Source organism: Oryctolagus cuniculus, chromosome 11 (genome assembly GCF_964237555.1).
Source record: "Oryctolagus cuniculus chromosome 11, mOryCun1.1, whole genome shotgun sequence".
Lineage (NCBI taxonomy): Eukaryota > Metazoa > Chordata > Mammalia > Lagomorpha > Leporidae > Oryctolagus > Oryctolagus cuniculus.
The window spans coordinates 71,772,199-71,843,708 of NC_091442.1; the positions used below are offsets into that span (position 1 = coordinate 71,772,199).

Here is a 71,510-nt window from a genome sequence, read left to right on the forward strand (position 1 = left end):
CATAATTAAGCTAATTGTGAGAAGTTGGAAAAACAGGCCATGTAAATGGAAACCTAAATAAAGCAAGAGTGGCCGTTCTTAATATCAGATACAATAGAATTTAAGACTGCAACTGACATTATGTAATGATAAAAGGGCCAATTCACTAGAAACACGTTTAGCAATTATATATGCACTTAGCATTAGAGCTCTCAAACATATAAAGGAAATGAAATCAGAAATTAGCTGCAACACCATTGTAGGAGGCATCAGTGCTCCTCTGGGTGTGTACAGAACCAGACAGGATCATTAAGGAATAGAGGACTCCATATGGACCAGTTGGCCATAACAAGCATTTTCACACACACAACACTGCACCTAACAACAGCAGAATCCACATACTGCATATGGAGCATTCTCCAAGATAGACCACGTGTTAGGCCATAAGGAAAGACCTCACAAATTTAAGAAGATTGAAATCAGAATTTTAGCAGCCAGGACTCAAACTGGTGCCCATATGGCATGCCAACACTGAAGACTGCGGCTTTACTCATTATGCCACTGTGCCAGCCCCTAAACAGTGCACTTTTTTTTTTTTAATTTATTTGACAGGTAGAGTTATAGAGGGAGAGAGAGAGAGAGAAAGGTCTTCCTGCCGTTGGTTCACTCCCCAAATGGCCGCCACGGCCAGTGCTGCGCCAATCCGAAGAGGGGACCTGGTGCTTCCTCCTGGTCTCCTATGCAGGTACAGGGGCCCAAGCACTTGGGCCATCCTCCACTGCCCTCCTGGGCCACAGCAGAGCTGGACTGGAAGAGCAGCAACCGGGACTAGAACCCGGCGTTCATATGGGATGCTGGCGCCACAGGTGGAGGATTAACCAAGTGAGCCATGGTGTCGGCCCAGCAGTGCCCTTTTAAACAACCAATGAGTCAAAGGAAAAACCACAAAAGAGAATTGAGAAAATACCTGGAAACAAAAGAAAATAGAACCACAACATACCAAACTTGTGGAATGCATTGAAAGTACAATTCAGGGGGATGTTAATTTAAATAAAAGTTTTTTTTTTTTTTTTTTTTCAAATCAGCAACCTAGCTTCACACCTCAAAGAACTAGAAAAGAACAAACCACACTCAACTTCTGAACTAGCTCCTACTATGCCCTGGGAGGCAGCAGATGATGGTTCAAATAGTTGAGTCCCTGTCATATCCTTGGGAGACTTGGATTGAGTTCTTGTCTCCAGGCTTTGGCTTGACCTAGCCCTGGCTATTGCAGGTGTTTAGGGAGTGAAATGCAGATGACAGATTCTTTCTCTTCGTCTGTGTTTGACTTTCAAATAAAATTAGTAAGACTCCTCCTCAGACTTTTTCACAGAATTGCAGAGGAGGAAACACTACCAAGTGCATTTTACGAGGCCAGCATTACCCTGATCCAAAACCGAAAACATAAGAAAACTATAGACCAGTATCTCTGATGAATATGGATGCAACAAATTGGGTATTTGAGGGATTTACTCTAACATAATAAGGGTCAGAACAGTAGAATCATAATCGCGAATAATATACAGTTGTGTATACAAGTGGGTATACGGTTTCAGTTTTGCAAGATAAATGTTTTAGAGATCTATTTCACAACTATGTGAATATACTTAACACTACTGAGCAGTTAAAATTGATTCAGATGATAAAATGCGTTGTGTTCTTACCTGAATGATACGAGTATTATTGTAAAGAAAAACAAGATCAGACGGGGATGTCCCTGTTAAACAATGGATGTTTGGGACATTGCACAAGCCAGCTGTCATGATGTTGTAGTCAGAATGACTAAGCCACATTTCAAAGGCCATCTTCCCACCTTTACTGATACAAAGTTGAAGCCCTAGGTGGTCATTTGGCCTAGTGGTTACAATGCCTGTGTCCCATATCGTAGTACCCTGAGTTTGATTCCCAGCTCTGCCTCCAAATTCCAGACACTGCAGATGCAGACCCTGGGAAGCAGTGGTGACGGCCCAGGCGACTGGGTACCTGCCATCTAGGTGGGAGATCTGGAATTAGGTCTCATCTCCAAGGTCCAGCCTCCAAAGCTTTGCAGGCATTTGAGCAAATGAGCTTGCCAAATTACCTCTGTGTTTCAAATTTTAAAAAACTGAAGCCTCAAAAAGTACATATCATTAAAAGATGTTCATCCTCCAGTGAGCCCTTTAGGCAGGGAATTGTAAAAATATAGAGAGTTCTGGAATAGTGACTACATTGAGGTCTTCATGCTTAACAATGTAGAGCCCCATTTTTGTGATACAGTCAGTTTGTGTCCTCATATGGAAAGGGAAGGTGTAATGAACTTTTACTATAGCTTGGTATGTATCTGTTTACAGTGCCCATTTCTAAGATGCAAACAGACTCACAGTAACTCAAAGGCTGTATATATTGAAGAAACAGTGGTGATTTGGAGACATTCATTTGGCCGCTTGTGTGAAAATACTCTTTGAATATACTTATCTGTTCGGAATCCTTTGTGTGCAGATGGAATCCTTTGTGTGCAGATGAAATGGAAACCTGTTCCTTATGCGCAATCATGTAGGCGATTCCACTGATAGAATTCTGTTGTCAACATGGGAAATAGTGAACAGTGTGAACTTGGTGAGTGTTCAGATCCAAGGTCTCACCTCCCAGAAACCGCATGAAAGCAATAAGGACAGTAAAACACCTTGTAGATTAGTTTCCTAGTGCTGCCATAACAAAGTACCCCCCCCACACAACAAGAAGTCCTGGTTTCTCAGATCTGGGACCTAGAAGTTCAAAATCAATATATAAGCAGCAGGTGTTCCCTGTGAAAACTGTAATGAAGTCCTTCCTGTCCTCTTCCTATCTTCGAATGATTGGCTGGCAGTCTTCATATTCTTTGGCTTGAAGTCACCCAATTCCAGTTCTGCCTTTGTCATCAAATGCCCCTCTTGGTCTGTCTCTGACTTCCCATGACTACTACTTAGAAGGACACTATTCGTACAGCATGAGGGTCCCAGTCCAGTATGACCTCATCCTAAACCAGTTACATCCGCCATGAACCTGGTTCCAAATAAGAGATACTAGGTGGTTAGGATGTGAACATGTCTTCCATAGAACTCAAACAAGATTAGGTTTCAAATCAAAATCCTCAAGTGCCCAGATATGTGAGTAGTGTGGAAACCAGGTGTGGACAGAGAGCTGCTGGAGCTGTAGGGAAGGAGAGTTGGGTAGCCGTTCCTGGAAAGACTGTATGGTCTAAAATGCACTGTACCTATACAAAGGCACCAAAGGAAATATGTGTAAGAGCAGTAAAACTTGACATCAAAGTAACCAGAAAAACATTTCACAGGAAAGATGAGAAGTGTAAGCAAATATCAATGCCCCCTTTTGACCCAGACAAAATGGGGAACTGCTCTGGGTTCTATATTTCAGAGGGATCCAGCTGTGTATTACAAACATAGAAACTGATTAACGAGGACTTAGGTGATTCTGTCACTTCTGATCTGCTGTTCAGTGCCAGCACAGGGCAAGTCATAGCTGTAAACGTCTGTCGTAACACCATTCAGGCCCCAGGGAAATCCTCCTTAAATCCTTTGTGTGTCTTCAGAATGAAGGGTAATTATGTCCCAATACCACTCAGCTTTGTAGGTGGTACTTTCACTGACTCAATGTTATGTTTGAGTAGAGCTTGTCTCCCTGAAACTCATGTGGATGTTTAATGTCTTAACAGTTGATAGGTGAAGAGTGGAGACTTGATCTAGTTATGGCATCTAAGAGGTGGCTCTGATGAGAGGCCTTTTGGTCACTGAGGTCGTACCTGCAGAGGGTGGTTCTCACAACAAGGCTGATGACTTGGGTTCAAGTCTAGTTGCTCGCTGGGCTTCCTGGCTCACCATGTGATCACTACTCCACACTGCCATGGCTAGCTTCCACCAGAGATGCTCTATGGGACCACCGCATCCTGACCTTAATATCCAAACTTGGCTGAAGTAAACCTTTTCCTTCCCAGGAAGCCCCTCTTGGGTATTTTAGGTAAAGTAGTGAAAAAAATGGATGAATACACATGGCTACATAGAGCAAGGAGAATTTAATCTTTATGTTTTAAGAAATGGAAATGGCATTAATTTTTTATTAATTTGAAAGGCTGAATTACAGAGGGAGGGAGAGGAAGGGAGAGAGGTGTCTGCCATCTGCTGGCAGAATAATACCAATTGCAAAAAAACCTTTTAGAGACTAGAATAGGGTTCCCTACCTCGCCTAAAGAAAATGTAGAGGAAGTCCACGCGGGAAGCTAGCCCAGCACGTGGTGGAAGGGTCCACACCTGGTGATGAGGCTGCCTTCACAGGACAGTCATACCAAAGCTGTCAGAGCCCAAAGGGGATGAGGAGGGTCCATGAGGAAGGGTAGCCTGGGCTGGGAGTGAAGTCAGAGTCCAAGTGGGCAGGAGCCCCCGGTATGGACGGAGAACTAGTCTTGTGGTGTAGTGCAGCCCACGTGTCTGGGATTGGGTGCAGGTTGGCATGGATGTCAGAGCCTGGGGAAGGGGAAGAATGAGTGTGAGTTGCCATAGTCTGTTGGGCAAGGAGGGCATCATTGCAGGGGGCTGGCCTGGTGTGGGCTGTTAGAGCCCAAGCACGGAGAGAAGGAAGATGATGGTGTTGCAAATGGAGATGACCAAATATGAAAGAGGAAAGTGGAAGTCTGGTTCCTCATTGCCTAACAATGAGAAAAATACAGAAAGGGTGGAAATTAGAATGAGCCCCATAGTTTGAGTTGGGGTTGTAGATATATCAGGGGGCTTCAAAAAGATCTGGAAATGTGTACTACAAAAACTGCACATGGCTTTAACATAATTGGCACCAAGATAAACTACCTTTAATTCCATTTTCCCATGAACTTCTTGGAGTATAATTTTGAAGATAATTTTCCATTTCTTTTTTTTAAAACGATTGATGTATTTATTTGAGAGGCAGCGTTACAGAGGGAGAGACAGAGATTTTTGCATCTGCTGGTTCTCTCCCCAAATGGCCGCAACGGCCACTACTGGGCCAATCTGAAGCCTGGAGCTGGGGGCTTCTTTGGGTCTTGCATGTGGGTGCAGGGACCCAAGAACTTCAGCCATCTTCTTCTGCTTTCCCAGGCCATCTGAAGTGGAGCAGCTGAGACATGAACCAGAGCCCACATGGGATGCCAGCACCACAGGTGGAGGCTTGACCTACTATCCCACAGCACTGGCCCTGATAATTTTCCATTTCTTTCCACTTAGACTTAAGGGACCAGTGAAATTTCAAAATCATGCATTTACCTAGCAACAGATCTTGGCTTCTTAATGTCATATCCACTAAAAGGAATCAGGGATCTCTAGAAAAATGGCTGGTTTTGAGGCTCCTTGAGGGAAAGTGAGGGATGAGAATGTAGCATCTTGTGCCAGAAGGCACAGAGTGGGGGAGCAACATCCACAGGACCAGAACTAGCCACATGGGTACTCCCCTAACCAAATTAAGGGTATTTAGCTAATAAAGATGTGATCACACACACATACCGATGGATCAGAATACACAGCCCCCAGAAAACCCTAGCAGACATGGGCAGATGATCTTCCACACTGCCTACACCAGCCTCTTCAACAAGTGGTGTTGGGAGGGGCCAGTGATCTTTGCAATGCTGGCATTCCCCATTGGAGCCCTGGTTCAAATCTCTGCTGCTCTGCTTTCAATCCAGCTTCCTGCTAATCAGCCTGAGAAGGCAGCAGAAGGTGTCCCAAGTGTTTGGGTCCTTTCTAGCCATCTGGGAGACCAGGATGGGGTTCCTGACTCCTGGATTCAGGCTGTCTCAGACCTGGCTATAACAGCCATTTAGGGAATGAACCAATGGTTGGAAGATTTCTCTCCCACTGTCACTCTGCCTTTCAAATAAGTAAATACCAAATGGTATTGGAAAGACAATATCCACATGCGAAAAATGAAGTTTGTTTCTTAACACCACATAGAAAAATTAATTCAAAAGATTAAAGGCCTGACTGTAAGAGGTAGATCTATAAAGTACCTAAAGAAAAATAGGAAGGAAAAGTTTCAGGACACTCAGCGTGGTAAAGACTTTTTGAATGTGGCAAAAGACTCGAACAGACATTATTCCCCAAGAAGGTATCCAAATGGCCAATAAGCACATGGAAAGATGTGCGACATCACCAATCATAAAAGAAATGTGGGTCAAATCCACGGTGAGATATCACCGCACAGCCATCAGCCATCAGTTTTATAAAATGAAGTGTTCTGGAGATGGATGGTGGTATGGTTGTACAATATTCGATACCAGCGAGCTGTGCACTTAAAAATGGTTAATTGGGGCCGGTGCTGAACTAGACAACTACTTTCATTTTTTAATTTTTATTTATTTGAAAGGTACAGAGACGGAGAGAACAGGCAGATGGAGAGAGGGCTTTACCCACAACAGCCAGAATTGGACCAGAGCTGAAGCAAGGAGCCAGAAACAAAGCCCAGGTTTCTCATTGGGTATCAAGAAACCAGTCACTTGGGTCATTGCTGTTGCTTCCTAGGGTCTACATAGGCAAGCAGCTGGACTCAGAAGCTGGAGCTAGGAATCAAACCCAGGTGAAGGCATCTTAACTGCAAGGCTAAGTACCCACTCCCTAAGAGACCTGCTGTATCTATTTACCAAGCATATACCAGTTATTCCTCTGATCTGCATATTGTACAGGAATAGAGTCAGGATATGTGGTCTTTTGTGACTGGCTTCTTTATCACTTAGCATAAGGTTTTCAAGGTTTATCTATCTATTTTTTTAAGAAACTTTTTTGACAGGCAGATATATATTTTAAGATTTACTTATTTATTTACTTATTTGAAATGCAGGGTGACAGAGAGATAGACATCTCCCATTTGCTGAATCACTCTCCAAATGGCCGCAACAGCTAAGGCTGTTTGTTCTAAACAAAACCAGTAGCCAAGAACTCCATCCTGGTCTCCCACCTGGGTGGCAGGGGTCCTAGTAGATTAGCAAGAAGCTGGCCTGGAAGTGGAGCACAGGATCTCAAGCTGGCACTCCTGTATGGGATGCCAGCATTGCAAGTGGCAGCTTCACCCACTGCACCACAAGGCTGGCCCTCAAGGTTTATAGCATGTATCAGCACTTAGTGATTTGTGTCTTCCCTCTTGCTCCTGATTAACCTAGTAGAGGTTTGTCGATCATAGGATCTTTTTCAAGACTAGGTTCTGTTTTCAGTGATTTCTCTCCACTGCTTCGCATTTCCAGTTTCATACATTTAGGCTCTTAGTTTTATTATTTCTTTTCTTCTATTTGCTTTCAACTTAAATTATTCCTGTTACTCTAGTTTCCAAAGGGGAAAGCTTAGATTCCTGATTTTAAAGCTTCTTTTCTTTGAATTTATATATTTAATGCTATGTATTTCTAAATACTGCTTTTGCTAACTCCCACAAAATTTGATGTCGATTTTTAATTTTCATGTCATTCAAAGTATTTTTTCATTGCTCTTGAGATATTATCTTTGATGCAAGTGTTCTGTAGAAGTGTGTTTCATGATCATCTTGAGAGACATTTTTCCAGGTATTGAGTACTAGGTTGGCAGGTTTTGCCTTTAAACATTTTAAAGATGTTGCTCCAGTGTCTTTATGTTTGTACTGTTTCTGAAAAGAATGCCACTGTCCTCTTTTGTTCCTCTGTATGCATTTTTCTTGGCTGTTTGGAAAAATGTAATAGCTTTATTGAAATTTAATTACTCTGTCACGCAATAGACCCACTTAAACTGTACAGCTCAGTAGAAGTTAATATCTACACAGATGGTAGGTGCAGCCATCACAACTTTAGAACATTTCATCACACTTTAGCAGCCCCTTCCCATTTCTCTCCAACATCCCTAATCTTGGGCAATCGCTAATGTATTTCTGTCCCTATAGAATTTCCTGTTTGGCAGGTCATATCAACAGAATCATACAATATGTGATATTTTGTGATTGGCTTCTGTAACTCAGCATAATGTTTCTTTATTTATTTGAAGGGCAGAGTTATAGAGCATCAGAGAGAGAGGGAGCGAGGTCTATCTTCCATCTGCTGGTTCACTCCTCAGATGACTGCAATAGCCGGAGCTGTGCCAATCTGAAGCCAGGAGCCAGGAGCTTCCTTTAGGTCTCCCACGTGGGTGCAGGGGCCTAAACATTTGGCCCATCCTCTACTGCCCTCCCAGGTTACTGCAGAGAGCTGGATCGGAAGTGGAGCAGCCGGGACTTGAACCGGTGCCCATATGGGATGCCGGCACTGCAGGCAGCAGCTTTACCCACTATGCCACAGCTCCAGCCCCCAGCATAATGTTTTCAAGCTTTTTTCACACATTGTAGCATGTATCAGTTCTTTGGTTTTTTAATTTTTTTTTTTTTTGACAGGCAGAGTGGACAGTGAGAGAGAGACAGAAAGGTCTTCCTTTGCCGTTGGTTCACCCTCCAATGGCCACCGTGGCCGGCGCGCTGCAACCAGCGCACCACGCTGATCCGATGGCAGGAGCCAGGAGCCAGGTGCTTTTCATGGTCTCCCATGGGGTGCAGGGCCCAAGCACCTGGGCCATCCTCCACTGCACTCCCTGGCCACGGCAGAGAGCTGGCCTGGAAGAGGGGCAACCGGGACAGAATCCGGCGCCCCGACCGGGACTAGAACCCGGTGTGCCAGCGCCGCTAGGCGGAGGATTAGCCTAGTGAGCCGCGGCGCCGGGCTGGTTTTTTAATTTTTAAGAGGTAAATAATCTTCCATTGTATGTATTCCATTAAATGCATATACAACATTTTATTTATCCATTTTATTTCCCTCTTAAATCCATTTTTGTTTTCAGTTGATGGATGTTTGAGTTGTTATGGATATTGCTTCTGTGAACATTTGTATGCAAGTTTTTGCGTGACTGTGTTTTCATTTCTCTTTTGAAGTAAAATTTCTGGATCAGGCAATAACTCAGGACCTGACTATTTTCTGAAATAACTGTACCATTGTACATGTGGCCCAGCAGTGTACAAGATTCCAGTTTCTCTACACCCTTACCAGTGCTTGTTAATATCTTTTTAATTCTATGCATCCTAGCCAGTACCTTGATTACTGTTGCACTGTAGAAAGTTTTGAAATTGAGGAGTGTGAATCCTTCAACTTACTCTTTTCCAGGTCCTTTACAATTGCAGGTTCTTGACAATTCCTTCGGGTTTTAGAATTAGCTTGTCAGTTTCCACAAGGAAGCTAGCTGGGATTCTGATTGCAGTTTGGTTGAGTCTGTAGATCAGTTTGGAGAGTATTGCTATTTTTTAAAAAACATGTATTTATTTATTTGAGAGCAGAGTAACAGAGAGACCTTCCATCCACTGGTTCACTCCCCAAATGGCTGCAACAGCTGGAGCTGGGCCAGTCTGAAGCCAGGAGCCAGGAGCTTCTTCTGGGTCTCCCACATGGGTGCAGGGGCCTAAGCACATGGGCCATCTTCTGCTTTCCTAGAACATCAGCCGGGAGGTGGATCAGAAGTGGAGCAGTGGGACTTGAACTGGTGCCCATATGGGATGCTGGCACTGTAGGTGGAGGCTTAACCTGCTATGCCACAGCACCAGCCCTGAGAGAATATTGTTATCTTAATGATGGAAATGACCTATGAACATGTGACAATTTTTAACTATGTATTTTAATTCTACCTATTATGGGCCATTGATGTTTTGATATATATACACATTGTATAATGTTCAAATCAGGGTAAGTATATCTATCTAATCAAACTTTTATCAGTTCTTTGTGGTGAAAACATTGAGAATCCAGCCTCCAGCCTCCTACTTTTTTTTTGCTCAAGACTGTTGGCTACTCAGAGTTTTTTGTTTGGTTTTGTTTTCTTTGGGGGGTGGCTTAGTGCTTTTTTTTTTTTTTTTTTTTTTTTTTAACAGACAGACTGGACAGTGAGAGAGAGAGACAGAGAGAAAGCTCTTCCTTTTGCCGTTGGTTCACCCTCCAATGGCCGCCGTAGCTGGCGCTCTGCGGCTGGCGCACTGCAATGATCCGAAGCCAGGAGCCAGGTGCTTCTCCTGGTCTCCCATGCGGGTGCAGGGCCCAAGCACTTGGGCCATCCTCCACTGCACTCCCGGGCCACAGCAGAGAGCTGGACTGGAAGAGGGGCAACCAGGACAGAATCCGGCGCCCCGACCGGGACCAGAACCCGGTGTGCCGTCACTGCAAGGTGGAGGATTAGCCTATTGAGCCGCGGCGCTGGCTGCTTAGTGCTTTTTAAAAATGTATTTATTTACTTCTTTAAAAGACTGAGACAGATATTTCCCATTCACTGGTTTACTTCCCAAATGCCAACAAGAGTTAAGGCTGAGCCAAGCCAAATTCAGGAAGTCAAAACTCAAATCTGGGGGCTGGCACTGTGGCTTAGCAAGTAAGGCCACTGCCTGCAGTGCTGGCATCCCATGTGGGTGCCAGTTTAAGTCCCAGCTGCTCTACTTCCAAACCAGCTCTCTGCTATGGCCTGGGAAAGCAGTAGAAGATGGCTCAAGTGCATGGGCCCCTAGAGCCACATGGGAGACCTAGAGGAAGCGCCTGGCTCCTGGCTTCGGATTGGCACAGCTTCTACCATGTGGTCAATTGGGAAGTGAACCAGTGGATGGAGGACCCCTCTCTCCCTCTGCCTTTCCTTCTCTCTAAGTGTAACTCTGACTTCCAAATAAATGGGTAAATCTTAAAAAAAAAAAAAAAAAAAAAAAAAACACCTCAGTCTGGTCTCCCACACTGGGGTATGGATCCAGCTACTTAACCGTCACCTGCTGCCAGCCAGAACAGAGTAGGAAGCTGCAATGGAGAGTGGATCAGGGACTTGAACCCAAGACTGCGCTATGGGATGTGGACGTCTCAAGCGGTTGCTTCAACCCACTGCAGCTAATGCCTGCCTCAGGGTAGTAGCATTTTTTCTACTCCTGTGAAGAATGTCATTGGGATTTGGATAAGGATTGTACTGAATGTGTAGATGGCTTGGCTTAGTATGGACATTTTTTTTATTTATTTTTTTACAGGCAGAGTGGACAGTGAGAGAAAGAGAGAGACAGAGAGAAAGGTCTTCCTTTACCGTTGGTTCACCCTCCAATGGCTGCCGCGGCCGGAGCGCTGCAGCCGGCACACCCCGCTGATCCGAAGCCAGGAGCCAGGTGCTTATCCTGGTCTCCCATGGTGTGCAGGGTCCAAGCACTTGGGCCATCCTCCACTGCACTCCCTGGCCATAGCAGAGAGTGGCCTGGAAGAGGGGCAACCGGGACAGAATCCGGCGCCCCAACCGGGACTAGAACCCCGTGTGCCGGTGCCTGTATTGAGCCGCGGCGCCGGCCCAGTATGGACATTTTAATATTGATTCTTCCAATATGTGACACACGATGTCTCCATTTTTGTGCTTTAATTTTTTTCAGCAATGTTTTAGAGTTTTCAGTTATTTAGATATTTAACTTATTTCAACAATAGTTGTAGTTTTCAGAGGGTAAGTTTTGAGCTTTTTTAAAAAAAATTATTTTTTTTTATTTGAAAGAATTACAGAGAGGGAGAGAGGAAGATATATATAGAGAGGTTTCCCATCCACTGGCAATGGGCAGGGCTGAGCCAGGCTGAAGCCAGGAGCCAGGAGCTTCTTCCAGGTCTCCCACACAGGTGGCAGGGCCCGAGCACTTGGGCCATCCTCCACTGCTTTCCCAGGTACATTAGCAGGGAGGTGGATAAGAAGTGGAGTAGCCAGGACTTGAACTGTTCCAATATGGGATGCTGGCATTGCAGGCAGCAGCTTTACCCACTGCACCAACAATGCAAGCTCCTGAGCTTTTTTGGTTAACTTATTCCTAAGTGTTTTATTCTTTCTTGTGCTATTGTAAAATGAATTATTTTCTCATATTTGCTTTTGAATTGCTCATTGGAAATGTATAGAAATATAATTGAATTTTATATATTGATTCTGTGTGCTGCAACTTTGCTGAACTCATTTATAATTCCAAGAGTTTTAAGTGGAGTCTCCAGGATTTTCTTCTTTTGATTTTTTTGTTTGCTTTATAGATTTATTCATTTATTTTCAGAGTCAGAATTACAGAGACAGAAAGAGGTCTTCCATCTCTTGTTTACTCCCCCAGATGGCTGCAATGGCCATGGCTGGGCCAGACCAGAGCCAGGAGCTTCATACAGGTCTCCCACATGAGTGCAAGGGCCCAAGCACTTGGACCTCGATCTGCTGCTTTCCCAGGCACATTAGCAGGGAGCTGGATCAGAAGTGGAGCAGCTGGGTCTTGAACCAGCACCCATATGGGAAGCCAGCATTCCAAGGGGCAACTTAACCCAATACGCCACAACGCTGGCCCCTAGAATTTTCTACATACAAAATCATGCCATTCACGGTTAGAGGTGGTTTTGCTTCTTTCTCTCTAATCTGGGTGCCTTTTCTTTCTTTCTCTTGCCTAATTGGCCTGGCTAGCACCTTAGTACAATACTGGCTAGAAGGGGTGAGAAGGAACATCCTTGTTCTGTTCCTGGTCTTGGGGGGAAGCATCTAGTCTTTCCTCATGAAGTGTGACAGTATCTGTGGGTTTTTGTGGGTGTCCTTTATCAGACTGAAGATGTTTCTTTCAATTCCTAGGAAAACCCTTGGATGTTTTCATCATGAAAGTGGTTTGGATTTTTTTTTTTCAAATGCTTTTTCTGAATCTATGGCATTTACCATGTAATTTTAAAATCTGTACATTTTATTTATATTCTGATATTAACCCAAATTTACATTTCTAGGTTACATCTGACTGGGTCATAGTCTATATTTTTTTTAATTTTTGCATATTTGTTTGCATTGTATTTGAAAGATAGGCAGAGAAAGAAACAGACAGGTCTTTTATCTACTGGTTCACTACTCCATATGCTCACAACAGCTGTATCTGGGATGACAGGAAGACAAGTGCTTGAGCCGTCACCTACTGCCTCCCAGCGTGCCTTTTAGCAGCAAGCTGGAAGGACTAGCAGAGCCAGAACCTGACCTGGGCACTCCACTGTCGGATACGGGTGTCCCAAGCCGTGTCCTGACTGCTGCACCAAACACTGCCCTGTGATTATTCTCCTGTGTTGCTGCATTCAGTGTGCTGGTATTTTTTGAGGATTTTTATATCAATTTCTATAAGAAATATTGGTCCGTGGCTTTCTTTTTTAAAAAAACTTTTATTTACTAAATATAAATTTCCAAAGTAATATTTATGGATTACAATGGCTTTTCACCCCCATAACTTCCCTCCCACCCAAACCCTCCCCTCTCCCGCTCCCTCTCCCATTCCATTCATGTCAAGATTCATTTTTTCTTTTTTTTTAAGATTCATTTTCAATTATCTTTATATACAGAAGATCAATTCAGGATATATTAAGTAAAGATTTCATCAGTTTGCACCCACACAGAACAAAAAGTGTAAAATACTGTTTCAGTACTATTTATAGCATTAATTCACATTGAACAACACATTAAGGACAGAGATCCTAATGAGGAGTAAGTGCACAGTGACTCCTGTTGTTGACTTAACAAGTTGACACTCTTGTTTATGACGTCAGTAATCTCCCTAGGCTCTAGTCATGAGTTGCCAAGGCTAAGGAAGCCTTTTGAGTTCCCTGACTCCAATCTTTGTTAGACAAGGTCCTAGTCAAAGTGGAAGTTCTCTCCTCCCTTCAGAGAAAGGTACCTCCTTCTTTGATGCCCCGTTCTTTACACTGGGATCTCACTCGCAGTGAGATCTTGCATTTAAGTTTTTTTGTTTGTTTGTTTTTTGCCAGAGTGTCTTGGCTTTCCATGCCTAAAATACTCTCATGGGCTCCTCAGCCAGATCCGAATGCCTTAAGGGCTGATTCTGAGGCCAGAGTGCTGTTTAGGACATCTGCCATTCTGTGAGTCTGCTGTGTATCCCGCTTCCCATGTTGGATCGTTCTCTCCCTTTTTGATTCTATCAGTCAGTATTAGCAGACACTAGTCTTGTTTTGTGATCCCTTTGACTCTCAGACCTATCAGTATGATCAGTTGTGAACTGAAATTGATCACTTAGACTAGTGAGAAGGCATTGGTACATGCAACCTTGATGGGATTGTATTGGAATCCCCTGGCACATTTCTAACTCCACCATTTGGGGCAAGTCCGATTGAGCATGTCCCAAATTGTACATCTCTTCCCTCTCCTATTCCCACTGTTATATTTAACAGGGATCACTTTTCAGTTAAATTTAAACACCTAAGAATAATTGTGTGTTAATTACAGAGTTCAACCAATAGTATTAACTAGAACAAAAAAAAATGCTAAAAGGGATAAAGTATTAAATTGTACATCAACAATCAGAACAAGGGCTGATCAAATCACTGTTTCTCATAGTGTCCATTTCACTTCAACAGGTTTCCCTTTTGGTGCTTGGTTAGTTGTCGCTGATCAGGGAGAACATACGATATTTGTCCCTTTGGACTGGCTTAATTCACTCAGCATGATGTTTTCCAGATTCCTCCGTTTTGTTGCAAATGACTGGATTTCAGTGTTTTTTTACTTTCTATAGTATTCTATAGAGTGCATGTCCCATAATTTCTTTATCCAGTCTACTGTTGATGGGCATTCTTACATAGCTCTGTCCCACCCCCACTTTGATTTGAGGTATTGTTATAATACATGTTACATCTGTCATTCAACCCTAATGATGCATAACTAAAACTATTACTTTACTGTTGAACTTTACCTTTGTTCAGTGAAACTTTGCTCCCACACTTCCTTTGCTGTGTAATATGTTTGGCAATTTTTTTGAAATGAGGCATTGTAGACTGTCTATTATACAGGCAGACCTCAGAGACATTGCAGATCTGGTTCCAGACCACTGCAGTGGAGTTAACATCACAATAAAGCAACTGACACAAATTGATTTCTCAAAACATGTAAAGTTACATTTAAATTATACCAAGGTCTACAGCATATGTAAGACCATGTGTGTCTTAATTTGAAAATATTTTATTGATTAAGGACGCTGGCATTCCTCAGAGCCTTCGGTGAGTTGTAATCTTGCTGGTGGAGGGTCTTGCTTTGATGGTGATGGATGTTGATTGATCAGAGTAGTATTGTTGAAGCTTGAAGTGGCTGCGACAATGTCTTAAAATAAGAGAGTGGCAGTTTGTGGAATTGATTGACTCTTCCCTTCATGAAGGATTTCTCTGTAGCATGTGATGCTGTTTGATAGCATCGTATCCAGAGTCGAACTTCTTTCAAAATTTGAGTCAGGAGTGAGCACAGCAGTTGTGATGCTGCTTGGAATGCCTGCATCCCAAATTAGAGACTGCTCTTTTCTAAGATTTTATTTATTTATTTGAGAGGTAGAGTTACAGACAGTGAAAGGGAGAGGAGACAGAGAGAGGTCTTCTTTCTGCTGGTTCATGCCCCAAATGGCTGCAACAGCCAGAGCTGGACTGATCCAAACCAAGGAGTCAGGAGCTTCTTCCAGGTCTCCCACGTGGGTGCAGGGGCCCAAGCACTTGGGCCATCTTCTACTGCTTTCCCAGGCCATAGCAGAAAGCTGGATTGGAAGAGGAGCAACTGGGACTCAAACCAGTGCCCATATGGGATGCCAGTGCCACAGGCAGAGGATTAACCTGCACCACAATGCCGGCCTCGACACTGCTCTTTAAATGTATATAATGTTCTAAATACTTTGTTGTCATTTCAGCAATATTTGCAGCATCTACACCAGTAGATTCCATTTCAAGAAACGACTTTTTTGCTCATTCATAAGAAGCAACTCCTCATTAAGGTTTTAATCATCAGATTGAAAGTCAAACTTACTCTTTGACCCGTGGACTACAGAATGGGTGTTGTATTAACAACCATGAAAACAATATTGATCTTGTTATACATCTATAACAATTCTTAAGTAACCAGGTACATTATCAAGGACTAGTAATATTTTGGAAGGAATGTTTTTTTTTCTCAGCAATAAGTCCCAACAGTAGAGTTAAAATATTCAGGCATCCATGTTGTATACCAGGGGCGGGGGATGTGTAGCCCACAGAATGTATAAGGCCTGAGAAATCATTTGGACTGTGTCTCCCAAAGCAACCACAGGTGTAACTCAAAATTCAATAAATCTGAGCAGGCTAATTTTAAAGATTTATTTATTTACTTGAAAGTCAGAATTACACACAGAGAGAGAATGAGAGGGAGAGAAAGAGAGAGAGCGTCCTCCATCCTCTGGTTCACTCCCTAGTCGGCTACAATGGCTGGAGCTGTGCCAATCTGAAGCCAGGAGCCATGAGCCTCTTTCGGGTCTCTGACGTGGGTGCAGGGGCTCAAGGGCTTGGGCCACCCTCCACTGCTTTCCCAGGCCATAGCAGAGAGCTGAATGGGAAGTGGAGCAGCCGGGAATCCAACCGGTGCCTATGTGGGATGCCAGCCCTGCAGGCGGCAGCCTTAACCACTACGCCACAGTGCTGGACCCCAAGCACACTAATTTTCAAGTTGATAATTTTATATGGCCCACGACTAATGTTATAAATATGCAAATTGTCCCTGGCGGTCAAAAGGTTCCTCACCTCTGTAAGTAAATGTGCTGTCATACAGGCTGTGTTGTTCCATTTGTATAGCATGAGAATAGAGTTACTGTAATTCTTAAGGACTCTATGACATCTGTAATGGTAGGTGAACATTGACTTTAAGCTAAAGTCACCAACTGCTTTAGCCCCTAACAAGAGAGTCAGTCTGTCCTTGGGAGCCTCCAAGCCAGGTCTGACTTCTCTCCAGCCATGAAAGTCCTAGGTGGCATCTTCTTCCAGTAGAAGGCTGTTTCATCAACACTGAGATCTGTTTAAAGCAACCGCTGCCATCAGGGATCTTAGCAAGATCTTGTGCATAACCTGCTGCCTGTGGTACATCAGCACTTGCTGCTTCACTTTGCACTTTGAAGTTGTGAGATGGTATCTTTTCTTAAACCTCATGATTCAAGCTCTGCTAACTTCAGACTTTTCTTCTGCAGCTACCCCCACCTGTCTCAGTCCCCATGAAATTAAGGACAGTCCAAGCCTTGCTCTGGAATAAGCTTTGACTTTAAGGAATGTTGTGGTTGGACTGATTGTCTGTCTAGACCACTAAGACTTTCTTCATATCAGCAGTATGCTTTCATAAGTATGATGCTTTCTTATCATTCCTGTGTTCACTGGGATGGCATCTTTAATTTCTTGAAGAACTTTTCCTTTGCATTGAAAGCTTGCTGTTTGGAACAAGAGGCATAGATTTTAGTCTGTATCAGCTTTCAACATGACTTCTTCACTAAATTTAATCCTTTTTTTAAAAGATTCATTTTATTCAGAAGCAAAATTACCAAAAGAAAGAGAGATGTATTCCATCCTCTGGTTCACCCCCCAAAAAGCTAGACCCCTCCATGCTACTACTTCCTAATTCTGCCCCTGCCACAGCAGAATCTGGAAGGTCTCCCTCCTAATGGCGCTGAGCCTTTCCCAGGTAAGGTCCACTAGGATGTCGCTATGGTTGAGAGAAACCAAGGCCTGGATTACTCACTCAAAAAGATAAGAGAAAAATCTTCCAGGAGCTGCTGATGTGAGAATGGGATTGACAAATGCTGGATTATGATAGAAACCACCAATCTGGAAGACACAAGAGAGCTGAAGATGCGAAGAAACCTAGGAAGAAAGGAACCACAAACTCTGGACAGTAATGAGCCCTTTCTGGGAGAGAATTGCCTCACAGCTGTTCTCATCACTCACGAAATAGCAGGAGAAAGAAATAATAGATGGACAAAGAGAAATTGGCCAAGTTTTCATCGACAGTTCGTGGCCACACATGGGTTAGTGTGATGGAATGCATGCCAGGGACACCCAGCCACAGGGCAGAACTGGTGCCCATATGGGATGCCAGCACTTCAGGCCAGGGCGTTAACCCACCATTCCACAGCCCTGGCCTGGATGCACAGCACTGGATGCACAAGTCTGCATCCATTCGTTCACTGTCCCAGGGGTGAAGTGGTTTACTCAGGGAGAGTGAACAAAGAAATTGGGAAGAGAAGGAAAAAGCTGGGAGCGATGCCTCCTGAAGTGTGTGGCACCTCAGGTTTGTAGCACTCTCTGGAGGCAGGAGCAACAGACCAGAACATCCGAGGCCCTCCATGGTCCCACTGTCCTAGCTGGAAGTGGATCAGGAGCCAGGTGCTTCTCCTGGTCTCCCATGCGGGTGCAGGGCCCAAGCACTTGGGCCATCCTCCACTGCACTCCCGGGCCACAGCAGAGAGCTGGCCTGGAAAAGGGGCAACCGGGACAGATTCCGGCGACCCGACCAGAACTAGAACCCGGTGTGCCGGCGCCGCAAGGTGGAGGATTAGCCTAGTGAGCCACGGCACCGGAGGACTGAAGAGTAAAGTAGTGTAGCTGCCGAGGCCAGCGCTGTGTTGCAGCAGGTTAAGCTACTGTCTGCAATGCCAGCTTCCCATGTGAGTGATAGTTGGAATCCCAGCTGCTCTGCTTCTGACCCAGCTTCTGGCTAATGCACCTGGGAAAGCAGCAAAAGATGGTTCAAGTGCTTGGCTCTTGCCACCCATATGGGAGGCCAAATGGAGCTCCTGGCTTTGGCCTGGCCCATCCCTGGCCGTTGCCGCCATTTGGGGAGTGAGCCAGCACATGGAAGATCCTTTCCATCTCTCTTCTCTTGTAATTCTGCTTTTCAAATAAATGAGGTAAATCTTTTTTTTTTTTTTTTTAAGATTTATGTATTTATTTGAGAGGCAGAGTTACAGACAGGGAGAGACAGTCAACCATCTGCTGGTTGACTCCCCAAATGGCTGCAATGGCCAGAGCTGGATGGATCCCAAGCCAGGAGCTTCTTCCAGGTCTCCAAAGCACTTGTGCCATCTTGCATGCTTTCCTAGGCCATTAACAGAGAGCTCGATCAGAAGAGGAGCAGCCAGGACGCAAACCAGCACCCACATGGGATGCTGGCATTACAGGTGGAGGCTTAGCCTACTATGCCATAGTGCTGGTCCCCCCGCCATTTTTTTTTTTTTAAATAATGTAGCTGCATCCAGAATAACTTAGAGTGATGCCAAAAGAGGGAACAGCATCATTTTCAATTTAATGTACATATAAATTGTTAACAATACAGTAAGCATTTTATCTTATTGGCTTCTAAGAGTTACAATAAAATGCTTGTTTGTCAAGGGAGGGAAAAATACAACCCAGTTTATGAGCCCACTCCCCTTTCTTGGTGACAATTCTTCCCTCTTCCTCCAACATTTTACAGTGGTACCAGAGCTCATTTATGGGTTTAATTCTAGATGTCTGGCTTAGTGAGAGGGAATTTCATGAAAATCTGGTTGCACTGACATGAGTCAAAGTATGGAACCTAAACCCAAAGATCACACTTAATACAGAAATGAAATCAGAATGTTCTTCTGGGGAGAGGAACAAAATGGGAACATATGCATGTCTTTGCAAACCAGGCTGCATGTCATCACATATTTGAAAAAACAGTTAACAATTTCATTATAATTTCTCAATGCTGAATGTTCAGTTATTGTGCAAATGAAGAAAAGCATTTTGTAACTTGAGCAAAGTGGGAAGGAAAGTGTTTATTTATAAGGTGGAAAATGGGAAGTGAAATCCAGCCAAAGTTGTAGTTGCTTTGGCCCTGGATTCCTAAAGATTACAGAAACAAGAGTGTTGAAGAAATGGAAAGGCCTCCAGAATTATTTTGACATGTGTTCAACCTCTAGGAAATTAATTTTAAAGTAGCCTCTAGGTGTTCAACAGCACTGCCTGGTGTTAGACAAACCTCGGAGACAAAACTCACACTTTCGAAGTAAACTTGTAAAATGGGTTTGCACAACGACATCAGGAACTGCAGTCAGGCAAGGGGGAGGCAAAGAAGTTCGAGTGTGCTGGTGAGAATTTATTCCCTTCCTACTTCAGTCCTTCCCTGGTGGTGTAGTCGATTGAAAAGAGGCTAGAACTGACCTGAATCCAGGTCCCAGCGCTACGACTTATTTCCTGGGGCAAATGACTTTACACCTCTGGGATACATATTACTCATCTATAAAATGGAAATAATGCTTAAATGGAAGGCCACTATAAGAGTCAGAGGTAATGTTTATTCAGCAACTCTCATACTGTCAGCATTTGAGAAATAAAAACTAGTATCATTTCTTTTTCCTTTTTTCTTTACCTCCAAATAGTCTGGGTAGACACCACGTCTGAGCTTTTTTAGCCTCCTGAGTATTTCCTGATGCCTCTTGGTTCTTACCACTTCCCACCTTCCCCTGCCATCTGGATTCTCAGGTCTCCAGCAGCTCTTCCTGCATCCCATTTAGGGTTTTGTTTTTTTTTTTTTTTTTTTTTTTTAAGATTTGATCCTGTTACTTTTCAATTTAAATATTCAGGAATAGTCTCCCTTTGTCTCCATCCTAAAGCTCCCAAGCATCAGGGTCTGGCCCTACCCATCCCCTCGTTTTCTTTGCCTTTTTTTTTTTTTTTTTTTTTTTTTGACAGGCAGAGTGGACAGTGAGAGAGAGAGACAGAGAGAAAGGTCTTCTTTTGCCGTTGGTTCACCCTCCAATGGCCGCCGCGGCCGGCGCACCGCGCTGATCCGATGGCAGGAGCCAGGAGCCAGGTGCTTTTCCTGGTCTCCCATGGGGTGCAGGGCCCAAGCACCTGGGCCATCCTCCACTGCACTCCCGGGCCACAGCAGAGAGCTGGCCTGGAAGAGGGGCAGCCGGGACAGAATCCGGCGCCCCGACTGGGATTAGAACCCCGTGTGCCGGCGCCGCTAGGCGGAGGATTAGCCTAGTGAGCCGCGGCGCCGGCCACTATTTTTTTTTTTTTTCACCAGACATCCTAGCTGTTCTTTCAGTGTCTACATCGACTCTTCCTGCCTCGTGGCCTCTGAGTTTTCAAACCTGCTGTTTCAGCCTCTCTCTCCCCCAGTTTCCTTACTCTTATTTGGAGAACCATAGCTCATTCATTCAAGTCTCAGCTGGAAACTTCTACACAAGTTTCTCTCTGCTGAGTTCTCCCATACCACTGCATTCTCCAGTCTGTCATGCCTGTCACACTTAAAATTATGTGCTGTCAATCAGCATGGCTTACTATGCCATAAATTCTCTGTGGGCAAGGATGAGATCTTCATAGTTCCTCTAACGGCCTAAGTTCTGGTGTTTGCTTAGCAGACAGTAAAAACAGCTCTAAAGAATACTGTCAATCAGTGTTTCTCACTCAGCTTGACACCTGGCAAAGACAACCACAATAAAAGACATGCGGAAAGAAACACAGGAGCTGTGAAGTCACGGTAGCTTTTGCTAAACTGTGTCTACACTTCAAGCACACCTCCACGAGTCTTAACTTTACAGAAGTGTTCTCTTTCAAAACTACCTTCAGTGACTTCTCCAGGTGAGGCCCACTCCCCGTGCTCCCTGCCTTTGCTCATCCTGCCTCCATCTAGGACACTGCCCACCTACCCTCAACGCCCTCCAGGCCTCTGGTTTTCTTTGCACTAACTTTTCAACTACTTAAATGGGCCTGACTCTCATCCAGGACTGCCCCGTCTTCCTTGCTCCCTCTGATGTCTTAGAACCCCCTGCACCTGGCACAGAATGGTCTAGTCAGTGCTTAGTTTTTGTTGAGAAGTGAATGAAGTCAGGATTGGCGAAACACTGAGTCCTCCCTGTTAGGGGATTTGTGCTCTGATGATGAAAATAAGACCTATGATTGCAGTTGTGAGATAGAGTGTTATCCACAGCTTACATTTCCTTACACCTCCAATTCAGCCATGGTAGTCACTCTGATAAGTGCTTATTAGAGACCTACCATGTGCCAAGTACAGGGTTAGGTGTCATGGGAAAGGGAGATACATAAAAAGATCTTCAAGTCTAGTAAGAGAGGGAATTAGGTAACCAACTATATGAGACTTCCAGAAAATGCTGTTTAAAATAAAAAGGATGGGCACCAGGTTCTAGTTCCGGTTGCTCCTCTTCCAGTCCAGCTCTCTGCTATGGCCTGGGAAGGCAGTGGAGGATGGCCCAAGTGCTTGGGCCCCTGCACCCGCATGGGAGACCAGGAGGAAGCACCTGCCTCCTGGCTTCAGATCGGCGCAGCGCCAGCTGTAGCGGCCCTTTGGGGGGTGAACCAACGGAAGGAAAACCTTTCTCTCTGTCTCTCTCAATGTCTGTGACTCCACCTGTCAAATTAAAATAAAATAAAATAAAAAAATTTTAAAATGAAAGAATAATTGATCCTGATGGAATTTAGTTGAACTTTATAGAATTGGCAGGGTTTCCCTAGGCAGAGTAGATGAGAGAAGAGCATGCAGACTGAAGAAACAGGAGACAAGGCAGAGGAGAGAGCAAGTGCACAACAAACACCAGGAACAGTGTGTTTTCCTCAGTGGCTGGAGGGAACGTGCACAGCTGGGTCTTACTAGCTAGAGTGTGTGTCAGGCTAAATGAGCAGGTGGTGGGTTTCAAGCTCAGGAGCTTGTGGCTCTTGGTAGAGGCTATTTTAGCAGAGTATTGGCACTATGTCAGCAATAATTCCTGTTCTCGGTCCTTTGGGTATGTTGAATAGCATTAGTTCCTCCCAGCATTAACTAGTAATTTGGCTCAAAATTCAACAACAGCAAGACCATAGCATAAATCAAAGTTAGGTGAGTGTTTGAGGTGAGCATGGTGGTGCAGTGGGTTGAGCTGCATTCCATATTGAGTGACAGTTCAACTTATGCATCCTGGGAAGCAGCAGACAATGACTCAAGTATCTAGGTCCCTGCCACCCACATGTGAGACCTGGCCCAATCCTGAATGTTGCAGGAATTTGGGGAAATGAACCAGAGGATGGATGGTCTCTGCGTGTATGTGTGTTTATGTCTTACTCTTTCAAATAGATGAAAATAAACTACATGCACACACACATTTATATATATGATTTTTGGAGTTTTGATGGCATCAGAGAACTCAGGAAAATAATCTACCTTGGTTGATCTGTTTTGCAATGAGCAAGAACATAAATTATGAAGATGTTGAGCACTAAAAGAACAGAAAGTGATCACTCATCCTTGGAAAGAAAATGCACTGGTCTGGATTAAACACACTCAAATCATTTGCATTTTTTCCTGGTGACCAGTGCACCTCAGGGGCCAAGCCCTGCTCCTGAGGCAAGGAAGGTCCCTACAAGAAACCACTCCGACCCTCCGCCAGGCTGCTGCCCTTGCAGGAAGCGGCTGCTTGGGGGGCTGGTTCTGTTCCCAGCCAGGACACAGCCAGGCAAAGGCAGCAGCACCACCTGGCTTCACCTTCAGCTTTCAGCCTGAGGGTGTTGTCCGTCCCCAGTCCCAGCATCCATGCTGCTGCAGTGAGACAAGTCTAGGTCCTGTGCACCCACGAGCCAAACCCGGCAGGGCAGCATGAGCTGAGTAAGGAGTCAGGTGCAGCTGGCCTGACTGGGCTTCTAAGGTCCCCAACAGCATCAGGGGGTAGTGCTGCTTCACAGGCAAGTGAGGACTTGGACCCTTTGACAAAAACACATGCACCGCTTCCTTCCCTGAATGTGAGCACTGTTTGCCTCCGTCAGTGGTTTTCTGAGGCATTTTTTTTACAGCGTTTCATGTTTCTCTCCCAGTGGCACAAACAGACGGTAATTATTGAACACCAATAGAGAAAATAGAAATGCAGGAACAACAGCAGCAGCAGCAAAGACACCAAAGTAGTAGTGCTGTAAATTACAGTGAAACAGAATTATGAAAGCAGAGGGGACTGTCCCAACAGTCTGAGTCACTGAAAATCAGAATAGCTGGGACTGCCTGTGGGGTTGATGGTGACCCCATTCATGGGAACACAGAGCCATTTTCAGGACAAGAGTTAAGCCCTAGGGATCCTAGGAGCCCTCTCGTTGTCCACTCTGCAGTCTTATGCTACTCAGACCAAGCAAGTCAAGATACTGTGCTGTAGTGGGTATAAATTGGCTCTACCAAAAATGGTTGCAAGAAACATCACTGCTTTTTTCTTTTTTTTTTTAAGATTTTATTTACTTATTTGAGAAGTAGAGTTACAGACAGTGAGAGGGACAGACAGAGAGAAAGGTCTTCCTTCCATTGGTTCACTCCCCAAATGGCTGCAACCCTGTGACCTCATTAGAGGTGTCTAGTACTGTTATTGTCTTAGTTTGTATCGTTAACGTTTCTTCACGCCAAGCCATTCTTTTTTTTTTTTTTCCAAGATTTAGCAAGAGATAGCACATGCTCAGGTGTGAGTCCGGGCAACCTCTAGGAGGAGGGTAGGGCTGCTGCCCCCACCAGCAGGTCATCCTTTTATAGGCTAGGGGATGGTGCCCAGGGTAGGGCAGTATTCAATGGTGGTGGTGCTGGATGGGACTTGAACACCACTAGCTTTGATGTTACTTTGTTGGGGACCTCAGAAGTATCATGGTGTCTCCATGCAGGGCTGGAGCACACACTGCTTTCTCTAGGAAGGCGTCATGGCAGCTTATGCACCATGGGAAGTGAGGCTCCAGTGCATGATGGGGAATGGGTGTACTGAACCTGCAGTCACGCTGATACTTCCAGCCTGCCAAGTGTCACTCACAAAAGGAGACGGGGTTTGAGCTGCTCACGTGTGCAGTCCTCAGCTTCTCATTCCCTAGCTACCGGCCTGTCCACATCATAACTGTTGGCTACCATAACTAACAGGCTTGTCCTAGGGCAGGGGCCTATGTCAAGACTTCTTGAGAGTAATTACTTTGAGAAGTAATTTTAAATTCTTTTGTAGATCATAGTATGTCTTGCATTGGATCATGTAATCCTGAGACTAAGGCTTTTAACTCTTTTTGTCCAGGGAACATACGTAGTATGTAGTTCCCCACATCCAGTGGGTTTGGTTCTAAAAGATGCAGTTACAAGATTTGTCCCTTCATGTAGGGTTTCCTTCCTTTGATTAATTACAGGCAAAGGTTCAGCTGTGGGGAGGTGAGGAAAGTTGAGATCCAGTGTATTAGGAAACTAGGGGGAGGAAGGACAGGGAGGAACTGCATGTAGAACAAGTGGGTGTGCAGATTCAATATGGTTGGTTTTCCTGTTGCAGCTCCAGTGGCCCTTTTAAGTTCTGTGACAGTCCAAAAATTTTCTTACTTGCTTCATGTATTGAGATGAATTTATCATCCTCTTTTTTTTACGCTTCAAAGTACCAGTCAAAATAGCTTTCTTATTCTATAGATTATGTTCAAGAGTCTACCCTTTCTAATTTTTTAAGAAAAGATTTATTTATTTGAAAGGCAAATTGCTGGGTGGGGTTCAAGAGGGAGAAAAAGATCTTCCATCTGTTGGTTCATTCTCCAAACGCCTATAACAACCAAGGTTAGGCCAGAATTAAGCCAGGAATTCCATCCAGGTATCCCACATGGGCACCTGGGACCCAAGTACTGGAGCTGTCATCCACTGCCTCCCAGGGGCATTAGCAAGAAGCTGGATTTAAATAAGAAGCATGGAGTAGCTGGGACGCAGACTGGGCATGCCCACATGGGGTGCAGTCATCCCAAGTGCCTTTCCAATGTTTACCAAAGAAAAACTAATTTCACAATATTAAACATTTCCCATTTTGGAAATGTAAGACTTAAATCACCTTTAATAAAATGTTTTTATTTACTCAAATATTTCCATGCACACCAGAAAGAAGTTGATCTCCTTGTTGTTTAGTTTTTGAAATAGCCAATAGGTAGGATCAAGAAGGAGAGGCCTCTTACATGTGTGACTTAAGGTACTGAAAAATGCTCTGAGCAAGAAGGACAAAAACAAAAAGGGGAAAATGGGCCAGGAATAAACCCAGGACATCAATGACCAGAAGGGATGTCTGGAGGCCCAGGAGTAGTTAGCATTCCACCCAGGGGAGAAGCTTAGGTCAGAGGGGCGCAGCGTCCCATGTTGGTACCAAGTGCTAATCTGGACCTCCAGGGGTCCTGAGTCTTCTCTGGGTCCCACATTGGGCACCAAAATACTGTTGATGGAAATAAGCAAGATCTGTAAAAGGACACATTTAAGGTGTATTCGGGGCAGAAGCCCAGTGACTTTCAACGAGACTTGGGAAGTGTTCTGAATGGTCAGTTCTTGCAAGAATTTATGATTCATGGATCACACAGTGAGCACACATTGGCTTGGCCTAAAAAGATGGGACTTAGGTAAAGGGGGAAGAATAAATTTCTTACTGGTTGAGGATTGTTTTCTTCATCTTCAGGGACAAGGAGAGTTGGAAAGCAGCTATTGAAAAGGTTACTGATTAACATTAGGGAGAATATTTCTGAGAATAAAGAAGAAATGTTTCAACAAAGAACAAAGGGTAGCTCAGGGTTGCTCCAGATGTGCACATCACCCACACCAAACTAAGCTAATCAATAGGGTAATAGCTCAGTGCCGCCACTCAGATAAGTCTAGTGGGTGTTTCTCTTCTATGGTGTTCACACCTTTTAGAGGCCCTATGTTCTCAGAGTTAAAGGGACTAAAAACACCTCTTTAAATAGTTACATATTATGCTCTCAGTTTCCAAATATTTGTTTATTCCACTTTAAGAAATTTGACTATAACTCTCCAAACATTTGAAAAGAAGAGCGAATCTCATTGTCAGAGGCTGAAACCAGCTTAGGTAATAACTGGATGTTCTTTGCCCTTGAGTTTAGAAGAATATATAAGAGACTAGAGATGAACTCTTTTAGCTCCTTTTTTGTCTCTTTGTGTCCAGAAAAATCTGTCTCAGTGTTTCAAAATTAGGCCTGACCTAATACATAGAGTTATACTTGGTTTTTGGACAGGGTCCAGCAGTCATAGCCAATACTGACAGTCTGTAAAGGCCAAAGAGAAAGAGACTGTCGCTGATGAAAAATAAGGATAGCTACAAAGTGAAGATATTCTTGTGTGGCTCAGAATCTGTCTTCATAGGTTGATCTGGAAGGACAGTTTCTCTGGAGTGCTGATTGCATCGCTTTTAAAAATGTGCAGAAGGAGCACTACTTGCTGCAAGCACAGGTGGTAGAGGCCGGGGCCTGGGCTTAGGAGGCAGCATGTTTCTTGGTGCTGGGGTCGGGGAGCTGGCATGTCCTCCTGCTGGAGAACACTGATAGGCAAGTGTAGGGACTGAAGGAGCGCTAGGTTCTCAGGCAATGCTTTGTTGCAAAATCCTCTTCCTGTCTTCCATGCAAATACTGTATGATTGCATTTGTTTTGGAACTTGACCAGGATTTCAGCAGTAGCTCATTGTAAAACTTGGCACCCTCTTTCAAAATAGCTATTGCTCTGGCTCCTGTGGGAACTGTGATCTTGCACCAGCTCTTGCGGAAACCCCTGGCTCAGCCCCTCCTCCACAGGCCCAGCATCCACTGCATCCAGGATATCCTGGATGTTGCCAAACTTCCATGCCCATGGACTATAATCTTTTCACCCACAGCAGGTATAACGTGCTGTTTCCTCCAGTGTATCACCCAGGACCCCAGCAACCTTCATGTCCCTTCCCTGAGCCCCCACAGCAGTCTTACTCTCCATAGCAGCAATCTGTCTGCTCAGAAGCTCAACTGGTTCAGTTTAGAGGGAAAGATACAGCAACAATGCATTAAGTTTACTAAACTCCTTGCGCTTGTTAATATAGTGTACTCTACTGTACTGAATGTGGTATATAATTTCTGTATGTGGCTAAAAGCTAAAAGCTGTGCCCTTGTTCCATGTGAAATCTGCTGCTGTTGCAATTTAAACACTAAGTGTAATGGGATTTGAAGTAAATTATATTACACTTCCTAAAATTTGAAAACTAGGAACTAAGCCTGGAAGTGAAACATGTGAGATTACTCTTCTTTCGACATGAGACATGGTTGGATGTCAGATACTTATAAAGATGGCTTCAGTACTGATAGTCAAAAAACTAAACTTTCTTTTGTCTGTTGATGTGCTCTGATTTCCAATATGCTATTTTGAGTAATCAAATCATTATAAATCTTTTTTTTTTTTTTTTTTTTGACAGGCAGAGTTAGACAGTGAGAGAGAGAGAGAGAAAAAAAAGGTCTTCCTTCCGTTGGTTCACCCCCAAATGGCCACTACGGCCGGCGCTGTGCCAATCCGAAGCCAGGAGCCAGGTTCTTCCTCCTGGTCTCCCATGCGGGTGCAGGACCCAAGCACTTGGACCATCCTCCACTGCCTTCCCTGGCCACAGCAGAGAGCTGGACTGGAAGAGGAGCAACCGGGACTAGAACCAGGGGTGCCGGCGCCGCAAGCGGAGGACTAGCCTAGTGTTCTGTGGCACCAGCCTGCAAAACTTATAATTTAAAAATAAATTGCTTACAAGCTGGGGCTGGCACCATGGCACAGTAGGTTAATCCTCCACCTGTGGCACCGGCATCCCATATGGGCACCGGTTCTGGTCCCAGCTGCTCCACTTCCAATCTTGCTCTCTGCTGTGGCCTGGGAAAGCAGTAGAAGATGGTCCAAGTGCTTGGGCCCCTGCACCCACGTGGGAGACTTGGAAGAGGCAACTGGCTCCTGGCTTTGGATTGGCACAGCTCCAGCCATTGCGGCTACTTAGGGAGTGAAGCAACGGAAGGAAGACCTTTCTCTCTCTCTCCCTCTCACTGTCTGTAACTCTGCTTCTGAAATAAATACCATATGTTCTCCCTGATTGGTGACAACTGACTGAACACCAAAAAGGAAACCTGTTGAAGTGGAATGGACACTATGGGAAACGGTGACTTGATCAGCATAGCCCTGACTGTTAATGAACAACTTAATACATTATCCCTCTTAGTAGTTTTTTTGTCTGTTCTACTTAATATGACTGGTTTAATTCTGTAATTAATACACAGTTATTCTTAAGTGTTGAAATTTAACTGAAATGTGATCCCTGTTAAACACAAGAGTAGGAATAAGAGAGGGAAGAGATGTATAATTTGGGACATGCTCAAGCTGACTTGCCCCAAATGGTAGAGTTAGAAACATACCAGGGTACTCCAATTTAATCCCATCAAGGTGGCATGTACCAATGCCATCTCACTAGTCCAAGTGATCAATTTCAGTTCACAATTGATCATAATGAAAGGACTAAGAGTCAAAGGGAGCACATAAGCAAGTCTAGTACCTGCTAACACTAACCGATAGAATAAATTAATAAAATCTTTAAAAAAATTACTTAGAAGCCAAAAAAGATGTGCAAAGCCTCCTCAGATGGGTATTTTAAAAGGTAACACGTAGTTGAATAAAATCCTATTGCCTTAAAATGACCTCTTTGGGGGCCAGTGCAGCGGTGTAGCAAGGAAAGCCGCAGCCTGCAGTGCCGGCATCCCATATGGGCACTGGTTCGGGTCCTGACTGCTGCACTTCTGATCCAGCTCTCTGCTATGGCCTGGGAAAGCAGTGGAAGATGGCCCAAGTCCTCGGGTCTTTTTGCCCATGTGGGAGACCTGGAAGAAGCTCCTGGTTCCTGTATTTGGATCTACCTAGCCTGGCCATTGCAGCCATCTGGAGAGTGAACCACCAACTGGAAAACCTCTTTCTCTCTCTCTGCTTTTGCCTCTCTGTAACTCTGCCTTTCACCTAAATAAATGAATCTTTTTAAAAAAAGTGACCTATTCCATTCTGACATAAAACTGGGAGGCCAGTCACTATGGAAAAGGAGTTAGGAAAGTTGTTCTCATGACCTTTGTTTGTAACTGTAAAACACTGTTTTATAATAATAAAATATATACAACCAGTCTAAAGTAGAAAACCAGCTGAACATTGGGATGCCATGATTGGACTGGGCTCTCCCTGCCTGCCCCCACAAAAAAAAAAAAAAGCTTTGAGTGCAGAGGCTAGATACCATCAGGCCTCAGTCCTCTAGAAACGCTGTCTTGGCTTTACTCACTGAATTGAGAGAGTGGCACAGCTGGCCCTCCAAGATTCCGGTCTCTAAGCTCATGAGGTCATTTGCTTCTTCAGTGGGTAACATGTGGGTGGCCAGTATTTTCTCCAGGGGTTCCATTAGGGGAAATCCCGGATCCGTGCCGGGGAATCCCAGGTCGGGGCACAAAATAACTACCTGCATGTAGCCCCCAGGCTGATTAAAGGCCACTTGACTGCCCTACCAGCAGAGCATCTGGGTGATGCATCGGGCTGGACTCCTGGCTTCCCACTCACCGCTGTCTGAAGCACACATTGCTTTTTTTCCTTACCTCAGTTTCTTCTACAGACAACCAGACAACCAGAGCATTAAACACAAAAGGAGTGTGCAGGCCTTGGTGCCTGGCCAGTGGGCCAACATGCAGCTGGCCCTTTCCTTTGTCCCTCTTATTCCTGACTCCCCTGTAGTTCTTTAAAAGCTCTAAACCCTCTGAAGGAGGGTGGTGGTTGTGGAGACCCTGGGGTCTGCCATGCTTTCATCTGTCAGCAGATTAAATGTTCTCTTCCCTTCATCCCAAACCTCGGCCTCATTATTTTGATTGGCACTGGGGTTAGGGACTGAGTTCTTGCTTGATAACAGGCTATGTACCCATGAGACAAGAGGTCCAAGTGCCATGTCCATTCTCTAGAAAAGTATATACAAAATAATTCTAAGTGGAGATGAATACAAAATAGGGAATTTACACAGACCATTTAATGAAAGTGAAAATATTAGGCAAAAAATCACAGCTCATTTTAAGTTACAGTTCTTTTTTTCCTTCACATTGGCTTAAATCCTAACAAAATAGAAGAAAACTTCTATTTTGGAAAAGTGCTACTTCCCAATTTTTCCTGAACAAATCTTTAAGCAATGTCTTTTCATCATTTTACTGAGATTAATGCTTAGGACATCAGACAGTTTCTCTTCACACATTTAAAAAAAGCCTTTCAAGTCAGTGAATCAGAAAAACAAGCATGCTTTCCACACAAAGGGTGGAGCCCTCACGCCACCTGGGGAAGAAGGAAGTTGAAAGAGGTTAAATACTGGGGCTGCCTCTGTCCTGTCAGCATAGAGGTCTTGCTTCCCAGTCAACATGAAGGCACTCCTGATCCTGGGGCTTCTCCTCCTTTCCACCACTGTCCAGGGCAAGATCTATGAAAGGTGTGAGTTGGCCAGAACTCTGAAAAAACTTGGATTGGATGGCTACAAGGGAGTCAGCTTGGCGAACTGTAAGTCTCCACTCTTTCCAACTTCCCGAGACCATACCCGGCCCATTCCCCAATGCCTTTGATAGAGATCATGTTGGGCCCCAAAATCTCTCCCCTGGCCTGTGAAGAGAGACCAGGAATCATGAAGACTCAAACAGCCCATATTAGCACAGTTAGCATCTTAATGGTAGATTTTACAGTGACTCACAGGCCCACAACAAAGAAAGGAACATCCGATTTGCTGTTAGACTCAGATAGACCTGAGCCTATCAACTCTTGATTTTTCTATTCAAGGCTGCATGTTGCCTGAGCCATGGGAGCAGGGAAAGGGTAAAAGCAAAGAAGAAACTGTTATTTTAATATTTTTAAAGCACCTTCTCTTGCTGCAGTAATTTCAGAAGTTGGTTTGCATTACAAAAATGGTTCTCTTAAGGGCCTTTCTTCACTAAAGTGTTCAGTTATAAGTTAAACACATCAAGTTGTTGGTAAAACAGAGTTAGACACATGGATTGCTTTTTGTTTACACTGTAAGTCATTTTATGTTGCTGTTCCTTACAAAAATTACTTTTTCAGGGATGTGTTTGGCCAAATGGGAGAGCAGTTATAACACACGAGCTACAAACTACAACCCTGGAGACAAAAGCACCGATTATGGAATATTTCAGATCAATAGCCGCTACTGGTGTAACGATGGCAAAACCCCACGAGCAGTTAACGCCTGCCATATACCCTGCAGTGGTAAGACAGGATAATACTTGAGTGATGGCACAGGACCCCTCTGGGTATCTTGTAAGAGTAGAGATTCAAGACAAATTCATGAGGGACCTAGGAAAACTCCCATCACAGCTTCCAGAAAGTTTTGTTATCCTCCTCCTAATTCCCCAAGTAAGAAAGTAAAGAGCTGGTATTATGAAAGGTTGGTGCTCTTTCATATGCACATGTTTCTGGAATGATCTGTTAACTGATTGTAAATGGCCTCACTGATGCTTTCCTCCTGCTGACTCAGGGGAGGAGAGGAGTAATTTTCTTGGTTCCTTTTTTGATTGTATATATATTACTATGAAATGTTCTGCATACACAGAAAATTGGAGGTAGTAGTTTAACAAACATCCATAAATGCAGCTTTTTATTTATTTATTATCTTTATTTGAAAGATAGAGTTATGCAGAGAGAGGGAGAGACAGAGAGGTCTTCCATCTGCTGTTTCACTCCCTAAATGACTGCAACAGCTGGGGCTGGGCATGCCAGAGCCAAGAGCCAGGAGCTTCATCCAGGTGGGTGTAGGGGCTCAAGCACATGACCATCTTCTGCTGCTTTCCCAGGTGCATTAGCAGGGAGCTGGATCAGAAGTAGAGCAGCCACAAATTGAGTAGCAACCATATGGGATCCCAGCATCACAGGCGAGCAGCATAACCAATTAACTGCACCATATTCCAGCCCCCATAAGTCCAACTTCATACTTTATTTATTTATTTATTTTAAATACAGAAGGACAGACACACAGATCTCATATCTACTTCTTATTCCCTAAATACCCACAACAGCTGGGTGTGGGCCAGGCAAAAGCTAGGATCCCAGAACTCAATCTCAGCCTGCCATGTGTGTGGCAGGGACCCAGCTACCGGAGCCATCACCTGCTCCATCTCCGGATAGCAGGGAGCTAGGATTGGGAGCAGAGTGAGGACTCTGAACCCAGGCAATCCAGTATGGGATGCAGGCTTCCAAGCGGCATCTTTCTTGCTCTGCCTAATGACTGCCCTCAGATATCTGACTTTTAAATTCTTAACTTTTTGCAGTAGTTGCTTCTTCTCTATGTATTTTTTGTTGAAGGATTTTGAAATGAATTAAAAACATTATATCTTTCATTTCTAAATTCTTTACTTTGTATTTCTAAAAACCGCACTTCATACATAATCATTATACAAGAGTCAGCACTTGGCCAGGCCAAAGCCAGGAGCCAGGAACTCCATTTGGTCTCCCAAATGGGTGGTAGGAACCCACATATTTAGGCCTCTGTCTGCTGCCTTCCCGGGCACATTGATAGGGAACTGGGTCAGAATGAAGCAGCCAGGACCTAAACAAGTTCTCTAAAAGGGGATGTTGGTGTCTCAAGCAGCAGTTTGACCTGCTGTACCACACAACACCCACATCAAGAAGATTAATTTTAGCATATTCTTTTATAATCTTGTTAATTTACTTTCAAATGTATTTTGCATTGTATAATAGCATGTAGTCATTAAATAAAAATTAGAAAATACAAATTGGAAAAAAATAGCAACTGTAACCTTACTACCAGAGATGTCTGACCATTGTCACTTTTGGTATATATTCTTCCAGAATGTACATCAATCATGGACATGCAAGTAAAATTACAGGGACTGGCACTGCGGTGTAGTAGGTAAAGCCATCGTCTGCCGTGATGGCATCCCATATGGATGCTGGTTCAAGTCCCAGCTGTTCCACTTCTGATCCAGCTCCCTGCTGATGTGCTGGGAAAGCAGCAGAAGATGGCCCTAGTGCTTGGGCCCTTGCACCCAAGTGGGAGACCTGGAATTAGCTTCTGGCTCCTGGCTTTGGATTGGCCCAGCTTTGGCTGTTGCGACCATTTGGGGAGTGAACCAGTGGATGGAAGCTATCTCTGTCTCTCCCTCTTTCTCTGTCTGTAACTCTGCCTTTCAAATAAAAAATAAACCTTAAAACAAAATTATATCATGTATATATGCATATATAAACATGACAGCAATGTAAATTTTTACAAAAATTAAATTGTATTATAAGACTGCTATACGGTTTACTTCTCACACAAAATTATGTCCGTATCAACAAATACAAATCTCTATTGTCATTTTAAAGGATGAGTAGAATTCCACTCTATGAATATTCTGTAATGTGTTTATCTACTTCTTACTATTAAGCACTTAGGTTGTTTCCAGTTTTTCACTTAATAATTGCTGTGAACATCTTCCTGCAAACACTTTTGGATATATGTCTTATTAGTTCTTTATGAGGAAGTTGCAATAGTAGAATTGCCGAGTAAAAAATTACTAGGCATGCTTTTTCTTACAGTGTCTAGTATGCAGCGGACCTTCCATATCGTGGTAATTCCAGAGCTTGCATTGTAAATGAGACAAAATGCTTTACTTGCTGCCAGATGGAAAAGGGTGAAGAGAGTTTTTCCCCACCATTACTGCCTAATGGACTCTTGAAAAATAATTTCTTAATATTCTTTCCTCAGCCCAACAGAATAAAACTGGCTAACCCCAAATGTAAAAGGAAATCGCTGTGCAATTTGTTTTCATTTCTCACCACCTCTTTTTCAGATTTATTGAAAGATGACATCACTCAAGCTGTAGCTTGTGCAAAGAGGGTCGTCAGCGATCCACAAGGCATCAGAGCATGGTATGTGTTTCATATATATGTGAGAGAAGACTTTCTAAGCCCAAAATATGCTGCTGAGAACTGGATATGGTAGTTTTGAGTCTGTGCTACAGTGTATTGCCTAAATCCTTGAAGAAACAATGTACTTTAATGGCCTCAGAATCTCATTCTTTTATTCTTCCTTTTGGGGGATTTCTAGGGTTTCTAAGACTGTCCGCACTCTGCCAGCTCCTTGCCGTGTCTTGAGATTAGGTTTAGAATAAGCGAATGTGGAACGTGCTTTGTGTCTGCTGTTGCACAGAGCACCTCACTCAGTGTTTGCACTTGGCATCCTGTGCTCTCCTGAGGGCAGAAGGGAGGCTGAAATGCTTTGTGTGCATATTTCCTTTAGCAAGTAGCAATGCCTCAGTCTGTCTGTGGTCTTCACTTTATTTGTCTATTTTCTTTTATCAAAACTGAACTAGATAGTGTAAAATGTCATAATGTGAGATGGAACTGCATAAAACATTTTGGCTTCCTTTTCTTCAGAGAAGGTTTATTTGGAAACTTTCCCATGCCCCACCCCATGCCCATTCTTCTAAACCCAAAGTCAAAGGCGGGTTATCTTACCGGATCCATCACATCTTCTGAATTGTAAAACCACTAATCCTACTTTTTACAAAACTTTATTGAGGTACTAGATTTAAGGGACAGAGAGACAAAGACAGAAAAGATCTTCTATGCACTGATTCAGTCTGACATGGCCACAATAGCCAGGGCTGGGCCAGGCCAAAGCCAGGAGGCCAGAACACAGTCTTAGTTTCCCACATGGGTGGCAGAGATGAAAGTACTTGAGCCATCAGCTTCTGCCTCCCAGGGTGCGCATTAGCAGGCAGCTGGCATCAGAAGGGAAGACCCAGATTCTCACACCAGCACCATGGTGGATGCAGACATCTGGACAAGCATCTTCATGGCTGCGCTGAAGCCTGCCCCCCCACCCCAGCTTAGGCCACTTTTCTCTCATCTTCAGCAACCCAGAAACTTGTGCTGTGCCGTAGAAGATGCCACAAAAAGCATGGTGCACTTTGTAACATAGCAGCCTCCCATCCTAGGGAGGTGAATAGGCCTCCACCCCAGACACAGAACTCTCTTGTTTTCTTTCCATGTCCTTTTGACTAGACCCAAGCATGCATTCATTGAGCTAGCTGCAGCACAATCTGGTCCCTCCTTAGAGAAATGAAAAACACAAAATACCAGCCATCCAATGACTTCTGAGAAGGAAGTCAGCAAGCTGGAAGAAAAATTCCTCTTTTCAACCAAAAATGTGGATCTACCCAGGTAAATATACATATTTGACAAGAAACTGAAGATTTATTCACATACAAAATTAACCGTGATTTCTTGTCTTTATGCTTTTTTGTCACATCAAAGGTTTAATTGTAACATTGGACCTCAGTTCTTATTCAGTAAATCTGTGTCTCAGGAGGAGTCAAGATTGAAGACATCAATATGTGTCACTTTTTAGCATCTCTCCTCATTTCAAATTAGAACATGTATTTGAAATGTAGTGCCGTGGTCTCAGCTGTGCTGTTGATAGTGGCTGAAACCGGAAGACATTTTTTAAAAGCCCTTAGGTCATCCATCCTTGCTATTTATGTCGCCTTCTTGTTTGGAACAAGAAGCAAAGAATTCACAGACACCTGTCTCAAACTCACAGGTCTTCAGCTTGCAAAGCCATTTCTTCATAGTGAATCAAACTTGAGGAGAAGGCCCGCTTCAGCTGTTTCTTTCTTCCTAGAGAAGTAGGCAGGATAGCTGCATCCCAAGGGCAAAAGCAGAGTGTCCGTTTGCATTCCAAATCCTGGAAGTATGTGGAGAAAACCCCCAGCTTTGCAGAACAGGGAAAGAGACTGGATAGGATCAGAATTGTGTCTTCAAGATGAACACAAAAGCATGCAGAGGTCAAGGCTAATGTTCTTCCCTTGTTGTAGAAGCTCCCACGTTGCAACAGTAGCATTTGGCAATCCCCTTTCCTTTTATATGATGTTTTCGTTCTTGAGGTGTTTTGTTCTCCCAAAATGTTTGACGTCTGTACTTGTATTTTTCTATGAAAACATATTTCAACCCCTGCACTTGTTTTGCCTTTCTCTACAGGGTGGCGTGGAGAAATCATTGTCAAAACCAAGATCTCACTCCGTATATTCGGGGCTGTGGAGTGTAACTGCAGTTTTTCCTTCTTCCGCTCATCTTGTCTCTTTTTCAGTAGCCAGCATTGCCTTTTCAAACAAACTAACATTGTCCCAGAAGCAGGAGCAAAATATGGCCTTTCTTCTTAGCTACCAAATACATCACCAGTGCACTCAGTTCTTAAACAGAAATAACCCAGACTTACTCTTCCTCAGTTTTGGATGAAAACATTAAAGAGGACAGTCTCATAACACATGTGTCTAGGGCAGAATTCCAGCTGCGTGGGCCCCGATGCCTCCTGTCAGGCACCTCCAACACAGGGACAGTGACCCCTCTTCAGTGGGTGATACACAGCTGTTAAAGGAGCAGTTGTACTGCCTGCGTTAAGAATTTTGTTTTCATAAGGTGTATGTGACCTTTGGTTTGCATATTTTCTGGGAAAGACTTCATTTATACATCTTTACAAAAAGAACGTCCAGTTAAATATCGATCTGTTTTAGCCCCTTAAAGAACATTTGGATGCATCTTGCTATTGTGGAGGGGTTAGATGAGCAGTTGCTGTTTCTTAACTTTATTAATTTAGATTTGTGCATTATAACTAAATCTGAGTCAGGTGAGCTCACAGGTATTGAAATGATTGCTGATTAACCACAGGTGTGAGATTATGCATGTTGTAAAAAAGTATATTATCATTAAAGGCTTTGCAGTGCATACCTTTGTCTTTCTTCCTTAAAAAATATTTATTTGCTTATTTTATTTGAAAGGAAAGGGGCAGAGATAGATGAACACACAGAGGTCTCCCAACCACCAGTTCACTCCTCAGATGCCTACAACCACTGGGGTAGGAGCAGGCCAAAGTCGGGAAGCAGTAACTCAGTCCAGGTCTGCATTGTGGGTGGCAGGGACCCAACCACTTGAACCATGACCTGCTGCATCCTAGGATGTGCATACAGGAAGCTAGAACTGGGAGTGGGGCTGGGTCTCAAACCCAGGCACGCCACTGTGGCATAAAGGGATTAGAACCGGGATCCACATGGGATGCCAGCGCTGCAAGCTGGGGCTTTAACCCACTGCGCAACAGCCCTGGCTGTTTACAGTGTGTGTACACAGTGTGTGTTTCAACTAGTGGCATACAGGTACAAAAAAAATAAATCCTGCTTTGCAACCCAGAACTCATTGATCAGTATGAGTTTTGATATATACAAGCATTTATAAAATGAAAAAAAAAAAAAAAAAAGATGGAACAGATAGAAGTTCACTCCCCAACCCTGAGGGCAACAGGTACTGGGTAGCATTGAACAGGGGCCTTCAAATTCCACCAGGCATTTGCCCTGGCCAGGAATCAGCAGTTGGTCTAACAGGGGTAAGCTGTTCCTTAAGGACCAGGTCAAGGAGAAAGAAGGACTGACAGTGATCGGGGTCTAACAGCAGCTATGGGTTCACCCAGACAAGCTGCCACTACATATCGTGCCACACTCTGAAGATTGGCTCCCAGTGATCAGAGGAAAAGTCCCTGTAGGTGCCATCAAAATGTTGCAGGATGTGACTGATTGAGGCCAGCACCATGGGTGTTCAAACAGTTCACCAGAGCAGTCAAATAGAATGGAGAGAGTTAAATTCATTGAAGCTGAATGAGAACAACAGGCAGGCAGGCAGGCAGGCAGAGGCTAATGGCTGCAACTGGATCATCATCTGAGGTATATACTTGTAATAGCAGTCTCTTCATAGGGAGAGTTTTCTTGTGGTCCAGCAGGTTTTTCCAGGTAGGTAATTTGCATTACCCTTAGCTAGGGATTTTCCCAGTCTGACAAGTGCCCTGGGACAATCCTCCATGCCAGAGGCATTAGCAGTGATGTGGGTGAGTGAGAGATTTTTTATTTTTTTACTCCAGGTCCTTGCCATGCACAAAGATATGCATTCTAAGTACTGACTCAATAAGGTAAATTTTATTCAAAAGGTGAGAAAGCCACCACACACACACATTAGCATGTGGTGCACCACACAGAAAAACACCCACTGTGGGTAGGCAATGAGCCGAAAGATTTGCCCAAAAGGAGAAGGGGTGGGGACAGAAAGGGCACCTGCCAGTCCCTGCAGTCATGGTCTGCAGTGGAAGAGAGACCCTCTGCCAGTTGTTGGTCTCCTTTATCAGCCTCTCCGTGTGGAGCTCCTGGGAATTATATGTTACCTCCACAAGCTTCCCGTGGAGTTCATATCCATATTTTCATGGCATCATCCCCCCTGGTCCCAGATAAATCAGATGCATCCTGGGAAAGGGGGCATTTTGATTGACAAGTAGGCGGATAGAATCACACATGGGCACAGGGTATGGTGGCTTGCTGGTACCTCTAGCTCAGCAGACCTACCTGTCTGCCTGACTAGCCAGTAACAGCAGGAAACTGGATCAGAACCACTGAGTACCCAGAACTTGAACCAGGCACTCTGACATGGGATAGGGTTGCTCTAAGTGCCTTTCCCAATTTCAACCTAAGAAAAACTAGTTTCAGAGTATCGAATGTTCCCTGTTCTGGAAATATAAAACTTAAATCATCTTTTCTAAGACTTTCCCATTTACTCGAATAACTGCAAGGAAAAAATGCCACAGTTATAAAACATAAAGCCAGCTGATGCACCAGAAAGAAGTTTATCTCCTTGTTCTTTTTTTTTTTTTTTTTCTTGTTCTTTAGTATTTGAAATAGGCAGTGGGTAGGATCAAGGAGGAGAGGCCTCTTAAAGGCACAACACCAGGTGCTGAAAAATGTTTTCCTCAAATGTTCTCAGCAAGAAAGACCAGAAAAATGGGCCAAGAATAAACCTGGGGATCCACTGACCCAACAAGAAATTCTGGAGACCCAGGAGGGCTTAGCATCCCATTCAGGGGAGGATTTCAGGGTTGGAGGACCATAACGGGCTGAGGCTCATACCAAGAGCCAATCTGAGTAAGGCCTCCAAGGATTCGTGAGTGTTCGCTGAGCCCCACATTTGGTTGGTGGAAACAAACAGGATCTGTAGAAAGGTTACTTTTAAGTTTATTCAGGGCAGAAGATGAGTGACATAAGCCTGGGAGACACAGGCCCAGTGACTTTCAAGGAGTCAGTTCTAGTCAGCATTTACCTATGTCACAGTGAGCACACACTGGCTTTACCCAAGAGGTAGGACTCACTAAGTGCTGAGGGACACAGTTCTTACTGGTTGTAGATCACTTCCCTTACAAACCCCTTCAGAGAGGGACCGGCACTGTGGCGCAGCAGGTTACACCCTGGCCTGCAGTGCTGGTATCCTATACAGGTGCCAGTTCAAGTCCTGGCTGTTCCTCTTCTGATTCAGCTCTCTGCTATGGCCTGGGAAAGCAGTAGAAGATGGTCCAAGTCTTTGGCCCCTGCATCCGCGTGGGAGACCCAGAAGAAGCTCCTGGCTCCTGGCTTCAGATCAGTGCATCTCCCACCATTGCAGCCATCTGGGGAGTGAACCAGCAGATGGAAGACCTATCTCTCTATCTCTCTCTCTCTATCTCTCTCTGTAACCCTTTCAAAGAAACAAAATAAATCTTTCCAAAAAATCATGTGTTGTATTTGATTGCCATATTTTTTAGTCTCTTTCATTCTGGGTCATTTCCTAATGATTATTTCTTTCTTTGCTTTTATGACCTAGACATTCTTGAAGACCACAGACCAGTTATACTGCAGAATTTCTCTAAGGTGCTTCTGATATTCTCTTAATTAGAGTAGGTTTTGCAACTTTGGCGGGAATACCACAGAAGTGATTCCCTTCTCATTGCCTTAAGTGGCATGCAGTTTTGATTTGATGATGTTCACTCAGATTACTTGATTTAAATGAGGTTGTAAGTCATGTCCATTGTAAAGTTTCTGGTAAGGGAGGTACTAGGAGACTGTTGCTCATCAAGTTTCCAGCTTCATTTATGAGATCACTGTGGACCCATGGTTTCTGTCTTAGTGAAATTATAATGAGTTATAATTCATTACCACCATTTACTTTGCTGTCCACACTGTGCCCTATTTAGCCAGTGAGCCCCTGCAAGCTGACTTCTGTTTCATTTTGACTTGTCTATAATTTTTTGAGAACTTAGTTTTTTCCTGGCACAAGGTACTCTAAGATTTGCCTTGTTCTTTCCTTGCTCCAGCCCTGGAATAGCCGTTTATTCAAGAAACTCTAATTTATTACAGTGGTTAATAATATTTTAAAAACACGATCTGGACATTAGGGTGTTCCTAGGAGACAGTGTCAGTCGAAAGAGCTAGAGAATATATATATATATACACACACACACACACACACACACAACACACCATGTTTTTTAATTTAAACAATGTTTAAAGTTTTGGGGTTTTTTAAAAAGATTTATTTTATTTGATAGGCAGAGTAAACAGAGGGAGGGAGAGACAGATCTTCTATACACTGGTTCACTCCCCAAATAGCTGCAACAGTCAGAGCTGGGGTGATCTGAAGCTAGGAGCCAGGAGCTTCCCTTGGGTCTCCCAAGTGGGTGCAGGGACCCAAGGCTTTGGGCTACTTTGTGCTGTTTTCCCAGGCTCATTAGCAGAGAGCTGGGTAAGAAGTGAAGCAGCTAGAACTCGAATTGGCACCCAAAACGGATGCAGGTGTTGCAGGCAGTGGCAAGACTTATTTACCTGAAAGATTACACAGAGAGAGAAGGGGGCGGGGGCAGGGGCAGGGGCGAGGGCGAGGGAGGTCTTCCATCCTCTGGTTCACTCCCCAATTGGCTTCATGGCCAGAGATGGGCCAATGAGGAGCCTGGCACTTTCTCCAAGTCTCCTGCGTGGGAACAGCGGCCCAAGGACTTGGGCCATCTTCTACTGCTTTCCCAGGCCATAGCAGGGAGCTGGATCAGACATGAGGCTGGGACACAAACTGGCACCCATATGGGTTGCTGGCAATGCAGGTGGTGGCTTTACCCACACTATGCCACAGTGCCAGCCCCATCCTCTTGGGTTTTTAAAGATTTTATTTATTTATTTGAGAGGTAGAGTTACAGACAGAAGGAGGGAGAGACAGAGTAAGAGCTATTCCTTCTGCAGGGTCATTCCCCAAATGGCTGCAACAGAGGAAGGTGAGCCAATCAGAAGCTAGGAGCTTCTTCAAGTCTCCCACATGGCTGCAGAGGCCCAAGCACTTGGGCCATCTTCTACTGCTTTCCCAGGCCAAAACAGAGAACTGGATCAGAAGTGGAGCATCCAGGACATGAACTGGCAACCCATATGGGATGCTGGTACCACAGGCAGCAGCTTAATTTACTATGCCACAGCGCTGGCGCCCTCTTGAGGTTTATTAAAGAACATTTTTGTACTTTTTTTTTTTTTTTTTTTTTTTTTGTGACAGGCAGAGTGGACAGAGAGAGAGAGTAAGGTCTTCCTTTTCCATAGGTTCACCCCTCAATGGCCGCTGTGGCCCGTGCACCACGCTGATCCGAAGCCAGGAGCCAGGTGGTTCCCCTGGTCTCCCACGCGGGTGCAGGGCCCAAGCACTTGGGCCATCCTCCACTGCACTCCCAGGCCACAGCAGAGAGCTGGACTGGAAGGGGAGCAACCGGGACAGAATCCGAGGCCCGACAGGCACTAGAACTCGGGGTGCCTGCACCGCAGGCAGTGGATTAGCCTGTTGAGCCGCGGCACCGGCCCCATTTTTGTATTTTTATTTCTTTGAAAGACAGAGAAACAGAGGGCAGGCAGACACAGAGACTCAGAAAAGAGATACAGAGAGATCGATCTTCGGTCTGCTGGTTCCTTCCCAAATGCCCATAACAGCCAAGCCTGGGCCAGGCCAAAGGCAGGAGCCTGGATTTCAATCTAGGTCTCCCATATGAGTGTTAGGGACCCAACTCCTTGAGCCATTGCCTGCTGCCTCTAAGGGTGCACATTATCAGGAAGCTGGATGGGAAGCAGAGCTGAAACTCGAATTCAGGCACTCCAATATGGGATATGAGTATGCCAAGTGGTATTTCAACTGCTGTGCCAAATGCTCGCCCCAATTATATTTCCCCTATATCTTTATATTTATATCAAAATTCATTAATTCACACCAATACCTGCAATTCTAATCTTACACCATGCCATGGGGTTTGAATTTCTCCTTTTTCATGTTTTATGCTCGATTGTCTGACAGTGAGAAACATATATCCACCGTGCTTAATAAATAGCCTCAAAATATATCAATCAATCTCTCAACACAGGCACACCATGTAACAGGTGCCTCCACTAAGGCTCTGAAGCCCCTCGGGGGGCTGCTCCTTCTCCCCACTGGATGCTCTCTATCTTGTCACATCTCTGACACACCATGCAGAGCCACTGTCCTGATAGGTAAGAGAGACGTGTTTGGCTCTTGGTCACCTCCTTATTTCAAACACCTAGAGCAGTGATTGGAATGAACATAAGTCGATTGAATAGCCATATTGCTCATGTAGTACATTCCTTCTGTGTTGAGCACTCTGAGATTTTCCTTACTCTTTAACCCACAGGATTCCCACGCAATAGTTTCTGCAATCCAGTTTGAACTGTTTATGTAAGTGTAGTTCATAGATCGGCCATGAGAGGGCAGCAGAGGGCCTTTACGCTGGTGTGTGCTTAGGCTTCAATTCTCGTGCCACTCTGATGCCAATATACTCAGAAAGAATTTGAGTTAATTCAGATCAGTATAGCCCAACTTATACAAGAATGGGTCAGAGTAGAGTACTGAGACTTGGAGAATGACAGTTCATAAACAAAGATGGGGCCTATATGATAGCCCAATAACGGGCTGACTGGAGAAATGGCCAGAGATCAACAAAAGTCGACTGAAGAAGGCAGGCTGGGGCCCGCCTGTGGGCAGTACGTTAAGCCACTACCTGCCACGCCAGCTTCCATATGGGTGCTGGTTCATGCCCCCACTGTTCCACTTACGATCCAGCTCTGTTGCCAGTGCGCCTGGGAAAACAGTGGAAGATGCACTGCAGCCATGTGGGAGACCTGGAAGAAACTCCTGGCCCCTGGCTGCAGCCTGGCTCAGTCCTGGCTGTTGTGGCCTTAGGGGAGTGAACCAGGAGATGGAAGCTCTCTCTCTCTCTGTCTCTTCTCTCTCTTTGTAACTATGCCCTTCAAATGAATAAATAAATCTTTTTTTAAAATTTGCTGGGATTTCTAAAAATTATCAGTTGTGATTTTCCTCTCTTTTAGCTTACCATGAAGAGTGTTGTAGTTACTTTCATGCCATTATATATTAGGTTTGGGGGCAGCGCTGTGGTGTAGTGGGTTAAGCCACCGGCTGTGGCGTTGGCATGCCATAAGGTGCCGGTTCTAGTCCTGGCTACTCTGCTTCCCATCCAGCTCTCTGCTATGGCCTGGGAAAGCAGTGGAGGATGGCCCAAGTCCTTGGGCCCCTGCACCTGCATGGGAGACCTGAAGGAAGACCCTGGCTCCTGGATTCGGATCAGTCCAGCTCCAGCCACTGCGACCAATTGGGGAGTGAACCAATGGATGGAAGACCTCTCTCTCTCTCTCTCTCTCTCTCTCTGCCTCTCCTACGCTCTTTGTGTAACTCTGACTTTCAAATAAATGAATAAATCTTTAAAAAATAAATATTAGGTTTATATTACTCCCCCCCCCCCGACACACACACATTTTAGGATATTGGTTTCTAAACCTATAGGAGTTAAAGATGAAGCTCTATACCCTCCTCTCCTACCTTCATCATGTAGATCACTCTCTCCAAAGCCCGGCCTTCCACGCGTGGGGTTAAATCAATACTCAGTAGTCATAAATACAGCTCCTTCTGTTGCACAGATCTTGTTTTCCCTGAAGCTAGTACCTGCATGATCCTTGAATCTCTTTGGGTTTCTGTGTATCCGTTCAACTCCCAGACTCTAGGTTGAACATTAAATCTCTTCAGGTTCAGGTGCAGCCGGAGTGCTGTCAAATCCATCCTCTGACACAGAATTTCCCAGACATTTCTGACCAAAAGGAAATCTGGCCGGGGCAGCTGGCTGGCTGCCTGCGCACAGCTGGCATTGCGGGCTCTTTCAGCATCCTCTTGGCATTCACTATGCTCCCCTTACCTTTCGTATCTATTGTGTTTCCTGGGTTTCCCAATGTTCTCCTTCTTGGCTTATTCCCGCATTGTGATGGATCACATCTCTAGCATCTTCCTGAGAAAGGTGACTGAGAGGCACGTTTAGTTTAGATTGCGCATGTCTGAAACTTGGAGGCTAGTCGTCCAAGTGTTGACAACTAAGTTGGAAGTAAGTTTCCTTCAGAAAATCGAGGGTAGCACTTCACTGCTCCCTAGACTGCTGCTACTGAGCAATCTGAAGCCGTTCTGATTCCAGAATCTTCATAACTGGCCATGTGGAGGGTCCCCGATGCTCTGCAAAGTTCGCCAGGTGGGTCTGTCTGCATCTTGGCACAGGGTGGACCCTTCCAGTGTGGAAACTCCTATCCTTAAGTTCCGGCAAGCCCTCTGAAACCGTGTATTAATTACGCCCCCCCTCCCACTGTGTTCTCTGAGCGGCCCTCCGGTGTCGGCAGGGCCGCGCTCAGGCGCGTGCGCGGTGTGCCCGGCGTGCGCGCGCCACCCCGGCGCGCCTGCGTTCTGCGTCGCCGCCGCCCCTCCTCCCGCTCTGCCCTCCTCCCGCGCCGGGGCTGAATGGCCTTCAGGGACGGCGTCCGCCTGGAAGGGTTGGCGGCAGCTGCGCGCCTCGAGCCGCTGTGACTCGCCTTCCCTTAGCCGGAAAGCCTCCGCCTGCGCCCGCGCGGGAGGAGCGGGCCCTCTGAGGGCAGCGGCGACCCCGCCGGCCCCAGTCTCTTTCCCTGGCGGCGGCGGCGGCGGCTTCTTCCGGGGGACAATATGTTCAAGAGAATGGCCGAATTTGGGCCTGACTCCGGCGGGAGAGTAAAGGTCAGTGCCGGCCCGCGCCGCCCTGCCGGGGGTGGCGCTCTCTCCCGTGTGTTTCCCCTTCGCGCCTTCTCCCCGGGGATTTGAACCGCGAATTCAAGGCGGAGAGCGAGCCAAAGGCGGAGAGCGAAAAAGCAGTGTCTGTTGGTCCCCAGCTTCGGCGCGTCACCGCCCCCACCCACCCCCACCCCCACCCCCGCCAGAACACAGACACGACCAGCGGGGGCTTGGGGAGCCCCGACGCTGCTGCCCGCCCAGGTCCCCGGTAGGCGGGTGCCCCGCGGAGGCACCCAGGCGTAGGAAGTTCAGGAAATTGGCCGTGGTTCACGAGACGCCAAGGCGGCCGGCAAGAGACGACTGGATGCGTGCGAGGAACAACACTTGTGCCTGCCCGGCATCTAGGAAGCGGTGGACGGCGGCTGCTCCTGATGCTGAGAACCTGTTCCTACCCCCTCCTGGTTCTTAGCGCAGAAAGGAGATTTTTCTCTAAAAAAGAAATCGACCACTTTAAAAAAAAAACTTCTTTACATTTTAAAGACAAGCACAGTCATCTCCCATGTATTGGTTCACTCCCCCCAATACCCGTAAGGGCCAGGCTGGAGCCAAGGACCTGCAACTCCATCCAGGTCTCGCATGTGGGTGGCAGGGACGCAAGTGCTTGAATCATGGCTTGTGCTGCCCCCAGTGTGTGTATTAGCAGGAAGCTGGGTGGGAATCGGAGGAGCTGTGTTGATTCATGCACTTGGCTGTGGGTTCTACAACTCAGCTTAACTGCTGAGCCAAACGCCCACTTGTGCACCAATCTAGTTAGTCTGTAGTTCTTTCTGAGTCCTCCTTGTCATGTTATGTTTTACATTATCTTAATTATAGTGTGTCTAAAATGATTACATTGTGTTTTTTAAAAAGATTTATTTATTTGAAAAGCAGAGTCACAGAGAGGCATAGGCAGAGAGAGGTCTTCCATCCACTGGTTCACCCCCCTGGTGGCCGCATGGGCCGGTGCTGCACTGATCCAAAGCCAGGAGCAAGGAGCCAGGAGCCAGGAGCTTTTTGCATGTCTCCCAGGTGGGTGCAGCAGCCCAAGGACTTGGGCCAACTTGTACTGCTTTCCCAGGCCGTTGCAGAGAGCTGGATCGAAAGTAGAGTAGCCAGGATCTAACCAGCGTCCATATGGAATGCTGGCACTGCAGGCAGCTTTTTAACCTGCTTCGCCACAGCACCGGCCCCTAGATGCTGTATAAAAATAAATTATTTGAGTTTTTTATATTCAGGTTATGACTGGGTATGGTCAGTCTAGGTGGGAAAAGTTTAAGAGTGTAAGTGTGCTTTTGGTTAACTTTTTCATGAAACTTTGCATACACCTTCACTATAAGACTACACTTTATATTAATTGCCGGTGTCACATTGTGTTTTAATATCCACACACGGTGGAAATTCTCTAAAAATCAAAAACTACTGAAATATCCTAGAAGTGGAAAGAGCCAGTTCACTATCTCAGCTTCATAACATAAACATAAGCTCCATAAACATACATTTTGGGGGCCGGTGCTGTGGCGCAGTGGGTTAACACCCTGGCCTGAAGTGCTGACATCCCATATGGGCACCAGTTCGAGTCCCGGCTGCTGGACTTCCCATTCAGCTCTCTGCTGTGGCCTGGGAAAGCAGTGGAGGATGGCCCAAGTCCTTGGGCCCCTGCACTCACGTGGGAGACCCGGAAGAAGCTCCTGGCTCCTGGCTTCGGCCTTCCTGGCTTGCAGCCAACTGGGGAGTGAACCAGCAGATGGAAGACCTCTCTCTCTCTCTCTCTCTCTCTCTCTGCCTCTCCTCTCTCTGTGTAACTCTGACTTTCAAGTAAAATAAATAAATCTTTGGAAAAAAAACATACATTTTGCCCAGCCTTCTGGGGCAGGGTTTGGACTGATAGGAAGCTGCTATCGGACAAAGGGTTAAAACATTAGATTTAGGAGAAAAAGTTAGAGAACTTTCTCTAGATGAAATTGTGTTGGGTTCTAAAAGTTTCTAGGTTTCAGTCCAGAGTGATTTGAGAAGGTAAATTTTACAGTCTGCAAATGCTTTTTCACCAATAATAATGACTAATGACATGAAGCTTCAAAGTTAGGGGATTTATTACTCTTCCTCACTGATTACTGTGGGGAGCAACTGGGAGCAACTCGGACTAGACTAAGTTACTGGAATTAAGACTTATTCTATGCATCTGCTCTCCCACAATATGGCACTGGGAGAGGAGGAAACAGCTTCTACACAGCTGCCTCCAGTTCAACCAACAAGCTGCAGGACCTGCTCCTGATTGGAGGAGAGCAGCGTACTCGGCGTGTGGGTAGCAGAGTTGGGATTGGTGGAAGAGGACTATAAAGGAGGAGAGAGACAACATACACCAGGAACATCCATCTAAAGGGAACACCTGAGCAGCCCCCGAGAGAGCCGGCCGGCGGTGTGCCGCTCCCCCGCGGAAGTGGGGAAAGTGGCAGGGGGAACCGCCCTTCCACGGAGGTGGAAGGGACGGTAGCCAACCCGGGAAGAACCAGCAGCAAACCCGGGGAGGGCCGAGCAGACAAAAGAACAACACAGGGTCCTGTGTCGTTCCTCCACGAAGACGGGGAGCGACAATTACTATGTGCTCTTTCAGGCATCTTTTTCCCATTTAGATAAATTTCTTCCAGGTAGCCTCTGGGTGAGCGTTCTCTTCACTGAACTGCAAGTTCCTAGCAACACCGTAGCAGCTATGGGGTCTGTTACGCACTCACCACATCAGGGTGCTTGTACTCAGTCAGGCCTTGAACCCGCGTTCCTATCTGCTCGCCATAAAAATGTCAGCAGTAGAATTTACTATGATTATTTAACTTTTTATTCAAACTGCTTGCCTTTTTTTTTTTTTTTTTTTTTTTTTTTTTTTTGACAGGTAGAGTTATAGACAGTGAGAGAAAGAGAGAGAGAAAGGTCTTCCTTCTGTCAGTTTACTCCCCAAATGGCCACCACAGCCGGCGCTGCGCCGATCCGAAGCCAGGAGCCGGGTACTTCCTCTCAGTCTCCCATGTGGGTGGAAGGACCCAAGCACTTGGGCCATCCTCCACTGCCCTCCTGGGCCCCAGCAGAGAGCTGACCTGGAAGAGGGGCAACCGGGACAGAATCCGGTGCCCCAACCAGGACTAAAACCCGGTGTGCCGGTGATGCAAGGCGGAGGATTAGCCTAGTGAGCCGCGGCGCTGGCCCCAATGTTGGATTTCATTGTAAATTATCCAACTACAATTAAGTTTTTCCCTTTTATTCTTTTTCCTTGTGTTTTTCTAATTTTGTTGGTTGTTTTCCACATGGTATAGCTTGCTCTTTCCTACTGTTGAACAATTGGTCTTACATTCACGTGGAACTGTCACTGTTTTCATTTAAAAATGTTAAACCCTCCATCTGACTGTGTCAACACTCAACTTCCTTTATAGTTGTCAAATGTGATGAGAAACAAGCATCTGCATTTCAGAGCTGAGCACAAATGGAGCAGACATGCATCAGCCGGTGCTGACCAGGCTGCATTACACAGCACCACTTTACTGTATTTGCCCTGGCTGAATCTTACTGTAACATTTATTGTGACACCTTTAAATTGATCCAGTTTTCCAAAGCTTCTTCCTTAAGCACTAATATTTTAGAAATTGTGGATTTGAAATTCTAGTTACAATTATGATCTTTCTCATACTGATTAAAGTAAACACAAAGTAATAAAGTGAAAAATGTTCGCCCTTACTCTATCTAAAATCCTCTCACAAACTGCTTTTGATATTTGCCCCATGCTTTGGGAACACTGCCATAGACTAAGGATATTGTCATCAGGGGATGCCAGTCAAAATTGGTGATTTTTATATCAATACCCAGGGCTTTTTGTGTTCCCTTTAACAAAACTGTCAAAATGGTTTATGTAGCAATTTAAATAACATTTTCAAAGTGGAAACGTTGTAATTAATCTGATGTTACTATAAAATAATGGTAACTGTCTGAAATTCATTTAAGAGAAATCCATGTTATAACAACTCTAGATTGTTAGACTGGGATTCTTTAATAAGCTTTCAGTATTTTCAGCCTTTCTATTTAGGTAATGGAAAAGCTTATGAAAAAAACTTAATGGTTTTTAAATTATTTTCTTTTAGGGAGTAACTATTGTTAAACCAATAGTTTATGGTAATGTCGCTCGATATTTTGGAAAGAAAAGAGAAGAAGATGGGCACACACATCAGTGGAGGTATATGTAAAGCCCTATAGAAATGAGGTAGGCACTCATTTTTCCTATAACTTTGTTTTTGAAGCTATAATTTGTTTTGCTTGAAAACAAATTCTGTTTTTGTTTAATTAAAAAGATGTCTATTTTCATCTACTTAAAAGGCAGAGTGACAGGGAGAGCTCTTCCATCCACTGGTTCACTCCCAGGATGTGTACAACAGCTAGGGCTGGGCCAGGCCAAAACTGGGAGCCCAAACACTGGAGCCATCATCTTCCTTCCAGGATACATTAGCAGGAAGCTGGATTGGAAGTAGAGTAGCTGGGACTTAGACACTGATGTTGATTGCAAGCTTAGTAGCAGCTTAAAGTGCTGTACCACAACGCCCGCCCGCCCTCCATTTTTTTCCTGGGAAGGAAATGGTTTATTTTGACTTACAGTTAGGAGATTCACAGTTCAAGAATGGGGACCGCATTGCTCTGGTGTCTTATAGAGGCTGGCAGTGGCAGAGTTGGGTGCAGAGGAATAATCATGTGGTGATGCAAAAAACAAGAACTGTACTATTCTTTTTTTTTTTTTTTTAAGATTTATTTATTTATTTGAAAGTCAGAGTTGCAGAGAGAGAGGAAAGGCAGAGAGAGAGAGTCTTCCATCCGGTGGTTCACTCCCCAGATGGCCGCAACAGCCAGAGCTGTGCCGATCTGAAGCCAGGAGACAGGTGCTTCCTACGGGTCTCCCACGCGGGTGCAGGAGTCAAGGATCTGGGCCATGTTCTGCTTTCCTAGGCCACCGCAGAGAGCTGGATGGGAAGAGGAGCAGCCGAGACTAGAACCAGTGCCCATATGGGATGCTGGTGCTTCAGGCCAGGGTGTTAACCCACTGGGCCACAGTGCTGGCCCCTGTACTACTCTTTTAAAGTAATTTGCTGAGTATAAAATAGGCCCTTTGTAAAAATTTTGCCAAATAAGTTTGAAAGAATAAACTAAGAACTGTCATTATCGTATAATTATTAGTAGAAATCAATTTCCAAGAAATGTTTTCTAATTAAAATCAGGAAACAAGAACTAGTGTGCTATAAATAGACACATAGGTATACCTTCCAAACATCACATCTCAAGTTAACATAGTATTGAATCAAATGTTTCAGGAATAGCAGCTGATACTTCAAGTGAGAATGCCAGACATCACACCTGAAAGTAGCAGGATTGAACCAGATATTTCAGGACTAGCAGCTCATACTTAAAATGACAGTATGGTTATAAGACCATCAGGGAATGTGAAAGATATGCTCTATGAGTTTAATCTGGTTGCTGTTAATTTTGTTTTGCTGCTAAATCTTCAGTGCCTGGAACATAGCCAGTAAGCAGTAGGTATTCAACAGGTAGTTATTGAATGAAGAGCTCCTCTATTTAAAACCTCTCAAAGGGGCAGGCATTTGGCGCAGCACTTAAGGTGTCGTTTGGGACATCTGTATCCTGCATCACAGTGCCTGGGTTCAGATCCTCCCTGTGTTTCCTGCGAGTGCATCAGGTGATGGCTAAGTAGCTAAGTTATTGCTGCCCACATGAAAGACCCAGGTGGAGTTTCGAGTTCCTGGCTTTTGTCTGGTGCAGCTCAGAGCCAGCTGTGAAAGGCTTTTGGGGAGTGAAACAGCAGCTGGAAGAGACCCCCACCACAAGTAAATAAAAAATAAAACCTTCAAATTCCACACAAACACTTGTGCATGAGTGTTTATATCAGTATTATTCATAATAGCCAAAAATGGGGGAAAAAATCTCAAGCAATGACTGGATAAATAAAATGTGGCAGAATATTATTAGGCTATAAAAAGAAAGAGTGATACATGGTAGCACATGGATGAAACTTGGAAACATTTTGCTACATGAAAGAAACCAGACAAAAAGTAGACATAGTATATAATTTCATTCATTTGAAATATCCAGAATAGGTAAATCTATAGACATGGAAAATAAACTGGTGGTTGCCAATAGATGGGAGGTTGAGAGCGTCAAGATTGAATGTTCATAGGTATGGAGTTTCTTCTGGTGTGATAAACTTGTTCCAAAATTGATTGTGGTGGAGCCGGTGCTGTGGTGTAGCGAATAAAGCTGCTGCCTACAGTGCCTGCCATGTTCTTTCCCTCTCCTACCTCATAGCTTTTTCGCTTACCTGTGCCTCATCATTTCTTCCTACTCTACATTCTATTAATATTAAATTACTCTCAAATTAACTAGTCTCAAAGGGACTCTTAAACTCCTTAACGCATTCCTCCCCAAACACACTATCTGTTTTTATCCCCAAATGGCTGTAGTGGCCGGAGCTAAGCCAAAGAAACCAGGAGCCAGGAGCTTCCTCTGGGTCTCCCACGTGGGTGCAGGGGCCCAAGCACTTGGGCCATCTTCTGCTGCTTTCCTAGGTGCATTAGCAGAGAGCTGGATCAGAAGTGAAACAGCGGGACCAGGTACCAATATGGGATGCTGGCATTGCAGGTGGTGGCTGTACCTGCTACGCCATAGTGCTGGCCACTGGAATTCCTTTTTAACCACCATATCGGGTCCCAACTACGGACCTTGTCCCTGTAGTCCTCTTCATACTACATTGGGGGTCAGCACTCTGGCATAGAAGGTTAAGCCTCTGCCTGCAGAGCTGGCATCCATATGGGTGCTGGTTCAGGTCTCAACTACTCCACTTTTGATCCAGCTCCCTGCTTAGATGCCTGGGACAGAAGTAGATGGTTCAAGTGCTTGGACCCCTACACCAACATGGGAAACATAGAAGAAGCTCCTGGCTTTGGCTTGGCCCAGCCCTGGCCATTGCAACCATTTGGAGAGTGAACCAGTGGATGGGAGATCTTTCTCTCTCATTCCTTCTCTCCATTTCTTTGCCTTTCAAATAAATAAATAAATCGTAAAAAAAAAAAAAAACCAAAAAACACATATTAGACAGTGTCCCCTACTCCACAGTAAGTGCCTTGTACCTGAGGGCAAGACTCTACAATTACCATTGTTTACTTAGCTGGTATAGCAGTATTGGTGGTCACTTAAATATTTGTAAAAGAAATGAAGTATTCCCAAAAATAGTCTTCAAAGATGCATGTGAAAATCTACCTCAGAATAAATCATTATGATACAAGATTTTTTTTTAAAAGATATTTTATTTATTTGAAAGGCAGAGCCACAAAGAAGGAGAGAGAGGAAGAAACAGAGAGGTCTTACATCTGCTGGTTCACTCCCCAAATGACCACAACTGCCAGGGCTGGGCCATGCCAAAGCCAGGAGCTTCATGTGGGTCTCCCATGTGGGTGCAGGGCCCGACCACTTGGGCCATCCTCCACTGCTATCCCAGGTGCATTATCAGGGAGCTGGATTGGCAGTGGAGCAGCCAGGACTCGAACTGGCACACACATGGGATACTGCCACTGCAGGCAAAGGCTTAGCCTTCTATGCCATAGCGCTGGCCCCTACAAGCAAGATATTGAGACATCATTACAGTATAAAGCCAATTTTATTTTTTAAAAACTAAATATAGATAACAGCATATACATTTCTTTTTTTTTTAAAGATTTTTTAAACAATGTATTTGAAAGGCTGAGAGAGATCGATCTTCCATCTGCTGGTTCACTGCCCAGATGGCCACAGTGTCCTGTGCTGGGCCAGGCCGAAGCCAGCAGCCAGGGTATCTTCTTCTGGGTCTCCCAAATGGGTGCAGTGATCCAAGTACTTGGCCATCTGTTGCTGCTTTCTCAGGCGCATTAGCAGGCAGCTGGATCGGAAGTGCAGCAGCCAGGACTCGAACCAGCGCCCACATGGGATGCTGGCACCGCAGACGGAAGCTTAACATTCTAGGTCCCAGCAGTGGCCCCGGCACATAAATTCTTAAAATCAAATAAAAGGTTAATAAATATTACTGTGGTGGGGCCAGCGCTGTGGCACAGCGGGTTAACACCCTGGCCTGAAGCACCGGCATCCCATATGGGCGCTGGTTCAAGATCTGGCTGCTCCACTTCTGATCCAGCTCTCTGCTATGGCCTGGGAAAGCAGTAGGAGATGACCCAAGTCCTTGGGCCCCTCACCCACATGGGAGGCCCGGAAGAAGCTCCTGGCATCGGATCAGCTCAGCTGCGGCCGTTGTGGCCAATTGGGGAGTAAACCAGCAGATGGAAGACCTCTCTCTGTCTCTGTCTCTCTCTCTCTCTCTGCCTCTCCTCTCTCTGTGTATCTCTGACTTTCAAATGAATAAATAAGTAAATCTTTAAAAATAAAGAAATAAATATTACTGTTGATTGTGACTTATTCTGTCTTTCATTTTATTTTTCTAGAATACATTATGTTATCAAAAGCTACTTCATCAGAAGCCTCTTGTTTGCTAGAACTAATGGTTATGCTTCTGTGCTTCGAGATATAATTAATGAATGTCAGATTTTATATTCATTTTAGATTGTTTTAGATTTTTTGTTCTCTTTTAATATTTATATGTTTGAAAGTCAGAGTTACAGAGAAGCAGAGGCAGAGAGACAAAGAGAGAGAGAGAGACCTTCCATCCACTGGTTCACTCCCCAAATGGCTGTATTGGCTGGAGCAGGGCTGATCCGAAGCTAGGAGCTTCTCCCAGGTCTCCCACACAGATGCAGAGGCCCATGCACTTAGGCCATCTTCCACTGCCTTCTCAGGCCATGGCAAAGAGCCGGATCAGAAATGGAGCAGCCGGGTTTAGAACTGTGCTCATATGGGATGCTGGCACTCTAGGCGGTAGCTTTACCTGCTACGCCACAGCACTGGCCCTAGATTTTTTGTTTTTAGCATTATTATAGTGTTTGTTTCTTGGTGATTATAGATATGCCTTGATTTATATGATTTTTTTTTTAAAATACTAGAAATGTACTGTTAGTGGAAAAATCAAAATTGATTTACAGTATTGTTTATTGTGGTATCTAAAAGCAGAATATTCAAAACAAGTGGATTAGGAACATAATTTGTTTTGTTTTTTTTTAAGATTTATTTATTTTTAACTTGAGAGAGTTACACAGAGAGAGGAGAGGCACAGAGAGAGTGAGAGAGGTCTTCCATCCATTGGTTCATTCCCCAATTGGCCACAACAGCTGTAATGATCTAAAGGCAGGGATCAAGAGCTTCTTCGGGTCTCCCACACGAGTGCAGGGGCCAAAGGACTTGGGCCATCTTCTACTGCTATCCCAGAGGCCATAGCAGAGAGCTGGATTGGAATTGGAGCAGCCGGGACTAGAACCGGTGGCCATATGGGATGCCGGCGCTTCAGGCCAGGGTGTTAACCCGCTGTGTCATAGCATTAGCCCCCATAATTTAGTTCTATTTACTATAAATTATGAGGGAATTCACAACAGGCTTCTTTTTTTAAAAAAGTTGCCTCTGATATAATTTTTTGTTAATATTGATAAATTTGAAAGGCAGAATTACAGAGAGGGTATAATTTGTATTTTTTTAAAGATTTATTTATTTATTTATTTGAATGACAGAATGACAGAGTTACAGAGAGAGGAGGAGAGACAGAGATCACCCATCCATTCATTATTTCACTCCCCACGTGTCCACAACAGCCAAGGCTGGATGAGGCTGGAGCCAGAAGCCAGGAACTTCTGGGTTTTCTTCATGGGTGCAGGGGCCCAAGCACTTGGACCATTTTTTGCTGCTTTCCCAGACACATTAGCAGGGGCCTGGATTAGAAGTGGAGCAGCCAGGACTTGAACTAGTGCCCATATGGGATGCTAGAGTTATAGGTGGAAGCTTTGCCCTCTAAGCCACAATGCTGGCCCGCATAATTTGTGCTTTTAAAAAAATGGGGTTGCATGGGGCTGGTGTTGTGGTCAGTGGGTTAAGCCACAGTTTGTATTGTTGTCATCCTATATTGGAGTGCCAGTTTCACATCCTGGCCTCTGCCTCTGATTCAGCTTTCTACTAAAGAGCCTGGGAAGTGACCAGGAGGTAGCTCAAGTGTTTCACCCCTGGCACCCATGTGAGAGACCTAGCATGTGTGTCACCTAACATGACAGTGAAGCACTAGGTAACTCTCGGGTTAGTCTGAGGGGATCTGCACAGGTTCCGTTTACAATCTTGGCTCCACAGATTAGGTCTACTGGTATCACGGGTTTTGGAAAGATGTGGCAGCAGATTTTTTCTTAATCCCAAATGAGTATTATGTTACTATGCGGCTGGTAGGCACATGACTATTGTCAGCTGTTAGTGTGTTTTGCAGTGTTGGGAAGCTTGCTGTCCATGGTTTCAGTGGGAGCCACTGAGGTCACCCTCATGCAAGGGCATGTTCTTGACCTATAAAGTCTAATTGTTGTGAGGAACTCAGTCCCCAGCTGGGCTTGCTACAAGTTTTTGCTCCACGTGAGAAAAAAATTCAGGGAGCAGGGCCTAGCATTGTGGTACAGTGGGTTAAGCCACTGCCTGCAACACCAGCTTCCCATATGAAGTGACCCGAGTTCCATCTGCTCCACTTCTGATCCAGTTCCCTGCTAATGCACCAGGCAAACAGTGGAAGATGGCCCAGGTCCTAGGGCCCCTGCTACTCAAGTGGAAGTGGAAGCTCCTGGCTCCTGGTTTTGACTTGGCCCAGCCCTGGCCATTGTAGTCTTTTGGGGAGTGAACCAGTGGATGGACGATCTCTCTCTGCCACTTTCTTTCTCTCTCTCTCTCTGTCTCTGTAACTTTGTCTTTGAAATAAATAAAGAAATCTTTTAAAAAAAGAAAGAAAGAAAGAAATGGAAGAGGAGATGCAGTGGTATAGAAGAGAGCAGGATTTATTGAAAGAGATAGCACATGCTCAGATGTGAGTCCGGGCAACCTCTTTTAGGAGGAGGGAAGGGCTGCTGCCCCCATCAGCAGGTCATCCTTTTATAGGCTAGGGGATGATGCCCAGAGCAGGTCAATATTCAAAGGTGGTGGAGTTTGGGCGGGACTTGAGCACCACTAGCTTTGATGTCGCTTTATTGGGGATCTCAGAAGCATCATGGTGTCTCCATGCAGGACTGGAGCACACTGTGCTCCTCTCTAGGAAGGCGTCTTGACAGCTTATGCACCATAGGAAGCAAGTTGATCTCCTTGTTCTTTAGTTTTTGAAATAGCCAATAGATAGGATCAAGAAGGAGAGGCCTCTTAGATGTGTCACTTAAGGTCCTGAAAAATGTTCTGAGCAAGAAGGACAAAAAGAAAAAGGAAAAAATGGGCCAGGAATAAACCCAGGACATCAATGACCAGAAGGGATGTCTGGAGGCCCAGGAGTAGTTAGCATTCCATCCAGGGGAGAAGCTTAGGTCAGAGGGGCGCAGCGTCCCATGCTGGTACCAAGTGCGAATCTGGACCTCCAGGGGTCCTGAGTCTTCTCTGGGTCCCATGTTGGGCACCAAAATACTGTTGATGGAAATAAGCAAGATCTGTAAAAGGACGAATTTAAGGTGTATTCAGGGCAGAAGCCCAATGACTTTCAACGAGACTTGGGAAGTGTTCTGAATGGTCAGTTCTTGCAAGAATTTATGATTTATGTATCGCCCAGTGATCACACATTGGTTTGGCCTAAAAAGATGGGATTTAGGTAAAGGGGGGAAAATAAATTTCTTACTGCTTGAGAATTGTTTTCTTCATCTTCAGGAATAGGGAGAGTATTGTCTGTTGGAAAGCAGCTATTGAAAAGATTACAGATTAACATTAGGGAGAATATTTCTGAGAATAGATAAGAAATGTATCAGCAAAGGATAGCTCAGGGTTGCTCCAGATGTACACATCACCCACATCAAACTAACCTAATAAGAGTAATAGCTCAGTGCCGCCACTCAGATAAGTCTAGTGAGTGTTTCTCTTCCATGGGTTTCAGGCCATTTTAGGCCCTTTGATCTCAGAGTTAAAGGGACTAAAAACACCTCTTTGAATAGTTACATATTATTGTGCTCTCAGTTTCCAAATATTTGTTTATTCCATTCCAAGAAATTAGACTTTAACTGTCCAAACATTTGAAAAGAAGAGCGAATCTCATTGTCAGAGGCTGAAACCAGCATAGGTAATAACTGGATGTTCTTTGCCCTTGAGTTTAGAAAAATATATAAGAGACTAGAGATGAACTCTTTAGCTCCTTTTTTGTCTCTTTGCATCCTGAAAAATCTATCTCACTGTATCTAAATTAGGCCTGACCTAATATATAGAGTTATACTTGGTTTTTGGACAGGGTCCAGCAGTCATAGCCAATACTGACAGTCTGTAAAGGCCAAAGAGAGAGAGACTGTTGCTGATGCAAAACAAGGATATCTACAAAGTGATGGTATTCTTGTGTGGCTCAGAATCTGTCTTCAAAAAAAAAAAAAAAAAAAAGAAGAATCTGTCTTAATAGGTTAATCTGGAAACACAGTTCCTCTGGAGTGCTGATTGCATCATTTTTAAAAATGTACAGAAGGAGCACTACTTGCTGCAAGCACAGGTGGTAGAGGCTGGGGCCTGGGCTGAGGAGGCAGCATGTTCCTTGGTGCTGGGGTCGGGGAGCTGGCATGTCCTCCTGCTGGAGAACACTGATAGGCAAGTGTAGGGACTGAAGGAGCGCTAGGTTCTCAGGCAATGCTTTGTTGCAAATCCTTGAAGCGTTCCCCTCTTCCTGTCTTCCATGCAAATACTGTATGATTGCATTTGTTCTGGAACTTGACCAGGATTTCAGCAGTAGCTCATTGTAAAACTTGGCACCCTCTTTCAAAATAGCTATTGCTCTGGCTCCTGTGGGAACTGGAATCTTGCACCAGCTGTCACATAAACCCCTGGCTCAGCCCCTCCTCCACAGGCCCAGCATCCACCGCATCCAGGATATCCTGGATATTACCAAATGATCTGTTAACTGATTGTAAATGGCCTCACTGATGCTTTCCTCCTGCTGATGTAGGGGAGGAGAGGAGTAATTTGGTCTTGGTTCCTTTTTTAATTGTATATATATTACTATGAAATGTTCTGCATACACAGAAAATTGGAGGTAGTAGTATAACAAACAGCCATAAATGCAGCTTTTTATTTATTTATTATCTTTATTTGAAAGATAGAGTTATACAGAGAGAGGGAGAGACAGAGAGGTCTTCCATCTGCTGTTTCATTCCCTAAATGACTGCAACAGCAGGGGCTGGGCATGCCAGAGCCAGGAGCCAGGAGCTTCATCCAGGTGGGTGTAGGGGCTCAAGCACATGACCATCTTCTGCTGCTTTCCCAGGTACATTAGCAGGGAGCCACGACTTGAACCAGCCGCCATATGGGATCCCAGCATTGTAGGCAAGCAACATAACCCACTGCACCACATGCTGGCCCCCATAAGTCAACTTTGTACTTTATTTTAAATACAGAAGGACAGACACACAGATCTCCTATCTACTTCTCATTCCCTAAATACCCACAACAGCTGGGTGTGGGCCAGGCAGAAGCTAGGAGCCCAGAACTCAATCTCAGCCTGTCATGTGTGTGGCAGGGACCCAGCTACCGGAGCCATCACCTGCTCCATCTCCAGATAGCAGGGAGCTAGGATTGGGAGCAGAGTGAGGACTCTGAACCCAGGCAATCCAGTATGGGACGCAGGCTTCCAAGCAGCATCTTTCTTGCTTTGCCTAATGACTGACCTCAGATATCTGACTTTTAAGTTCTTAACTTTTTGCAGTAGTTGCTTCTTCTCTATGTATTTTTTGTTGAAGGATTTTAAAGTGAATTAAAAACATTATGTCTTTTATTTCTCTCTCTCTCTCTTTTTTTTTTTTTTTTTTTTTTTTTGACTGGCATAGTGGACAATGAGAGAGAGACAGACACAGAGAGAAAGGTCTTCCTTTACCGTTGATTCACCCTCCAATGGCCGCTGCGGCCGGCGCGCTGTGGCTGGTGCACTGCGCAGATACGAAGCAAGGAGCCAGGTGCTTCTTCTGGTCTCTCATATGGGTGCAGGGAAAGGACTTGGGCCATCCTCCTCTGCACTTCTGGGCCACAGCAGAGAGCTGGAATGGAAGAGGGACAACAGGGACAGAATCCGGCACCCTGACTGGGAGTAGAACCTGGAGTGCCGGTACGGCAAGGCGGAGTATTAGCCTATTGAGCTGCGGTGCTGGCCTCGTGTTCATCTTAAAGACAGAATTCTGACTCCTATCCAGTCTCTTTCTATGTTCTGGAAAGGTGGGGGTCTCTCCACATACTTCCAAGATTTGGAATGCAAATGGACACTCTGCTTTTGCCCTTGGGATGCAGCTATCCTGCCTACTTCTCCAGGAAGAAAGAAACAGCTGAAGCGGGCCCTCTCCTCAAACTTGCTTCACTATGAAGAAATGGCTTTGCAAGCTGAAGGCCTGTGAGTTTGAGACAGGTGTCTGTGAATTCTTTGCTTCTTGTTCCAAACAAGAAGGCGACATAAATAGCAAGGATGGATGACCTAAGGGCTTTTAAAAAATGTCTTCCGGTTTCAGCCACTATCAGCAGCACAGCTGAGACCACGGCACTACATTTCAAATACATGTTCTAATTTGAAATGAGGAGAGATGCTAAAAAGTGACACATATTGATGTCTTCAATCTTGACTCCTCCTGAGACACAGATTTACTGAATAAGAACTGAGGTCCAATGTTACAATTAAACCTTTGATGTGACAAAAAAGCATAAAGATAAGAAATCACAGTTAATTTTGTATGTGAATAAATCTTCAGTTTCTTGTCAAATATGCATATTTACCTGGGTAAATCCACATTTTTGGTTGAAAAGAGGAATTTTTCTTCAAGCTGTTGCTGACTTCCTTCTCAGAAGTCATTGGATGGATTGTATTTTGTGTTTTTCCTTTCTCTAAGAAGGGACCAGATTGTGCCACAGCTAGCCCAATGAACGCATGCTTTGGTCTAGTCAAAAGGACATGGAGGGGCCGGCGCCATGGCTCACTTGGTTAATCCTAGGCTGTGGTGCCCGCATCCCCTATGGGTGCCGGGTTCTGCTCATAGTTGCTCCTCTTCCAGTCCAGCTATCTGCTGTGGCCCAGGAAGGCAGTGGAGGATGGCCCAAGTGTTTGGGCGCTTGCACACGCGTCGGAGGCCAGGAAGAAGTTCCTGGCTCCTGGCTTTGGATAGGTGTAGCTCCGGCCGTGGCAGCCGTTTAGGGGGTGAACCATCAGAAGGAAGACCTTTCTCCTCTCTGTCTCTCTCCCTCACTGTCTCACTCTGTCAAATAAATAATTAAAAACAAACAAACAAACAAACAAACAAAAAGGACATGGAAAGAAAGCAAGAGAGTTCTGTGTCCGGGGTAGAGGACTGTAAACCTCCCTAGGATGGGAGGCTGCTGTGTTACAAAGTGCACCATCCTTTTTGTGGAGTCTTCTGCGGCACAGCACAAGTTTTCTGGGTTGCTGAAGATGGGAGAAAGTGGCCTAAGCTGGGGTGGGCGGCAGGCTTCAGCGCAGCCATGAAGATGCTTGTCCAGATGTCTGCATCCACCATGGTGCTGGTGTGAGAATCCGGGTCTTCCCTTCTGATGCCAGCTGCCTGCTAATGCGCACCCTGGGAGGCAGAAGCTGATGGCTCAAGTACTTGCATGTCTGCCACCCATGTGGGAAACTAAGACTGTGTTCTGGCCTCCTGGCTTTGGCCTGGCCCAGCCCTGGCTATTGTGGCCATGTCAGACTGAATCAGTGCATAGAAGATCTTTTCTGTCTCTGTCTCTTTGCCCCTTAAATCTAGTACCTCAATAAAGTTTTGTAAATCGTGGGATGAGTGGTTTTACAGTTCAGAAGATGTGATGGATCCGGTAAGATAACCTGCCTTTGACTTTGGATATAGAATGGGCGTTGGGTGGATCAGATGGGAAAGTTTCCAAATAATACCTTTCTCCGAAGAAAAGGAAGCCAAAATGTTTTATGCAGTTCCATCTGACATTATGACATTTTACACTATCTAGTTCAGTTTTTATAAAAGAAAAGTAGACAAGTAAATAAATACAGTGAAGACCACAGACAGACTGAGGCATTGCTACTTGCTACAGGGAAATACGCACACAAAGCACCTCAGCCTCCCCTCTGCCCTCAGGAGAGCACAGGATGCCAAGTGCAAACACTGAGTGAGGTGCTCAGTGCAACAGCAGACACAAAGCACGTTCCACATTCGCTTATTCTAAACCTAATCTCAAGACACGGCAAGGAACTGGCAGAGTGCGGACAGTCTTAGAAACCCTAGAAATCCCCCAAAAGGGGGAATGAAAGAATGAGATTCTGAGTCCATTAAAATACATTGTTTCTTCAAGGATTTAGGCAATACACTGTAGCACAGACTCAAAACTACCATATTCACTTCTCAACAGCATATTTTGGGCTTAGAAAGTCTTCTCTCATGTACAATTTGGGACATGCTCAACTGGCTCAAACGTGCCAGGGGATTCCAATACATTCCCATCAAGGTGGCATGTACCAATGCCATCTCACTAGTCCAAGTGATCAGTTTCATTTCACAGTTGATCACACTGATAGGTCTAAGAGTCAAAGGGATCACACAAACAAGACTAGTGCCTGCTAATACTACCTGATACAGTCAAAATGGGAGAGAATGATCCAACATGGGAAGCGGGATACACAGCAGACTCAGAATGGCAGATGTCCTGAACAGCACTCTGGCCTCAAATCAGCCCTTAAGGCATGCGGATCCGGCTGAAGAGCCCATGAGAGTATTTTAGGCATGGAAAGCCAAGACACTCTGGGGGGGGGGGGGAGACCTAAATGCATGATCTCTGCAAGTGAGATCCCAGTGGAAAGAACGGGGCATCAAAGAAGGAGGTACCTTTCTCTGAAGGGAGGAGAGAACTTCCACTTTGACTGTGATGCTGTCGGAATAAGATCGAAGTCGGCGAACTCAAAAGGCTTCCATAGCCTTGGCAACTCATGACTAGAGCCTAGGGAGATTACTGACGCCATAAACAAGAGTGTCAACTTGTTAATTCAACAACAGGAGTCACTGTGTACTTCTCATGTGGGATCTATCCTTAATGTGTTGTCCAATGTGAAGTAATGCTATAACTAGTACTGAAACAGTATTTTACACTTTGTGTTTCTGTGTGGGTACAAACTGATGAAATCTTTACTTAATATATCCTGAATTGATCTTCTGTATATAAAGATAATTGAAAATGAATCTTGATGTGAATGGAATGGGAGAGGGAGCGGGAGATGGGGTGGTGCGAGTGGGAGGGAAATTAAGGGGGGGAAGCCATTGTAATCCATAAGCTGTACTTTGGAAATTTATACTTACTAAATAAAAATTAAAAAAAGAGAGTCTCCTCTCACGTCATATATGAAACACATACCATGCTCTGATGCCATGTGGATCACTGAGGACCCTCTTTGCACAAGCTACAGCTTGAGTGATGTCATCTTGCAACAAATCTGAAAAAGAGGTGGTAAGAAATGAAAACAACTTGCACAGCAATTTCATTTTACATTTAGGGTTAGCCATGGCCGGTGCCGCGGCTCACTTGGCTAATCCTCTGCCTGTGGCGCCGGCACCCGGGTTCTAGTCCCATTTTAAAGTTGCTTTTTTTGTTGTTTAAAGATGTATTTGAAAGTTACGGAAAGAGGTAGTGTCTTCCATCTGCTGGTTCACTCCCCAAATTGCTGCAACGGCTGGAGCTGAGCCAGTCCAAAGTCAAGAGCCAGGAGCTCCTTCCAGGTCTCCCTCGTGGGTGCAAGGGATAAAGGACTTGGGCCATCTTTTACTGCTCTCCCAGGCCCTAACAGAGAGCTGGATCAGAAGTGGAGCAGGTGGGACGCAAACTGGAGCCCATATTGGATGCCGGCGCTTCAGGCCGGGGCTTTAACCCTCTGTGGCAGGCACACTGCCAGCCCCTTAAAGTTGCTTTTGTGTTTTTTACCCCTCTAGTTTCTTTGTCACCCTATAAAGTAGATTGGATAACATATTTTTAAAGATTTGTTTGTTTGAAAATCAGACTTTACACACACAGGGAAAGGCAGAGATCTTCCATCTGCTGGTTCACTCCCCAGATGGCTGTAACCAGCAGAGCTAGGCTAGGCCAAAGCCAGGAGCTTCATTCAGATCTCCCACGTGGGTGGCAGGGAACAAGGACTTGGGCCATCCTCTGTTGCTTTCACAGGCACATTAGCAGTGGAGCGGGCAGGACCTACATTGTGGGCAGCGACTCAACCTGCTGTGCCACAGCGAACGCTGGCCCTATAATATTCTGCTCTCCCATAGGAGGCTCTGAGAGGTGGTGGTCAGCAGAGTGGTGAGTAGAAGTTAGAATGATTTTATAATTGTAAATTTTCAGTTGTTTGCTGAATATGTCAAGCTAAACTTCCCCCCTTCCCACTGCTTGCTCCCTTAAGTGCTTTTTAAAGCTTAGTGATGTATGACCAGTAGGCATTTAGGAATGTATCACTTTAAAATGTTCCCTTCGGCCGGCGCCGCGGCTCACTAGGCTAATCCTCCGCCTAGCGGCGCCGGCACACCGGGTTCTAGTCCCGGTTGGGGCGCCGGATTCTGTCCCGGTTGCCCCTCTTCCAGGCCAGCTCTCTGCTGTGGCCAGGGAGTGCAGTGGAGGATGGCCCAGGTGCTTGGGCCCTGCACCCCATGGGAGACCAGGAAAAGCACCTGGCTCCTGGCTCCTGCCATCGGATCAGCGCGGTGCGCCGGCCGCAGCGCGCTGGCCGCGGCGGCCATTGGAGGGTGAACCAACGGCAAAGGAAGACCTTTCTCTCTGTCTCTCTCTCTCACTGTCCACTCTGCCTGTCAAAAAAATAAAAAAATAAAAAAAATAAATAAATAAAAATAAAATGTTCCCTTCCACAGATGTTGAACACCTACCATTCAGGATACTTTTATGTAAGACAGGTCATAGCAGCATAGTGGTGTCCTGTTGTTTTTAAAAACTGATACAGGGTGGGGCTTTGTGGCACCGGAGGTTATGCTACTGCTTTGTATGCCTGCATCCCATATCAGAGTGCTGGGGGTTGAGTCCTGCCTCTACTTCCAACCCAGCTGCTTGCTAAGAGGCAGCAGATGATGGTTCAAGTACTTGGATCCCTACCACACATGTGGGAGAGTTCCTAGCTCCTAGCTTTGGCCTGGCCTGGCTGCAGTGTCTGGAAGACCTCTGTCACTTTGCCTTTCAAAATTAGGAAAGATGCTTAAGAAAAGTCCTATACATACTTGAACAGAGTCTATTTACATGGTTTCCTAGTTTTCCCCTTTGCTATTAGGCAGATTAGAGATTGGCCCTATCTTGTTAAGGTATACCAACTTGGGCTCAGTGTATCAGTGTATTGCACATCTAATTTATCCCAGGAACACTCGGTTAATTTAAAAGTGATTTGTAGAATTGTGAAGAACACCGAAGGTAACAGTTAAGTGAATTTAGTGATGGCTAGCTTTTCCCAGCTAATGGTTGGTCTTAGTTTAACTGGTGAACTGTTTCACATTCTCACAAATATATTAATGTGTGTGTGTGCCCGCTGAGAGACTACCTATAAACTGATAGAGCAGTATGTGTTCTGTTGTCTTTCATAAGTGAGAGTATGAATGGACACTGAAAGGCAGTGTCTTTTCTCCCTATTCAGAATACCTGGTGGTGGTTAAGAAATTCTTAACACACGTATCAAGGACAGAATATGCCCTCGCTAGACTTGGCCAAGACCAGTTGATCAGTTTGCAGAGTTAAATCAAGTGAAAGTTCATGTGAACAGGTATTTACACCCTTCTTAGTCTGTTTTGTTCTTTCTTTCCCATGACTTTGAGTTTGGTGCCCTCCTAGGGAGTTTAGTTTCCCTATACTCCAGTCTCAGGGCTGTAAGTAATATCTGTATGCTGTCAGTTTCCAAGTCTGTATCCCTGTTTAGACCAGTTATCCCCCAAACTGGAGAGTTTACTCTACCGGACATCTGCTGAATGTCTGATAGGCCTCTCAGGATGCCAAGGCTGAACTCTAAACTGTTCACCCTGCCTCCTCCCCAGCTCCTTCCTCAGTCAGCAGTCTTTTCCAGCAGCTAACCTTGTTTCAGTTGCCAGGCCCAAACTCAGATCATTCTTGTCGCCACACTCCACATCCAGCACATTGAAAAGTGTTTTGTCTCTACCATCACAGAATACCTAGGTCTGCTTAGTACAGTTTCCACTGCCTCTGCCCTTGGACTATACACAGTCTCAGCTGTCAAGGTTTTATCTGTTCAGAATCCTACAGTGGCTCTCCGTTTCTGTCAGTGAAACCGTGGTTCTTAGGAATTTGCCCACAGATGCCTCCTAGTAACTTCCCTGGTGCCCACTTCATTCCAGCTGCTCCACTCCCTTGCCTTTCAGACCGGCCTTATGTGCCTTGCCCTTGGCTCTGAGCCTTTTCGGTGACATTTCCCCTGCCCGAGATGCTGTGGACACCTGTGTTTGTGTCTCAGATTTATCCCCAATATTAAGCAGAACCTACTCCCTCCCTGTAGTCTGCTCTGCTGTGTATTTTTCTCAGTTATTTATTGCCTAACAATACTGTTATCCAAATATAAAGCCTCATGAAAGCAAAAGTCGTTTTATTTTGTTAAGTCCCGGGAGTCTACATCAGCGTCTGGCACACAGACCTTACATGATGCTTGAGTGAATGTCCTTTAAGTGTTTACCACGTAATCTTGTTAGCTTAAACATAGTCTAAGAACTACAAGTTTTCATTGTGAAACCTCATGAAACTTGCAGGTTGGGCTTTTTTTTTTTTTTTTTTTTTTTTGACAGAGTGGACAATGAGAGAGAGAGAAAGGTCTTCCTTTGCCAAGTTGGTTCACCCCCCAATGGCCGCTGCAGCCGGTGCACCGCGCTGATCTGAAGCCAGGAACCAGGTGCTTCTCTTGGTCTCCCATGCGGGTGCAGGGCCCAAGGACCTGGGCTATCCTCCACTGCACTCCCGGGCCACAGCAGAGAGCTGGCCTGGAAGAGGAGCAACCGGGACTGGAACCCCGGGGTGCCGGGACTGGAACCCCGGGGTGCCGGCACCGCAGGCGGAGGATTAGCCTATTGAGCCGCAGCGCCGGCCCCCGATTGGGCCATTTTTAAGTGCACAGTTGAAGAGCATTAAGTACATTGCCAGTATTGTACAGCCCTTGCCACTGTCCATTGCTTTAAGCTTGTCAACCTCTCAAACAAACTGCTCGGTAAACAAGAGCTCCCTATGCCCACCCTGGCCCTGCCTCTGGCAAGCACTGTTGCACTTCTGTCTCAGCTGGCTTTTTCTAGGGTCGTCATATAAATGGAGTCTAGAACAGTTGTCCGTTTGAGACCAGCTTATATCAAGGTTCATCCTTACCACAGCACATAGCAGAATTTCATTTTCTTTATAGCTAATACTTAGTTTACATTGAACCAAATCTTGCACTTACGTTCTGTTGGTTCACATAATATGAAGGTATGAAATCACTAAGTACTATTGATAGAGTTTAGAAACAGCTGCTTGAAGTCAATATAAGTGTAGTTTACTTATGTCGGTGAGTTTCTTAGTATTTACAGGTGGGTTATGTGGAGGACAGTTGAAGCTCCGTAGTCTTAAAAACTTGTGAAAATGTGGTCTAGGGACTATTGACATCACACTACAAGTGCAGACTGTGATGTCAGAATCTGCATTTGAACAAGGTCTCCAAGATATTTGTGTGCACATTAAAAATGAGCAAGTTGTATTTTTAACTTTTTAAATAACTACCTAGTATTTCAACTTTGGATATACTTAGGATATATTGAAATACCTGTTATTTCAACTTAGGATATACTTAGGATATTGAACATTCAAGTTACCTCACTAGAATTTTGACCAGCATAAGGAATATCTTTATAATTGTAACATAAATCTCGTTTTCCAAAAATGGGCTTCTTGTGGAGATATGTTAAATTGCTCCTCCATTACCTTTACCATGGCTGAATATGACAGTGCATAATTATGTACATCATTCTCAATAATGGATTTTTTAAAAATATATTTATTTGAAAGAGTTACAGAGAGGCTGAGCAAAGAAAGAGAGGTCTTCCATCTGCTGGTTCACTCCCCAGATGACCACAATGGCTGGAGCTGTGCTGATCTGAAGCTGGGAGCCTCTTCTGGGTCTCCCATGCAGGTGGAGGGGTCCAGGCACTTGGGCCATCTTCTGCTTTCCCAGGCCGTGGCAGAGAGCTGGATGGGAAGTGGAGCAACCGGGACTAGAACCGGTGCCCATATAGTTTGCCGGCACTGCAGGCAGCGGCTTTACCTGCTGTGCCACAGTGGAGGCTCCAATAATGGTTTTTTGTTTTTGTTGTGTTTTGTTTTGTTTTGTTTTTTAAAGGTATTAGTGTTGTCAGTGAACACTGGTATTGTGTTTTAGGGACAGATAATGTTTAAATGTTAGTGTGCTGCCATCTAGTGATCGGTTTATGTAAAAAGTAACAGGGTACTTTTTAAAAAATTGAACATGGGATCTTTATTAAAATGTATTCATTACTTTATTTTTTTTATTTTTATTTTTATTTTTTTTTTTTGACAGGCAGAGTGGACAGTGAGAGAGAGAGACAGAGAGAAAGGTCTTCCTTTGCCGTTGGTTCACCCTCCAATGGCCACCACGGCCAGCGCGCTGCGGCCGGCGCACTGCACTGATCCGATGGTAGGAGCCAGGTGCTTTTCCTGGTCTCCCATGGGGTGCAGGGCCCAAGCACCTGGGCCATCCTCCACTGCACTCCCTGGCCACAGCAGAGAGCTGGCCTGGAAGAGGGGCAACCAGGACAGAATCCGGCGCCCCGACCAGGACTAGAACCTGGTGTTCCGGCGCCGCAAGGCGGAGGATTAGCCTAGTGAGCCGCGGCGCCTGCCTGCATTCATTACTTTATTAAAGATTTATTTATCAGGCAAAAAGAAGAGAGGTCTTCTGTATACTGGTTCACTCACTCCCCATATGACTGCAGCTATGCCATTCCAGAACCAGGAGCTTCTCCCAGGTCTCCCATGATGGTGCAGAGGCCCAAGGACTTGGACCATATTCCTTGGCTTTTCCAGGCCATAGCAGAGAGCTAGATCAGAAGTGGAGCATCTGGGACTCGAACCAGTGCCCATGTGGGATGCTGGCACTGCAGCCAGTGGCCCTCCCCTGTAAGCCACAGTGCTGGCTCCAAAAGGGTAAAATTTTTTTTTTTGGACAGGCAGAGTGGACAGTGAGACAGAGATGAAGGTCTTCCTTTTCCATTGGTTCACCCCAAATGGCCGCTGCAGCCAGCACACCACGCTGATGCGAAGCTAGGAACCAGGTGCTTCTCCTGGTCTCCCATGTGGGTGCAGGGCCCAAGGACTTGGACCATCCTCCACTGTACTCCCAGGCCACAGCAGAGAGCTGGATAGGAAGAGGCGCAACTGGGACAGAATCCGGCAGAGAGCTGAATGTAAGTGGAGGAGCCAGGACTTGACCTGGTGCCCACATGGAATGCCGGTGTACAGGCAGCAGCTTAACCCACTATGCCACAATGGAATTCATATTATCCTAACATACTGAATAGAATTCTCATGATAGTTGCGCAGTAGACTTAATTTTGCTCAGCTCCTCAGTGCTGTGTTTTGGTTTTGCTTTTAACCGCAGGTGAAAGCCTAAAAAATGTTAGTGGAGGAGAAACAGAACAGGTTCACTTCCCAAGTGGCCACAACGGCCAGGGCTGGGCCGGGCCAGCTAGGAGTCAGGAGCTTTTTCCGGGTCTCCCACATGAGTGCAGGGCTCCAAGCACTTGGGCCTTATGCTGCTTTCCCAGACAAATTGGCAGGGAGCTAGATTGGAAGCGGAGCAGCTGGGTCTTGAACCAGCACCTATATGGATGCCAGTATCACAGGCCTAAGTGTGATGGGCTATGGCACAACTGGTCAGCCCTCAAAAATAGATTTTAATTGCCGTGGACTATAGAAAAATACTAGTATATTAGAATCTACCTTATATTACACATAAATTTTAGTTCTAGGTGGATTAAATATGGGCTTAAAGTGAGACAGGACTAGCTGAAGAAGCAAATATAGGAAGTACATTTGTGACTTGGGATTGAAGAAGAATTTCTTGACATAAAAGTACAAGTAACAACAGGAAAGATGGATAAATTTTCGTGTATTAAAAACTGCTCTTACTGGATAAAGAAATTATGGGACATGTACTCTATAGAATACTACACAGCAGTCAAAAACAGTGAAACCCAGTCATTTGCAACAAGATGGAGGAATTTGGAAAACATCATGCTGAGTGAATTAAGCCAGTCCCAAAGGGACAAATATCATATGTTCTCCCTGATCGGCGACAACTAACTGAGCACCAAAGGGGAAACTTGTTGAAGTGAAATGGACACTATGAGAAACAGTGACTTGATCAGCTCTTGTCCTGACGGTTGATGTACAATGTAATACTTTATCCATTTTAGTATTTTTTTGTTCTAGTACCATTGGTTGAACTCTGTAATTAACACACAATTATTCTTAGGTGTTTAAATTTTAACTGAAAAGTGATCCCTGTTAGGAATTTGGAAAACATTATTCTGAGTGAAATAAGCCAATCCCAAAGGGACAAATACCATTGATTCTCCCTGATAGGTGACAACTAACTGAGCACCATGAAGGAAACCTGTTAAAGTGAAATGAACACTATGAGAAACGGTGACTTGATCAGCCCTCACCCTGACTGTTAATGAGCAACTTAATATGTTATCCCTCTTAGTATTTTGTTTGTTCTACTTAATACTTTTGGTTGAATACTGTAATCAATACACAATTCTTCTTAAGTGCTGAAACTTAACTGAAAAGTGATCGCTGTTAAATATAAGAGTGGGAATAAGAGAGGGAAGAGATGTGCAATTTGGGACATGCTCAAGCTGACTTACCTCAAACGGTAGTTAGAAATGTGCCAGGGGATTCCAATACACTCCCATCAAGGTGGCATGTACCAATGCCATCTCACTAGTCCCAGTGATCAATTTCTGTTCACAATTGATCATAATGATAGGACTAAGAACCAAAGGGATCACATAAACAAGAATAGTGTCTGCAAATACTAGCTGATAGAATCAAAAAGGGAGAGAACGATCCAACATGGGAAGCGGGATACACAGCAGACCCATAGAATGGCAGATGTCCTAAACAGCACTCTGGCCTCAGAATCAGCCCTTAAGGCATGCGGATCCGGCTGAAAAGCCCATGAGACTATTCAGGCATGGAAAGCCAAGACACTCTGGGGGGGGGGGGCGGGGGAAGAAAACCTAAATGAAAGATCTCTGCAAGTGAGATCCCAGTGGAAAGAACGGGTCATCAAAGAAGGAGGTACCTTTCTCTGAAGGGAGGAGAGAACTTCCACTTTGACCATGGCCTTGTCTAAATATGATCAGAGTCGGTGAACTCAGGGGGCTTCCATAGCCTTGGCAGCTCATGACAAGAGCCTAGGGTGATTACTGATGCCATAAACAAGAGTGTCAATTTGTTAAGTCAACAGCAGTAGTCATGAGGAGCACTTACTCCTCATGTAGGATCTTTGTCCTTAGTGTACTGTATATTGAGATTTAATGCTATAACTAGTACTCAAACAATATTTTTCACTTTATGTTTCTGTGTGGGAGCAAACTGTTGAAATCTTTACTTAATGTATGCTAAACTGATCTTCTGTATATAAAGAGAATCGAAAATGAATCTTGATGTGAATGGAAGGGGAGAGGGAGTGGGAAAGGGGAGGGTTGCGGGTGGGAGGGACGTTATGGGGGG

The 71,510-nt window shown here is 45.0% G+C and overlaps 2 protein-coding genes and 1 pseudogene across 2 annotated transcripts; 2 read left to right on the top strand and 1 right to left on the bottom strand.

Moving 5' to 3' along the window:
- Window positions 1-30,871: 30,871 nt before the first annotated feature.
- Window positions 30,872-37,367, top strand: LYZ (lysozyme). Its single transcript, XM_070052616.1, has 4 exons — window positions 30,872-31,133; window positions 31,686-31,850; window positions 34,433-34,511; window positions 36,624-37,367. The coding sequence occupies exons 1-4, from the start codon at window positions 30,998-31,000 to the stop codon at window positions 36,688-36,690; spliced, it is 447 nt and encodes a 148-aa protein (XP_069908717.1). The 5' UTR covers window positions 30,872-30,997; the 3' UTR covers window positions 36,691-37,367.
- Window positions 32,236-46,224, bottom strand: LOC138844492 (uncharacterized). The gene is made up of 3 exons (XM_070053186.1): window positions 46,140-46,224; window positions 44,352-45,625; window positions 32,236-32,450 (listed from the first exon to the last, which is right to left on the bottom strand). The coding sequence occupies exons 1-2, from the start codon at window positions 46,222-46,224 to the stop codon at window positions 44,997-44,999; spliced, it is 714 nt and encodes a 237-aa protein (XP_069909287.1). The 3' UTR covers window positions 32,236-32,450; window positions 44,352-44,996.
- LOC138844501 (small nucleolar RNA SNORA40) lies at window positions 37,756-37,872 on the top strand (annotated as a pseudogene).
- Window positions 46,225-71,510: the final 25,286 nt, after the last annotated feature.

Excerpts from the sequence above, each read along its gene's own strand:
- LYZ (XM_070052616.1), top strand. The coding sequence starts at position 30,998 with ATGAAGGCACTCCTGATCCTGGGGCTTCTCCTCCTTTCCACCACTGTC. Across the intron at positions 31,851-34,432 it reads CTGCCATATACCCTGCAGTG|ATTTATTGAAAGATGACATC; the intron begins GTAAGACAGGAT and ends CCTCTTTTTCAG. Across the intron at positions 34,512-36,623 it reads CCACAAGGCATCAGAGCATG|GGTGGCGTGGAGAAATCATT; the intron begins GTATGTGTTTCA and ends CTTTCTCTACAG.
- LOC138844492 (XM_070053186.1), bottom strand. The coding sequence starts at position 46,224 with ATGATTCAAGCACTTGCGTCCCTGCCACCCACATGCGAGACCTGGATG. Across the intron at positions 45,626-46,139 it reads CTCCAGCCTGGCCCTTACGG|GCGCGAAGGGGAAACACACG; the intron begins GTATTGGGGGGA and ends CCCGGGGAGAAG.